Source organism: Chiloscyllium plagiosum, chromosome 20 (genome assembly GCF_004010195.1).
Source record: "Chiloscyllium plagiosum isolate BGI_BamShark_2017 chromosome 20, ASM401019v2, whole genome shotgun sequence".
Taxonomy (NCBI): Eukaryota; Metazoa; Chordata; class Chondrichthyes; order Orectolobiformes; family Hemiscylliidae; genus Chiloscyllium; species Chiloscyllium plagiosum.
The window spans coordinates 48,787,886-48,850,990 of NC_057729.1; the positions used below are offsets into that span (position 1 = coordinate 48,787,886).

At 41.7% G+C, this 63,105-nt stretch overlaps 2 protein-coding genes across 2 annotated transcripts in view; both read right to left on the minus strand.

The window, feature by feature from the left end:
- LOC122560245 (protein phosphatase 1 regulatory inhibitor subunit 16B-like) overlaps positions 1–2,819 on the minus strand; it is a 192,958-nt gene extending 190,139 nt beyond the window's left edge. The window contains exon 1 of the mRNA XM_043710731.1: positions 2,378–2,819. The gene's annotated coding sequence lies outside the window, so the exon portion shown is untranslated. The remainder of the gene's footprint in view (positions 1–2,377) is intronic.
- A 21,508-nt stretch (positions 2,820–24,327) lies between these two features.
- actr5 (actin related protein 5) lies at positions 24,328–60,639 on the minus strand. Its single transcript, XM_043710734.1, has 9 exons — positions 60,089–60,639; positions 56,997–57,220; positions 54,754–54,923; positions 46,154–46,371; positions 42,437–42,619; positions 35,979–36,104; positions 33,666–33,814; positions 32,005–32,137; positions 24,328–27,026 (listed from the first exon to the last, which is right to left on the minus strand). The coding sequence occupies exons 1-9, from the start codon at positions 60,476–60,478 to the stop codon at positions 26,841–26,843; spliced, it is 1,779 nt and encodes a 592-aa protein (XP_043566669.1). The 5' UTR covers positions 60,479–60,639; the 3' UTR covers positions 24,328–26,840.
- Positions 60,640–63,105: the final 2,466 nt, after the last annotated feature.

The following is a 63,105-nucleotide window of genomic DNA, read 5'->3' on the forward strand; positions in this document are numbered from 1 at the left end:
AAGTTAATCATCGTCTCATATCTGAAAGTTAACCTTAAAAATGCCATTAAGATTAACAGGCAGTATCACAAATTCAACAGGTTCCACTCTCAACAGTCCGTTTCAATAAGTCAGTGAAAATGAGGACTGCAGATGCTGGAGATTAGAGATAAAAGGGTGTTGCTGGAAAAGCACAGCAGTTCAGGCAGCATCCGAGGAGCAGGAGAGTCAACGTTTCTGGCGTAAACCCTTCATCAGGAGTGGCCCCCTTTCAGAGAGCCTGCATAGGTGTGATGTCTCAACTGGCTGGCCTCCTACTGTGCTCTTCAATCCTCCCAGATCCTTGTTTGGCTGCTAAGTCCTGGCTCAGTCAGCTCTTCCTGCTACTGGCAACTTCTGGACAAGTGAGATTGCCAGGGAAAAAAAAAGAGATCAGTCCCATTACCCCCACCTCGAGTTTTAGTAAAGTGCCAAGGTGACTCTGGGGGTACCAGCATGGAGTGTTTGCGTGCCAGCTGGAAGCTCCTTGGGACTAAGGGCATCACGTGATACCCTCTGTTTCATTACAGCTGACTTTAGGTTTGTAATTTGTTTATTTTCTTTTTAAAAACCCTTTATTTTGGTGTGGAAATACATCACAATGCCGAAACCTCCTTGTTTGAAACTGTGGCAATCTGTGATTGTATCACTTGTGGATGTCCGTGGAACTGGGCAAACGTGGTCAAATCAGAACACCCAGCCGCGCCCCCCTCCCATGTATCTCACCACCCCCTCAGCTTACAGCCTCCTTCCTGATGAAAGGTTTTTGCCCGAAACCTTATGTGCTTTTCCAGTGCCACACTTTTTGACTCTGACTCTCCATCATCTGCAGTCCTCACTTTCTCCTCTTTGAAAGAGCAGCCAATTTGTCACAATCTTTTTGCTCTTCCCCAGAGCCTTGCAAAGTGCTGTGAGAATCACAAAACTACTACAGCGCAAAAAGAGGCCTTTTGGCCAATCAGGTCTGTACCAGCTTTCAAAGTGAGATTTCAGTGAGTGCAATCTCTCTCCTGCTCCCTGTAACTCTTATATATTGTTCCTGCTCGAATAAAAAAAAAATCTAATTCCCTTTTGAAAGTTTCAATTGAGCATGAGCTATTTCCTGCACAGAATTCAGGCTGTTGCAAGTTTCGAAACGTAGGCTTGCTTGACAGTTTTGGCAGAACAGGCTGCTGTTTTGAGATTCAGCCTTTGACATTATAGAGATTGAAATCCAGGTGTTCATAGGAGACCTATGTTTACATGAGCATTTACAAAAACTACAGGAAAGATTCATTTATACCAGTGAAGGTGGTGGGACAAGGGACTCTTAAATTGGCTAAAACTCAAACAAACATTTTTATGCTCCGTGTTAGGTGCATAATTTACCACAAAAGTAACTCATCGAAAGCAAAGGGGTCCATGTTTGATGTTCCATCTTTACAAACTGAAACAAAGAAGGGGTGTGGTGGTGTAATAGTAATGACACTGAATTAGTAATCGGCTACATGTTTATGAAATATGAATCTCATCATGGCAGATGGAGAAACTTGAATTCAATAAAAAAAAAACTAGCCTAATGATGACCCTGTAATCACTGATGATTATTGTAAAAATCCATCTGGCATAAATAATGCTGTTTTCAGAAGAAAATATGCCAATCCTTAACCAGTCTGGCCTACATATGACTCCAGAGCCACAGCAATGTAGCTGACACTTAACTGTCCTCTGAAATGGCCTTGCAAGCCAGTTTGAGGGCAATTAGAAATAGGCATTAAATGCTGTCTGTGCCAACAATGCCAACGTCTCATGAAAGACTTTAAAATTGAAACCTCACTGTTCCTGGTTTAAAGTGAAGAATATAGGAGTTACCTCTTTCTAATCACCATCTATACAGGTGAAACAGTCAGAGGTCAATGTGATGACCTGCATGGCCGAATAGCCCTGACACATGTAACAGTACACAGGGTGAGGTAAGTGAGCTCTCCTAATAAGTTGTAAAACATCAGCACTCTAGAGAGATGGAAATGTAGAAAGAATTTTACGAGGTATTCGAACTGTCACACGAAATAATTAATGATTTGTGATTTATGATTAAACCTGAAACCCTCATGATTAACATCACACTTCACATAAATTGTTTGATATAATTGTTTAGCGTTTTTAAAAACACAGCAAGTTACTAAAGACTTTCTGTACAAAAGCGAGATCATACTACTTAGCTTTAAAGCTCAGAATTATTGTCCCATTGCATCAGATACACTTAGACACTACATTTAATTAAAATGTTAAGCTGTCTCTCTCTCTCTCTCACACACACACACACACTCTCTCTCTCTCTCTCTCTCTCTATGTAAAATGAAAGCTCCAACACGCTTACCTCTCGAGGTCCACTGCCGATACGATCTGAGCTAAGGCGGAATCAGAACTGGGTTTAACAGAGGAAGCAACAGGCTGCAGTCCTCAATTCCAGCACACGACAACGGGTGACAGTTCTCCACTAGGACCCGACTCGCAGCCACCCCGGCAGAGGAACCGACCGCCACAGACTTACAGGAGTTAGGCAGAAGTAGTGAGTAGGAAGGAGGGAGGGAACCCCGGTTCCACTGGGCGGAGTTAGACAGGACTGAGCCCCGGCTGCCTGTCAGGGTGGGCTTGCACCAGGGACAGTGTTGGATAAAGACATGGGGCAGAGAGTAGCGCCAGGAGTTGGAGCAGAGACTGCATTAATCGCCGAAGCAGCAGAGAGCCAGTAGGTGGGGTGAGTTGCTCACCAGTGCATTGAGTCAGGAGGCGGAGTGAATTATTCCCCAGGGCGTTCAGCCTTCAGATTGGAAGGCGGATCCACTTGTCTCCGCACACGGAGCTGATCAATGAAATGAGTTCGCCACCAATACATGCTACAAAAGGATGAGATGGAAATAGCCACCAACAGATCACAATGATAAAAACACTGCATTAGACTCATTGGGATGGGGAAGCAATGCATTTGGGGAATGGGGAGCTGTGCACAGCATCTTGAGCCAATGGATGTGTTTTGTTACTCATCCATGGGGACTGCCATCTGTAAATTGTTCAAATGTCCATTAACCCATTGCTTAAAAAGTGCTGGACAGCTATCTCATCGTGTAATTGAAGATTATGGGAATCAGTTGAGATTTACTTAGATTTAGTTCCTTTGGTCCCAAGCAGGACAATGGGGAGCAAATCTCCACAACTGACTGTCCATCGCTCCAACCCGGGTGGTGCCCAGCTCTTGAATGTTCTCTTTAAAATGTATTCTACTAGGTCTTCTTTGACCAGCCTGATCTAGTTGTCTGGTGGATGTCCATTCTATTCCTGGGCCAATCTGTGGCAGGAATTGAAATATAGGTCCTGCTGGTCTCAGTTGTACCTTAGTCACGATGACCATAGGCACCTCTACCTGAGTGACACTTCTTCATTGGTAATGTTGCGTGCAATAATCTTGTATGTTATGAAGACTACAAAAGTTTACATTTCAAGTCTAGATGACTCTTCATCAGAACTATGTTAGTCTGCTCTCTCTCACTCTCCATGGAGAAGGTAAGGACTGCAGATGCTGGCAATCAGAGTCAAAAAGTGTGGCGTTGGAAAAGCACAGCCGGTCAGGCAGCCTCCGAGGAGCAGGAGAATTGCCTATTTGGGCATAAGCTCTTCATTGGGAATCTGGGAGAGGGTGTGGAAGGGGAAGGGGGCTGAGAAATAAATAAGATAATGGGGGTGCGGGGGAAGGTGGCTAGGGAGGCGATAGGTAGATGCAAGTGGGAAGTGACAGAGAATAGGTCAGAGGGGAGCTGACCCCCTCATCTCTGTCCAAAGCCAAAAGGATCTTTCCACATCTGGCAGAGATTTTCCAGCACATCCAAACACCTCATCTACTGTTGCTCTCGACAGGGCCTCCTCTACACTGTAATTCAACATTGTGGTGGATGTTGATACATACTGGCTGCCAACTTGCAGAACGTTTCAGGGAATGTCTCCGGGACACATGCATCAACTCCACCACTCCATGCCGACCACTTCAAACCCCCCCCCACCCCCCCACTTCACCAAGGACATGCAAGTCTTGGCCTTCTCCACCACCAAATCCAAGCCACCAGACGCCTGGAGGAAGAACGCCTCAAATACTTATCGCCTTCCCAGCTACCTCCCCCCACCCTCCTATTTATCTCTCAGCACCCTTTCCCCCTACATTCCTGCTGAAGGGCTTATGCACGAAACATTGATTCTCCTGCTCCTCGAATGCTGCCTGACCTGCTGTGCTTTTCCAACGCCACACTTTTGGTCTCTGTCTCTCTCTCTCCATGGATGTTGTCTGACCTGCTGTGATCTCCAGCATTTGTAGTTTTCAGTACAGATTCCAACATCTGCAGTAATCTGCTCCTCCTTGTCTGTTATGATCCCCTTGTACTGCACACAAAGCAAATCGTTTCACTGTACTTAGGTATATGTGACAACAATAAATCAAACAAAATCAAAAAATTTAGGACCTCGCGCAACCTTACATTAAGGTATAGGAAGAAACAATTCGGAACATTTTGAGCTGTTAGTGTTGCTGTGAAGGCCAAGAATAGTTATTTCGAGGGCAGTATTAAATAGGGAAGATGAGTGGATGAAAATATATTCTGGTATTCTGTTTAATTAGCTTTATAAGTAAAGAAAGAAAGGACCCACTGGGCTTCAAATAGACAGCCAGAATGTAGATAATGTCATGCTTAATAGAAGGACTGGAGTTGACAAACTAAATGACCTCTGGTTCTTTACATTCTAATGATGGACTTTGTCATTTTCCTATTGTTAGCATTGCTCCAGTGAGATGGGCAGTTACGCAACAATGTATCGTGAAAGATGATGTGCTCTTGCCTACAATGAGATGGTTAGATGAACTGATAAGACCTGGCAGATGCGGCTTCCTTCTTATTCCAGTTAGCGGAAATTAATTACTTTCCCTTGCATTGAAGTAACGTAATGACTCCCTAATTCAATGTTGTGGTGGATATTGATACATACTGGCTGTCTCTGAAATTGGAGTATTATTAGTCCACGATTGGAAACAGGTAACCTCCCTTTATAGTAATCACTGCACATGTTTGGTGCCATATCTCTCCATCTGCCCGAGGCACAGAATGGAAATGTTGAATATGACAGATTGTTTGTCAGCCTGTAAATCCTTCCAATACCCCTGATGGCAAGTGGTAATAATGGGAGAGGTTTCTGGTAAGTCATATCGCAGAAGATAATGGCAAGTTCCTGCAGTGCTTTGCCCATAGTATGGACCAGTTCAATGGAAGTCCATGGCCCAACCCTTAGAAACAAGGATGGCAGAAAAGCCTTCTAAATTTGCTTCTCTATTTCCCATTTCTCGTGCCTGTTGTCACCAAGCTCAGTTTCTCACTACTCTTTCATGACACATGGATGTTGCTGACAATGCCAGAACATTTTTGGGTCCCTCCCTAATTGCCCTTTAACTGAGTGGCTTGCAATTATGTCAACCACATTGTTGTGGGTTCAGATTTACATGTAGGTCAGACTGAGTGAGGTTGGAAGGTTTCCTTTCCCTAAAAGGCATTAGTGAACAAGATGAGTTTTATGACCATTTCAATGTCATTGTTACATGAGATATTTTCATTAATGGAATTTAAACTGCACCATCCTCCATTTGAAATCATGCCCCTGAGTATTTTGCTGGGCCTCTGGATTACTTATTCAATGATGTTACCACTATGCCACCACCTCACCCCAAGCACATGCACCCTAATGTTCATTTTAATGTATCTTGCCGTCCCTCAAGTCTGATCCTTCATATTTCTGAACTACTGTTTATTTAGTAAAGTTCAAGAAGCTTGATACCAAACAAATCAAGAAGCTTCACACCATCCAGGACAAAGCATCCTGTTTGATCGGCATCACATCCACAAACATCCACTTCTTCCAACACCAACGTTCAGTAGCAGCAATCTATACCATTTACAGAAATTCCTTAGCATCTTCCAAATTCACAATCACATCCATCTTGAAGGACAAAAGCAGCAGATGCATGGTAACACCACCACCTGAAAGTTCCCCCAAGAGAATGCTTTGGCATATCAATCACCAGACTTAGAAATCACCTTAAAATGTATTGCCTCGCCTGGATTTATCAAGATACAGTTGTATGCAGAGCATGCAGGTAGGTTAGACCAAGGACACCCAGTGGATATGGTCTATCTAGACTTCCAAAAGGCCTTTGGTAAGGTGCCACACGGGAGGCTGCTGAGCAAGGTGATACTGATTGATTCTAATGCTTTCCCCATGATGGACATCAAGCTAACTGGCCTATAGCTCCTTGCTCCTGCCACCCAAGCTTCCTTGAATAGGGGGTTTATATTTACTACGTGGCACTCTGATTCTAGGGAGTTTTGGATAATTAACTCCAACACATTTGCAATTCCCATTGGTCACCAGGCATTCTGTTGCTAAGTCTCCATGCTTTAGTATTCCATTGTTAAACCTCTCCACCTCCCTCCCTCCCTCTCTGCCATTGAACACCTCCATCTTCTTCCAAGCTTTGCTTACCTGTCCTAATATTTCCTAATATTACAATAAATACGCTATTTATCTCAAGAGGGTTGGAATATAAAAGCACTGTTGTGCTACTGAGACTTTATAAAGCTCTGGTTAGGCCCCATTTGGAGTACTGTGTCCAGTTTTGGTCCCCACACCTCAGGAAGGACATACTGGCACTGGAGCGTGTCCAGCGGAGATTCACACGGATGATCCCTGGAATGGTAGGTCTAACATACGAGGAACGGCTGAGGATCCTGGGATTGTATTCATTGGAGTTTAGAAGATTAAGGGGAGATCTAATAGAAACTTACAAGATAATACATGGCTTGGAAAGGGTGGACGCTAGGAAATTGTTTCCGTTAGGCGAGGAGACTAGGACTTGTGGACTAGGACTTGTTAGAGGGGGTAAATTCAGAACAGAAATACAGAGACATTTCTTCAGCCAGAGAGTGGTGGGCCTGTGGAATTCATTGCCACGAAGTGCAGTGGAGGCCGGGACGCTAAATGTCTTCAAGGCAGAGATTGATAAATTCTTGATGTCACAAGGAATTAAGGGCCACGGGGAGAATGTGGGTAAGTGGAGTTGAAAGGCCCATCAGCCATGATTGAATGGCGGAGTGGACTCGATGGGCCAAATGGCCTTACTTCCACTCCTATGTCTTATGTAGACAGATTCCATGATGCAGATCTGCTCTCACAGCACAAGCTTTGTTTTGGAAATCAATAATAATAGGAATGATAAAAAATACCAAGTGTTTGTAGTAAAATGTGGAGAGCTTTACAAAGAGTTTGGAAATTGTTTGGAAATACTATATTTGTTTACACAGTACAGGAAGAAAACAAATACTAAAAAAATCAAAAGGGAAGAATATATCTGACTTAATAAGGAAAAAAATGAATAAGGAGTAAAATGGAACTTCAGATAAACAAAAGTATAATGTAGGGAAATGTGAAATTGTCCATCTTGGCAGTTAGACTAGGAAAGCATATTATCTAAATGGTGAAAGATTGCAGTGCTCTGAGATACAGAGGGTTCTAGGTGGCCTGATGTATGAATTACAAAAGGTTAATATGCAGGTAGAACACGTCATTAGGAAAGCTAATAGAATGAGTTATTTTGATGGGAATTTGGGATACTTTGCTTCAAATATACAGAGCATTAGTGAGACCATCTGGAGTACCATGCACAGTATTAGTTATCTTATTTAAGGAAGGATGTTAATGCATTGGAAGACTTCAAAACAGGTTTGCCAGACTAATACATGGAATGAGTGGGTTGTCAGATGGGGAGAGGTGGATCAGGGTTGGCTTGTATCTGCTGGATTTCTGAAAACCTTAAACGTGACTTGATTGAAACATGTAAGATTCTAAGGGGTTTTGCTAGGGTTGGTGTGGAGACAATGTTTGTTTTTGTAGGGAGAATCTAGGACTAGTGTCACCATCTAAAAAGGAGAGGGTGAGGACTACAGATGCTGGAAATCATAGATGAGAGTGTGGTGCTAGAAAAGCACAGCAGGTCAGGCAGCATCAGAGGAGCAGGAGAATTGACGTTTCAGGCATAAGCCCTTCATCAGGAATGAGGCTTGTAGGCCGGGGGCTGAGAGATAAATGGAAGGGGGGGTGGGGTTGGGAGGAAGGTAGCTTACCTATCTCATTCTCAGCTATCTTCCCCCAACCCTACCCCATCCCATTTATCTCTCAGCCCACGGCCCACAAGCCTCATTCCTGATGAAGGGCTTATGCCCAAATTGTCGATTCTCCTGTTCCTTGGATGCTGTCTGACCTGCTGCGCTTTTCGAGCACCACACTCTCAACTCACCATCTAAAAATCAAGGGTTACTCTTTTAAAACAGAGAGAAAGAAGGTCATGAATATTTGGAACTCTCTCCCTGAAAAGATGATGGAAGCAGAGTCCTCAAATATTTTTATGGAAGAGCCAGATAGATTCTTGTTAAGCAAGGAGGTGAAAGGTCATCAGGAGTAGGAGGAATGTGGTTTGAGGTTACAATCAGATGATCTATGATCTTATTGAACCAAAGAGCAGACTCAGGGTGCTGAATGGTCTGTTCCTATGTTCATATGTTAAAGAAATAAGTGAGGGTATTGCAGACACAGAGTGATTATTTTTCAAATCTTTCTAGATTTGAGAATTGTGGCTTTGGATTGGAAAATTGCAAAAGTCACTTCAGCATTTAAGAAGGGAAGACAGGGGAAATTACCCTTTATGTGTTTGTTTCCTTTTTGAAAAGAAGAAACAGTAGACATGTCATTTTAACATCGCTTGTGGGGAAGTTGACAGAATAAAAGAACAACTATGGATATCAGTTGATCTAAGCTCTGCAAAACCTTTCCTCCTTACAATCTCCTTTTCCTTCTTTAGATGTTCCTTAAAATCGGCAAGTTCCCTGCTCAAACATACCACGTAGCGCAATGTCAAACTTTATTTGAAGCCACAGCAGGGAAGCACCTCAGAATGTTTTGTTGCTTTAAAAGAGCCATTTAAGTGCAAATAGTTGCAATTTGTATTGATCAGTAACATGGATGAATAAAGAAAACTGCATTACCATGGTCGCAGAATATCACTCGTTCAAAGGTATACTAACTTGAGTAGATAAGGGCAGGATGTTGAAAAGTGTGAGATTTTTCACTTTCAATCCAATAAAGATAAATTGATATGTTTTCATATTGGTGTAAGAGGAAGTGTGATGGAACAAAGGGATTGAGGTGTCCTTGTGTATAAACCATTAAAATCCACCGTACAAAAGTAATCAAAAAAGATGAATGGAAATATTGACCCATGTTCCACTGGGAGTAAAATAGAAAAGGAATGAAGTTATGCTTCATTCGCACACGGTCAGATTCTATCTGCGTTCATCCTTTGGTACAGCATTTCAGGAAGCACGTACTGACATCCGAATTTGATCGGATTAGATTTATTACTATCATATGGATGAGATCAAGTGAAAAATATTGTTTTGTGTGCTATCCAGGCAAATCATACCTTACATAAGTACATCATGGTAATAGAACAGAATTGAGAGTGTGGTGCTGGAAAAGCACAGCAGGTCAGGCAGCAGCTGAGGAGCAGGAGAATCGATGTTTCGGGCATAATGCCAGAATCATCAATTCTCCTGCTCCTCGGATGCTGCATGACCTGCTGTGCTTTTCCAGTACCAAATGCTCAACTTTGATCTCCAGCATTTGCAGTCCTCTCTTTCTCCTAATAGAACAGAATGCTGAATATAGTACAGCTATACTGTTACAGCTACAGAGAAGGTGCAGAGAGAGATCAAATTTAACATTTAAGCGGTCCATTCAAAAGTTTTATAACAGCAAGTAAGAAGCTGTTCTTGAATCTGTCGGTTCATGTATTCAAATTTTTGTATCTTCTGCCCAATAGAAGTGGGTGGAAGAGAGTATAATTAATTGAATTTATTGTTATTTGTACCGAGGCACAATGAAAAGCTTTACTGGGGTGGGAGGGGTCTTTGATGATGTTGGTTGTTTTCCCAAGGCAACAGGAAGTGTAGATGGAGTCATTGAAAGAAAGGCTGGTTTGTGTGATAAACTGGGCTATGTTCATGACTCTCCGTAGTTTTTTGCTGTCTTGGGCAGAGCAGTTGCCTTACCAAGCTGTGATGCATCTGGATAGAATGCTTTCGGTGGTGCATCGACAAAACTTGGTAATCATGGAATTCTTGCAGTGTGGAAGCAGGCCATTCACCCCATTGAGTCCACAATGACACTCCAAAGAGTTTCCCACCCAGACCCAACCCCCTACCCTGTATTTTCCCATGGCCATCATGAACAATTTAGCATGTCCAATCCACCAAACTTGCACATCTTTTGACTGTGGGATGAAACTGGAGCACCCGAAGGGAACCCAGACAGGTAGAGAACGTGAGGGCTCCATCTGAGGCTGGAATTGAACCCGGATCCCTGGTGCTGTGAGGCAGCAACTCTAAGCTGAGCCACCGTGCCACCCCTCATTCATCGTGAGTAATTGTGGATTTTCTGAATTTCCTTAGCCTTTTGAGGAAGTAAAGGTGTTGTTGTGACTTTTTTTTTAAACCATAGCATTGATGTGGATGGACCAGAATAGATTGTTGGTGATCATTACTCCTAGTAACTTGAAGCTCTCGAGTATCTCCAACTCACTGATACAGAGACATGTCTTTCACTCTGCTTCCTGAAGTCAATGGCCCACTCCTTTGTTTTGCTGATATTGATAAAGAGATTGTTGTCTTTACACTATACCACTAAGCTCTCTATCTCTTTCCTGTTCTCTTGTCTCATCATTGTTTGAGGTTCTATCCACTGCTGTGATGTTATCAACAAACTTGCAAACGGAGTGAGAGTGGAATTTTGACACACAGTTGTGAGTGTAAACTGAGTATAGTAAGGGGCTGAGTATGCAGATTTTTAGAGCACCAGTGTTGAGGATTATGGTAGAGGAGGTTTTGTTGCTTATCCTTATTGATTGCAGTCTGTTAATCAAGAAGTCAAGGTCTTGGTGACTGGAGTTGAGTTTGGTTGGAAGTATAGTGTTGAACGCTTTACTCAATAAGTAGGAGTCTGATGTAGGTGTCCTTGTTATCTAGATATTCCAGGGCTGAGTGTAGAGCCAAGGAAATGGTATCTAGTGTGGGCCTGTTGCAATGGTAGGTGAATTGGAAGTTTTCTGGTACAGTGGGTAATGTCCCCACCTCTGTCCCAGAGACTCTGGGGTCAAATCTCATGTAAGGATATCATGGCCAAGGGAGGTGTGTCATAACCCAGCCAAGGTGGTTCATTGTCAACTCACAAGACCTTCCAATATTCCAATGACTTGTGTTGTAAGTTGGAGAGCTTCCTAGTCATTTAGAATCTTGCAATAACATAGTCCTTTCATTAACATATTTCACATATAGGATCTTGCCAAGAATATCATCCTCATTCTAAGAAACCATCACTGGTCTGGAGATATGGATTCACCAATACTGTGGCTTAAGTAGATAATTTATAGTTATGGTCTCAGTTGATGTTATTACTAGACATGTCAGATCCCAGAAATACATCTGGCTTGATTGATCATCATATGGAGGTGCTGGTATTGGATTGGAGTGGACAAATTCAGAAATCACAGAACACCAGGTTATATTTGAAATTGGTTTATTTGAAATCACAAGCTTTTGAAGTGCTGCTGCTCCATCAGTTGACTTGATCATATGTTTGCTTTCTTTGATTCAGTCAACATGGTGGTCAGTTATTGTAACATAGTCACACAGGATGCAGAGTTACTTTGTGAACAGAACAGAAGTTTATTACACAAGAGAAAAATAAAGAAAACAAACTATCTTAACACTTTGAACACAGTTTGAAAGGTCTAATAACACACAGCAAAACAAAGTCTCATCCTGTTTCTCAATACTATTTGTTATAGAGATTCAAAACTGAAGAAATTATCCCTCTATAGCTGATCTTTAATTTCTTAAAATGATTCTCCTCTTCCTTTCCTGTGAACTGTAAAATCTTCTTACATGAACAATCACAAAACTGATACTTTAAACTTTCTCAACCTTTAATAACTTGCAGACTTCTAACCAATCACACCTGGCTTGGAATTTTACAAACTGAACTTTCTGCTGAGGTAACTGCTCTCCCTGAGTTATCCTAAAGGCCTTTCTAGGAGAGAAACTCTATTTGCTTTTGGCCCCAATTAAGTCTCCTCTGGACTGCCCTAAAACCTTTCAATCTCTGGGTTTTCCAAGCTAAAATCATTCCTTGATTATCCCAAACCAAAAATAAGCTCATGGCCTTCAATATTTACCCTACCTGTCATAAACCAACACAGTAAAAACAATCTTCCATTGACAGGGAGTCTTTGTTCTATGACACATACTGGACTGAGTCTGGAAGGACTGACTGTCCTAATTATTTTTAAACCTTTCACTAAAGTAAAATGCAAACAATAAAAATGCGATGAATATTTACATAAATCACATACCTTTCATCACATTAAGAGGAAATATTCATAAACTTTGATCGTATTCCCTCTTGTATGGGAATACTGAGGGATGATTTGAACAAGGTGTTTAAAATGTTTAGGGTAGATACAGAAACTTAATTTCACTGATGGGGGAATCCAGACCAAGTGCATATTAATCTTAGTTGAAAGCATAGCCATTCAGAGTACAATCAGGAGGAATATTTTCATTAAAAGATAAATGGAAAACAAGCCTCTGGATGTTAGCTCAATTTAAATGCTTGCAAATTAATATTGTTGAGGGGTTTTTTTAGACAGGGATATGGATCAAAGGTGAATAAATGAAGGTGAGGCACAAATTAAGCATGATCTACCAGAATGACAGAACAGGTTTAGGGCTTGAATGGCATAATCCTGTTTTATGGAGGTCCAACATATTGTGCCTTATGTAGACAATTACAAACAACCTGCCTTAAATATCATTCTCAACAAAGACAATACTGTAATTCCATGATTCTGAGTAGTGGCTATTCACCTCCAAGTGGGCAAGGGAAAATTGTAGGAAAAGGGCTTTCTGCTTCCTTTTAGTTTTATACGTTAGAACTGGACATGCAAGCCACTGAATTGCTACCTTGGTTATCATAGAATTGTGCAGTTCAGAATAGGCCATTTGGCCCATCAATTCTGCACCAACAAAAACAAAATTAAATCTACACAAGTACCACTTTCCCACCTATACCTTTGAATGCTATGACACTTCAAGTGCTCATCCAAGTACTTTTTAAAGGTTGTGAGGTTCCCCGCCTGAACTACCCTCCACACAGTCTCTTCCAGACTGTCAACACCCTCTGAGTGAAAACAAGTTTCCTCAAATCCCCACTAGACTTCCTGCATTTAACCATAAAATAATGCCCCCTGTGCGTCAACCAAAAATGGGAGGGAAGAAGAGCAGCAGAATTATGAAACAGGAATCAGGAAAGAGACCTGGTTTAGGCACAATTGAACTTAATCCTAATTTGGATTTCAGGTAATGCGTAAATAAAGGTAATGAATCTAATTAAATAATTATTTTATTGCAGTTTAATATATTGGCTGTTAAAAATTTGAGCACTTAGTTTGGTAAATAAAAATGCTGGAAAATTCTAAGGGCGTCTAGTCAGTTATCAATCCTCATCACATGAATCAGCAATGGCAGGAGTCCTCTTCTTCTCCAGGCTCCACCCTGTTGCTATCAAAATAAATGTTGAGCCTTTGTGAGTGAATGACTGACACATTATTCTACAGGCTATGGAAAAAGGACAGTGTACGTTTCCTCAGTAAGGTTGCAAATTCACAGTATGTTGAATGCAGTTATTATATTCCAGAAAATAAAGTGTACAACATGCATTACTTAAATAGAAAGGCACCACAAAAAATGGCCATAGAGATGGACAGCATGGAAACAGATCCAACCCGTCCATGCTGACTAGATATCCCAACCCAACCTCGTCCCACCTGCCAGCACCCGGCCCATATCCCTCCAAACACTTCCTATTCATATACCCATCCAGATGCCTTTTAAATGTTGCAGTTGTACCAGCCTCCACCACTTCCTCTGGCAGCCCATTCCACACACGCACCACCCTCTGAGTGTAAAAGTTGCCCTTTAGGTCTCTTTTATATCTTTCCCCTCTCACCATAAACCTAGGCCCTCTAGTTCTGGACTCCCCCACCCCAGGGAAAATAATTTATCTATTTATCCTATCCATGCCCCTCATGATTTTATAAACCTCTATAAGGTCATCCCTCAGCTTCCGACACTGCAGTGAAAACAACCCCAGCCTATCCAACCTCTCCCTGCAGTTCAAATCCTCCAACCCTAGCAACATTCTGGTAAAATTTTTTCAAGTTTCATCTTAAAATGTACTCCTGATGCTATCTTGACTTTCAAGCAGATACTTCACTTAAGAAGAGTATGTTCTCAAAGTGGGAATTCTAAAGGGATTAGAAAGCCAATCTAATCATTCCCAGACACCTCTTGTTACAATCAAGTATACTGCTGGCATGAGGTATGCTGGAATGTTATCTGTCTGTACTACGTGCCAAGAGAATGATGTATGCTACAGGCAGATAAAACAAAAAGAATAAAATATTAGCAAGAGAAAAGAAATGCCTAACTGTGAGAGAAACACAGAGCCAGAGATTTGAAATCCAGATTCATGTCTGACTACTAAGATTTTTTTTTTAAAAGCTGCTGTTCAAATCCAAAGAACCAATTTATCATAAATATATGATAAATATTTGCTCTGGCACCTTCTCCCAGTGATTAGATTTTTGTCCTGTTACCATAGAGTTTTCAAACGCTGCTGGTTTTACCTTGTGGGAATTCATCTTGTACTTCAGTCTATAACCCCTAATCCATCATATGCAGTAACCAAAACTGCACGACAAGGCAAGAGTCTGCATCAACATATAAATAAATGAGAATTGACATGTAATCTTAAATAATACAAACCTTTCAAGCCTTCAGCTGCATTTGGATACAGCTCATACAACAGACACTTGGCATCTATCAATCAACATCTCACTAATAGAAAAAAAAATTCAATAGTCCGGCATAATTCTTTTTTATGTAAATAGAATCATGCCTTTCCTGGGATTGTTTATAACCCTGCAGAGAGATTGATGGAAAATTCAGGATCGCACATACAATTCTGTTCCCACAAAGTGATATGCTTGAGGGGAAAATAAGGTGGCAACTCCCAAAACATTGTGTTTGCTTTCTATTTTTTGTACAGAATGATCAGCATAATCATAGCAACCAAGTTCCAAAAATTGATTGCAAATTATTTGTCTAAGTTGACCAATCTTAAAATCTCTGTCATGAATAAATGTGTGGTATTTGTAATTAAAATTGCTTATTGTCTTGACGTGGCCTACCTATCCATTTTCCTTCCCACCTATCTGCTCCACACTTCCAATCAACTTTTCACAACCACCCCTTACATTCACCCATCTATTGCCATGCCATTTAACTTTCCCCTAGCACAAGTCATCTCCCCCTCTTTATTTCTCAGCCCCCTCCTCTGAAGGGTTATGTATTGGTGTACAACTCACCGGAACGAAGGACCCAATACCCAGCATGAGCAAAACCAATGTAGTGTACAAAATCCCATGCAAGGACTGCACAAAACACTACATAGGACAAACAGGAAGACAGCTAACGATCCGCATCCATGAACACCAACTACGAAACGACACGACCAGCTATCCTTAGTAGCCACACACGCAGATGACAAGCAACATGAATTCGACTGGGACAACACTACTATTATAGGACAAGCCAAACAGAGAACAGCCAGGGAATTCCTAAAGGCATGGCACTCATCCACAGATTCAATCAATAAGCACATCGACCTGGACCCAATATACCAGCCACTGCAACGGACAGCTGGAACTGACAACCGGAAGCGGCAGATTCAAACCACTACAAATGCCGGAGGAAAGATCACAGAAGCGCTTCACAGGAGGCTCCCAATTACTGAGGATGTCACGTAGACAGGGGACGAAACATCTGCAACACAAATTCCCAGCTCGGTGAACAGAACCACAACAACGAGCACCTGAGCTACAAATCTTCTCACAGACTTTGAACATCATCTGTCTTTCTCCTCAGATGCTGCCTGACCTGTGATGCCTTTTCCAGCACCACACACTCTCTCGACTCTGACTCTCTATCATCTGCAGTCCTCACTATCTCATCTTCTTGCAATATTCCATTCCCTTACATCATCACTGCTCCCCACACCCACCAACACCACCACAAGCCCTTGAAGCTGCTGACTTATGATGGAGCATTGTCATCCTTCTGTACTCTGGCTAGATTGTGATTTATTGTGTTTCAGATGATACAATTAGGATTGGCGGGTTATTTGACTGCTGCAGCATCACAATTGCCACAATCCTACCTTCATTGTAAATACAGCATTTATGCAGTTCTACCAGAAATTACAGGACTGTATCCAAACACTGCATGTTACATTACAGCACCTTTCGTGTCGTCAGGAATACAAATTGGGAACTGACATTACACGATTTTCATCCGTATCACTTACCTTACGCACTATTTCTACCAATTGAGCCACCAGTACTTATTTGCATGCTGTATGTAGTCAATGTGGACACACAATAGCCAAATTACCTCCTCCTATACTTCAACAACTTTGTGATTCTCCAACTGCTGAATTTCAGGTAAATAAAAGAACAGAAAATAACAAGGCTGCAAATTCATGGAGCTGGCAGCACAATGGTTAGCATTGCTGCCTCACAGCGCCCGAGACCCGGGTTCAATTCCCGCCTCAGGCAACTGTCTGTGTGGAGTTTGCATATTGTCTGCGTGGGTTTCCTCCCACAGTCCAAAGATGTGCAGGTTAGGTGAATTGGCCATGCTAGGTGAAGGGGAATGGGTCTGGGTGGGTTGCTCGTTGGTGTGGACTGGTTGGGTTGAAGGGCCTGTTTCCACACTGTAGGTAATCTAATCTATACTATAGCGTTTAAGGTGGTTGAGATTCTCCATTGCTTTTGTTTGGGAAGATCATAAATACTACGATTTTAAGATTATGAAAAACCTTAATAAAGTAGACAGAGAGAAGCTGATTTAGGAGGGAAGAAAGGAGTGGGGCACATAAATAGAATGCTCCCACTAAAAAATCCCAGTTGAAAATTCTGGACAGAATTCTTTCCCCAGAGAGTGACTCAAAGCATCACTAAGGCAAACAGCACATATTATTTGAAAGGGATATTTGATAAGCTTGAAGGAGGGTGGAATGGAATGCTGTGCAGGAGTGCTTAGGTGACAAAGGAAGGGGAGGCTTGTGTGGGTCATAATTACCAGTATGAACCTGTTATATTTGAAAGGGATATTTGATAAGCTTGAAGGAGGGTGGAATGGAATGCTGTGCAGGAGTGCTTAGGTGACAAAGGAAGGGGAGGGTGTTGTGTGGGTCATAATTACCAGTATGAACCTGTTAGGCTGAATGGCCTGTGTCTCTGCCACAATCACTATGTGTAGCTAACAAATATGAAAGGTGGGAAAAAAAACGAAAGAACTGCACATGCTGTAAATCAGGAATAAAACCAGAAATCATTGGAAAAGCTCAGCAGGTCTGACAGCATCTGTAGAGAGAAATCAGAGTTAACGTTTCAGGTTCATCAAAGCTGCCAAACCCGCCCAAGCCTTCTCATTTTATCTCTCCTACCCGATCTAATTCCCAATCTAAACACCATTACATTCACATTTCATATCGTAGTTATTTGTGGCTCAGGAGGAGGCCATTTGGCCCAGAACGTAGGTGCTGGCTCTCTGCAGTGTATTCCAGTTGCATCTTAAATTACCTCTTGTTCTGACAAAAGGTAATCGACCTGAAATGTTAACTGTTTTTCTCTTTCCACAGATGCTGCTCGACCCAGCAATATCCCCAGTGTTTTTTAAAAAATTATTTATGTAGACAACTTATATATGTTATTCCATATTTAATTTCTTGAACATTAAGTATATTGTATGCTATTTAAATGAAAAATGATTTAATACTATGGGTGGGTTCCATTCAACCTAATTGAACTATTAAAAGAAAATAAAAACACAAGTTCTAGGAGTAGATGTAAACTATAATGACCCTTTGGATTCTTCATGGCTGATATTACACTTCAGGTATATTTTCCAGCAGTATCTCCAGAGCCCCTTTAGTGGCCCAAAACCTTTTTAAATTAATCTAGCCCTCCAAGGCAGCATTATAGGATTTGATGGTTTAAAAGTTACCATACATGGAGTTTGCACATTCTCCCCGTGTCTGGGTGGGTTTCCTCTGGGTGCTCCGGTTCCCTCCCACAGTCCAAAGATGTGCGTGTCAGGTGAAATGGCCATGCTCAATTGCCCATAGTATTCAGGGAGGTATACGTTAAGTGCATTAGTCAGAGGGAAATGGGTCTGGGTGGGTTACTCATCAGAGGGTCGGTGTGGACTTACTGTGCCGAGGGGCCTGTTTCCACACTGTAGGGAATCTGATCTAATCTAATCCAATACTTCCAGACATCACCATGGAGGAAATTCAAGTGATTAGATGGTAGCAAAGCCCTTGAGTATAGAAAGAAGTTATACCCTGGAGGAGTGCAATTAAAGATGAGCAATAAATGCTGGCCTTGCCAGTGATACTCACCTCCCATGAAAGAATTTTTAAAAATCCAGATCTAAAGCATAAATGAGGAAGAGATAGTGTTATGAATCTCTATTTGTGAAAAAGACAAACAGTTCCAATTAAGAAAGAATCGCTTGGGGCCCAGACAACAAAACCAGTGACAAGCAAAAAGAAATCTAATGATTTTACCTTTTCATGTTAAATCTGCTAGTGATGGTGCTTCTTGCTCTTACAGATGGAATTAAATATTACACATTTACTGCGAGGCATTGTAGTTTTAGAAAATAAAAGATGTAATAATTTTACAGAAACAGATGTACAGAAGAGTGTCTGAGAATGTCAATAAAGAAACAAAATGTCAATTTCTGAGTGCTTGTAAACTGTTCCAATGGAACACCAACAGAACTGAATTTACTTGGGGAATTCCAGCAGTTTTAGTGCATTAGCTTATCCGATTATCACAAGCTAACCAAAATTAATACTTCCTGCCACAAAGACCTTCAAGTGGTTTTTTTTAATTATGCATATTCAAAGACTGAGGAAGTAAACAGTTTTGCTTCTCATTGTTCCTCCATTTTGACTTGCTTTCCTTTTGTATTGGGTTAGGTAGTGAAGCTACAGAATGTATGGGAGTGAAAGAATGGTGTCGGTTAGGTCGAGGCAAATTAACTGGCAAGGTTGGTCAGAGGGAATTGAAAGATATAAAGATGTGGATGTTTTGACGAAAGGTATCTCTATGCCTATCGATAATCTTAATGTCTCAGATGCTGAGAGTGAGCCATTGTACATTTCTAACATTCTCTTAATTGCTGGTTGTCTTATTTATTTTACCCATTGTTGGGATGTTGGTGTCACCAACTGGACCAGCATTTATTGCCCATCCTTAACTGTCTTTGAGAAGGTGGTTGTGATTGCCTTCTTGAATCATGGTACTCCATGTGGTAGGTACAGTTAGGTCTTCTATAAAGCATTGGTTGTGTACTTGTGCAATCCTGCATTATAGAAAAAGTGCACTTCAGAAACAGTGATTAAAGTGTTGGCATTATATAAACAGTTGCATTATAGCCAACACACATTTTAAAAGTTTGCACTTCAGAAAGTATCCCCAATTTGTCAATCATGTTGCAGCAAATTCACATTAACAAAACACAAGTTATAGCAGAATGACTTATAGACACACAATACAGTTAGGGAGGGAATTCAAGGATTTTGACCCAGCAACACTGAAGGAATGGCAATACATTCCCAAGTCAGGATGGTGAGTGTCTTGGAGGGATACTTGCAGATGATGGTGTTCCCATGTATCTGCTGCCCTCTCCTTCTAGATGGTAGTGATTGTAGGTTTGGAAGATGTTGCTTACTATCTAACCATCACGTCTTGACATCCAATGGCATTACCATCACTGAATCCCTGCTACCAACAGGCTGAGGGTTACCATTGATCAGAAACTGAACTACACTAGCCATATAAATACAGTGGTAATGAGCAGGTCAGAGACTCAGAATCCTGCAGCAAGTAACTCACCTCCTGATTCCCCAGAGTTTGTCCACCATCCGCGTGGCACAACTCTGGAGTGTGATGGAATAATCCCAATCTTCCTCGATGGGTGCAGCTCCCAGAAGTTTGACACATTCTAGGAGAAAGCAGTCTACTTGATCAATATCACATTCACAAACATGCAGTCTCTCCGCCACCCCGGCTCAGTAGCAGCAGTGTGTCTAAACACACAACTATTATCATGGCAATGGATAAGGGCAGCAAATACATGGGAACACCATCACCTGAAAGTTCCATTCCAATTCACCTCATCATCCTGGATTGGAAATAAGAGCATTATTTATTCAGTATCATTGGATCAACATCCTGTAACTCCTTCCCTAACAGCATTGTGGGTCTACCTACATCAAATGGACTGCAGCGGTTCATCAAAGCAGCTCACCACCACTGTTTTAAGGGTAACTGGGAACAGTTAGTAAATGCTGGCTCAGCCAGTGACACTCACGTGCCATGAATTAATTTGAATAAACAAAACACGGCAGACAGTCTCGTCAATATGAAGATAGGACTTTGTTTCCATAAAGACTGGGCAGTGGTCACTCCTACCAATACGATCATGGATATATACATCTATAACACGCAGATTGTTAAGGATGGGGTCAAGCATGTTATTCCATCTTGTTGGTTGCTTCACCACATGCCACAGATCCAATCTAGCAGCTAAGTCCTTTGGGACCTGACCAGCTCAATCAGTAGTGCTGCTGCTGAGCCACTCTTAGTTATTGAGGTCTTCCACCCAGAGTACATTCTGTTTCCTTCTATCCTCCAAATGGTGTTCAAATTAGGAGAGTACTGATTAATGGAGCAGCATTCAGTGGCAGGATGTGGTAATCAGGAGGTTGCCTTGCCAAACAAAAACAAATTGCTGTAAAAACTCAGTAGGTCTGACAGCATCTGTGGAGAGGAAGCAAAGTTAACGTTTTGGGTCCAGCGATGGTATGGCAGTACTATCCCTGGACTATTAATCTAGAGACACTGGTAATGTTTTCGGGACCTGGGTTTGAATGATGTCATTACAGATGATGGAATTTGAATTTAATAAATATCTGGAATTAGGAGTCCAACAATGACCATGAAACCATTGTTGATTGTCAGGAAAACCCATCTGGTTCAATAATTTCCTTTAGGGAAGGAAACCTCCATTGTTACCCAATCTGGCCTACCTATGACTCCAGACCTACAGCAATACGGTTGACACTTAACTGCCCTCTGGGCAATTAGGGATAGGTAATAAATGCTGGCTGGACCAGTAACACCCATACCCTGTGATGATTTAAAAAAAACTCTGCAGATTCTACCAGTCCTGCTGAGTTTCAACAGCAATTTGTTTTTGTTTTGAAACTGCAGCATGCACAGTTGTTTTCTTTTTAGTCTTTCCTTGCCTATATTTGACCTGATACCATGTGACTTCATTGGGTACAGGGTCAATGTTGAGGGGTCCCAGGCAGCTCCCTTCAGATTGCATACCACTGTACTGTCACTTTTGCGAGATCTGTCCTTCCCGTGCGACAGGGCATACCCAGCAATGGTGATGGTGTTGTCTGGATATTGTAAGAGGCCATTTGGTCCAATTTGTTGCCACATCGAGAATACAGAGTATTTGATGATGTCAGGTTGTGCTTGACTAATCCGAGACATCGCTCCCAATTATGGTACATGATCCCCAGCTAAGAAGGATTTTGCAATGGCTGTGTTTTATCATTCTCCCCACCCCCCCACCCTCCTCTCACTTATCTCTCCACCCTTCAGGCTCTCTGCCTGTATTCCTGATGAAGGGCTTTTGCCCGAAACGTCGATTTTACTGCTCCTCGGATGCTGCCTGAACTGCTGTGCTTTTCCAGCACCACTTTAATCTAGACTCTGTGTTTTATCATTGTCATTTCTAGTGCCTAGGTCAGTAGCAGTTGGTCGGTTCAGTTTTGTTCCCTTATTGAGACATTTTAAGCAGTCAATAAAAGTGAGTGGCTTACTAGACCATTTCGGGAGGTCAGTTATGACTCAGCCACATTGCTATGGATGTAGAGTTATGTGTAGGCCACACCAGAGAAGGATGGTAGATTTCCTTCACCTAATCCTGCCAACAGCAGATAGTGGAATTTGAATTCATTTAAAACAAAATCTGGAATAAAAAGTCTAATGATAAGCATGAATCCATTGTTGTCATAAAACCCTCCTGGTTCACTAATGCCGTTTAGGGAAGGAAACTGCCATCCTTATCTGATCTGGCCTACATGTGGCTCCAGGCCCACAAAAATGTGGTTGACTCTTAACTGCCCTCTGGACAATAAGGAATGGGCAATAAATGCTGGCCTAGCCAACCATGGTCCCATCCTATGAATAAAAAAAAAGGCTTTTATAACAATTGATAATGCATGGTTGTCATTAGACTTACAATTCCAAATATTTTTAAATCCAAAAATACACCATCTGCTGTGGTGAGATTTGAATCAGATCACCACAACCTGGGTCTCTGGATTAATAGATGAGCAATAATAACATTACGCCATTGGTTTCCCTTATAATTGCGTGCAGGGTTGTGTATTGGAATGATGGGGGAAGAAATTAATATGCATTTAAAAAGGGATGGTCATTTATATTCCCAGGCAGATGATGAATGCAAGCTAGATCCCTCCTCACCCCCATCCTGCCTTTACAGCTGATTGTCAGTCACCCTGACATATTTTGTGTCTCGTATAACCCTCAGCTCGGAACCCAGCTCTTTACAATTCAACTGCTCATCTCCTTAACCCAAATGAGTCAGAGGGGAAGCTGGAATCCACCTCTAGGTATTTTCCCTTAATGGAAAGTTCAAGTTGCAAATAGCCTCTGAACAAAGATAACAGGTTCTGAAAAGTATTATCTTTCTCCATAGGTGTCGCTTTAAGGCTGAGCATTTCCAACATTATCAGTTTGTTTTCCAAATTACATTGTTATTTGCTTCCCCCTGCCCCACTCCTCCACCTAGGCAAGTTACATCATCTACACAATCGCCATGTCTTTCAGGGGATGTCTCCTAATATTCGCAGCGGTCCTTAGCTATTTTATAGTGTTTGTAACCATGTGACACCAAATGAGTATATAAGGAAACTAGTTATGGCCTTTGCCAAACAAGAAAACAGACAATAAGTAAGAAACTTTCATCATTCCCACACCTTTGTTACCAATAGACTTACAATTTCAATTTACTGCTGATCTTTCTTATTCTACTCTCATAAACTAGAGGTCATCTGAAACTCCATTTCCCATGTCCTCTGATTACACCCCACTCACTCATCACCCCGGGGCTCACTGGTCTCTGAGAGATCCTGGTCAAGCAACATCCCCAGGGCATTTCTCCTCCCTATCTCTATGATATCGTTCCGTCTCTCAATGCTCTGAGGTACATAATTGTGGCCTCTTGAGCTTCCCCAATTTCACTTGGTTGGAGGTCAGAGCCTGGGCATATGTTTTTGCAATTCATTTCACCCTCTCTATCTCCTTTAATATGGACAAAGTTAAAAATCACACACCAGGTTATACTCCAACAGATTTATTTGGAAGCTCTAGCTTTCGGAGCCCTGCTCCTTCATCAGGTGGTTGTGGAGCATACTCAACCACCTGGTGAAGGAGCGGCGCTCCAAAAGTGCTTCCAAATAAACCTGCTGGACTTTAACCTGGTGTTGTGTGCTTTTTAAATCTGTCCACCCCAGCCCAACACTGGCTCCTCCACATCATTCTTTTAATATGCCCCTTAAATCTACCTCTTTCACTCTTCATCTGACTCCTTGTGAGACTCAGTATCAAATTTTGCCACATGAATCACTCTCAATGTTTTCTCATGTTCAAGACATTATTTAATGAAAAGTCATTGAATTTTTGGGTTGTTTTATTCAGCCTCCCTGATCTTGTTCCAAGATTTTTAAAATTGAATTATTTCACCATATGTTTGAATGTTGACCACTTTATATTTCCTTTCACAAATCTGGTAAAAATAACATGCAATCAGCTCTGTCTCACTTGAAAAGAAAAAAGTAAAACAGCCTGCTCTATATAGCAAGCCACTAATAAATGGTATTTGCATGGCCAGAATGAACATTGTAGTAATTTTACTGTAATCAGTAATCTGAAACATAACCAAGGTGAGCAATGCATCAACACAATTCAACTTATTGAAAACATAGTTCTTAAAAATTCCATGGAATACAGTTGCTTAAAAAAAGCACATTTTCATAATGGGGAGGAGACGGCAACAGAAGAGATGAAATAATGTAGATAATCAGACGCTGGCCCAGAATTTCCTGCATTATTTGTGCCCAGATACACATGCTGTTGATACCCAAACAAAAAATGCAGACAAATGATGCCTAAAACACACATATATAAAAATATTAAGAACGCAGTGTTCTTTCCTTTGTAGCAAATACACTTTGTCCATGAGGAACCAACATATCCAACAGCAATGTGACAATTTAACATTAAATCACTGTAGTACACTCCATTTAATCTCATCCACAACATGGTGTTTGTGAAGAATTGGAGAACTTCCCATACTATTTTAAGATGTATTCATCCTGCCTGTAGTCTCAGTAGTACACTAGGCTTTCTGAATCCTTTGAAGATGAGCTTTTAAATAACTTCAGCCGGCAGCAACAGAGGCACAAGCTGTGAAAATTAACAATTTCCATTCCCAATGGCCATCCTTATTCTTTTACTTCACTTTTAGCCAAAGGTTTTAGCTTTTTTGATGCATTTGTTACGACAGAGCTTGGGTCCCAGATGTATTAAGCCTTTAAGATTTCCAATAATTCTAACACGTTATAAAAATCATGTTGTTCAAGGTTTTTCCCTTGGGGAGTGGGTTGTTTGGAAATTACTCTACCATATGTTTCTTTTGTTCCTGTTTCTTTCATGATCATTTTAAATGCTTTTCATCCCTCATTTTTGAAGGGTTTGATGTGGCAATAGATACGCTGGTTCAGTTGGTAAGCGTTTTCATCTTTGAATAATAGGTTTGTATGGTTCAGGACCTACACTTGAATGTATAATCCAGGTCTGACATTCCCAGTGCAGTACTGAGAGATGAGACAATAAGCCGAGCCCCCATCTGTGCACTCAGATCGACATAAAAGATATCATGGCACTAATTTGTCAGAGGGGAGAATTTTCCCTGGTGTCCTAGTCAAGATCCTGGTTAATCAACTTAACTAAGAAGTGTTAACTGATCGTTTTCACATTGGTGCTCACTGAATCTTGTTATGCTTAAATTGACTGCTGTGTCTCCTACATTACAATAGCGACAACATTTCCAACTTTATTGACTGTATTGCACGTTGGGGTGACTTGAGGTTGTGAAAGGTGCTACAGTAACCCAACTTCTTTCTTTTTTATCTTGGCTGGATCTTTATCCTTTGATACAAGGGAGGGAAAAAATATGCGCTAAACACAAACTTTGCTTATCTACTGTTTCCCATCCCTCAGCCTATTAAATTGACTTTCACTAGTCTTTCTGAAAAAAGCCCATCTTCCACTCATCCAGTCTTTAACTTTTCTAAAGTCTCTCTGGCAGCAGCAATGGAAACACTGTGCTACATTAGACAGTGGGGTTAAAAAAAAGCTGGTGATCCAGACCTGAGTTACCCTGAAAATGTTTGGCTGTCTAGACTTATTAATGAAGCATTGTTACTTGCAAACCGAGAAACAATTCTAACAACAAGCTAAATAAAACGTAGCCCAAAGAAAGCCAGTGGCTTTAGGAAGTAAAAATAAAGTTTTTTTTTTAAAAATCCCATTTAAATGTTTTAATTAAACAAAAATATAATCAAATCAAATATAATATTTGGTCTGCATTCCAGGTAAGCAATTCTGAGATAGGAACATGATTGTGATGTTGATAGCTCTGTATAGACTTACTGTATTCTGCATCTTATAGAGGGCTCACGGCAGTAAGTGATAATAGTCAAAATCAGAGATTAATCTAAATTAATAAATAAGTTAAAACACAGCATTTGGTTTGAAGTTTGGATATGAAGCTTCACTTTCTCCATCTTTAAATATCCTGTGATTTCAGTACACCTAGCATGATCCTTCAGAACATGTCCAAACCAAATTGTGCAAATGCTGAACAAAATCTCAACTTTCATAGCCATTTGTGACTGTTTGTGACTGGTGGATTATGCGTCACAAGACCAAGGTTGGAGAGGAAGAGTATCTCCACATTCAGCACCAGGGATGGCCATTGAGTGAACACAATCAAATTCATTGGGATGAATTTCATCTGTTCCTTGTTGCAACAAACAGCAATAGTGATTTGTTCCATTCCATGAAAAGTGATTAGAAACTGGCAAGTATAAAGTTTTTCTCAGTCTCTTCATAGACAATCTAAGATGTAGCACTGAATCATGAATCATAGGATATCTAATATTTCTGAAGAGTATAAAATGTGAGAGCAGAATAGAGTTGTTACAAAAAGTATTTATTTTGTACACTCTCCAATATACTGAAAGTTTCAAACCTTTGAATTAAAAAGGCCTTCTTTTTCTTTCCAGCAAAAGAAATGTCAAGAGCTAAATGTGTCCGGGAGTCCTTTTACATATCAGCACTCTTAAGTTGGTTTCGTAAGGCTCATTGGCACGTAAACATTGGAAGCAACATGTTCACTTAAATACTCTCCTCCCTTCTCTTCATAGTCAGCTAAGGTTATCCAGCCCTCAGCTTGACCCTTATACTCAGCAGCCCAATCCCGTGCACCTAACCAGCTATCCAGAACAGGATCGGCAGCCATGGTTACCTGAAAGACATGAGGAATCCATATTAATATAAAACATTTTTGTTTGGTAATCCCAGTATAGAATTATCTCAAAGGGATAAATAACTTAATAAGTAGAGTCATAGAGATGTACAGCTCAAAACATACCCTTCGGTCCAACTCATCCATGCTTACCAGATATCCTAACCTAATCTAGTCCCATTTGCCAATACCCGGCCCATATCCCTCTAAATCCTTCCTATTCATATATCCATCCAGCTGCTTTTTAAATGTTGTATCTGTATCAGCCTCCACCACTTCCTCTGACAGCTCATTCCATACATGCACCACTAAAAAGTTGCCCCTTAAGTCCCTTCTAAATCTTTCCCCTCTCACCCTAAACCAATGCCCTCTAGTTCTGGACTTCCCCCACCCCAGGGAAAAGACTTTGCCTATTTACCTCATTATTTTACAATAGACAATAGGTGCAGGAGTAGGCCATTCAGCCCTTCGAGCCTGCACCACCATTCAATATGATCATGGCTGATCATCCACAATCAGTAATTTTGATCAGAATGGTGCTGGAAAAGCACAGCAGGTCAGGCAGCATCGAAGGAGCAGGAAATTCGTCGTTTTGGGCAAAAGCCCTTCATCAGGATTCCTGATGAAGGGCTTTTGCCTGATACATCGATTTTCCTGCTCCTCAGATGCTGCCTGACCTGATGTGCTTTTCCAGCACCACTCTGATCTAGACTTTGGTTTCCAGCACCTGCAGTCCTCACTTTTATCCACAATCAGTATCCTGTTCCTGCCTTATCCCCATAACCCTTGATTCCACTATCTTTAAGAGCTCTATTCATCTCTTTCTTGATGCCTTCTGGAGCAGAGTATTCAATATATCCACCACTCTCTGGATGAAGAAGTTTCTCCTCAATTCTGTTCTAAATTGCCTACCCCTTATTTTTAAACTGTGTCCTCTGGTTCTGGACTCACCCATCAGCGGAAACATGCTTCCTGCCTGCAGAATGTCCAATCCTTTAATAATCTTACACATCTCAATCAGATCCCCTCTTAACCTTTTAAACTCAAGCGTATACAAGCCCAGTCGCTCCAATCTTTCAACATATGATAGTCCCGCCATTCCAGGAATTGACCTCATGAACCTACACTGCACTCCCTCAATAGCCAGAATGTCTTTACTCATATTTGGAGACCAAAACTGCACACAATATTCCAGGTGTTGGCTCACCAGGGCCCTGTACAGCTGCAGAAGGACCTCTTTGCTCCTATACTCAATTCCTTTTGTTATGAAGGCCAGTATACCATGAGCTTTTTTCACTGCCTACTGTACCTGCATGCTTGCTTTCATTGACTGATGGACAAGAACACCTAGATCTCGTTGTACTGCCCTCTTCTCAGTAATCGGAAACTGTGAATCAGCAACGTTACACCATGCTTCAGAAGTTAATGTATTATTCCTCGGGGACAAAGATGGAGTTCTAGACCTGCATTTCTAGTAAAGAAACTTGCTATTTCATGGTAGAAAAGCAATGAATGGAAGCAAATGGGTTTCCAATAACATGGAAGACATACCTACTAACGTGAATTGCTCCTAGATATTTTCTTGTAGTCAGTTATACAGACATTAATGTAGCTCCCAAAGACTACTCTTTATGCTGGTGCAAACATGTGGGAATTGACACAAAAGAGAACCGACATCCTTTGTGGAAATCTAAGTACCTTCGATTTCAATGAAAGAATTGACAAAGTACTGTAGGTGACAATTAGTGACCAAGGACAGAAATAGAACCATGTGACGGTCTAGTCCCAACTGCATTTGTTTATCCCCATAACAGCTTCATGTCTCCTACAGAGACCTTCAAGGCTGGGGTATTAAGTGTTTTCAATGTTGAGATAGACAGATTTTTAATCAGTGAGGGGATCAAGGATTATGGGGAAAAGGCAGGAATGTGGAGTTAAAAATGATCGGATCAACCATAAAAATCACACAACATCAGGTTGTAGTCCAACAGGTTTAATTGGAAGCACACTAGCTTTCGGAGCGACGCTCCTTCATCACCTGATGAAGGAGCGTCGATCCGAAAGCTAATGTCCTTCCAATTAAACCTGTTGGACTATAACCTGGTGTTGTGTGATTTTTAATTGTGTGATTTTTAACTTTGTACACCCCAGTCCAACACCGGCATCTCCAAATCAGATCAACCATGGTATCAATGAATGGCCTCTGTTTAATGGTCTAAGCCCACAGCTCACCCTGCTAAACTTTAATCAAAACACAGCAGCAGCAGCAAAACCTTGCTATAAACAAAGATACATTTGTCAAGCTACAGAAAATATTAAAGCTGAGGAGAGTTTTACTGCGTGGATTATCTAATATCACTGCAAGGAGGACAGTTTGTATTGAGGCAGCTGTGAAAAATGAGCAATATTTAGAAACAGCTTCAAGGTTCATATCAATAGCTGGAACAATTTACACAGGAAAGCTATTTCCTTTTTTTAAAAAAGTACCCTTAGAACTAGCAGGTATTTAGCAAAATCTGCTGCGCAAACTGTCATGATTCACGGTTGTTTAACCTGAGAAACAGGAGGTGTTTGATGACAATGAATTTCACACTATAGAGTGCTATTCAGAGTGAAACGTTACTCATAGAATTGTGATCCAATAATTTCTCTTCAAATATGCAGTCTAATTTACTTCTTCAAATAGAAACAGAAAGTTTTCCCAGCATTTCGGCCAATATTCCTCCCTTAATCAGTACCATCCATATCAGTTTAACTGGTCATTCATCCCATCTGCTTCTTGTAGCACCTTTCTGTAGACAAATTGGTTGCCAACTTTGCCTCTATAACAGTGCCTGCACCTCAAAAAATAATCAATTGACCTGCAAAGTATTTAGGACATCTTTAAGACATGATGAGATGCAATATTAAAGCAAGTTTGTCTTTTCTTATCCACAAGTCTGGATAAAATAATTTACTGCAAGTGGTCTCTGTAGCCCATCAATTGCAACATTTAAGAGAGAATCATAAGAATTCAAAGGAAAATGTCCTTGAAAGAATGTAGGGACAAACAGCAGTACAGTATTAGGTCTAATATAGGGTTAAAACATGTTCATGTAGGATGGCTTCCACTTCTGTTAAAATTCCAAACATCTACGAATAACTTAGATAAATTCATCATTAGCAATCACTGGTTTGCTACTGGCCATGGACTCCATGGACCCTCATATGGCTGGAATGCCCAATCCCAGGGCCATGTCTCCTGCTTCACATTTGTCAGGTGATCCCAGGATGTGGAGGGGCTTCTCAGCCAGGAGATCATTGGCATTCCCTTCTCCAGTTCCTTTTCCATACTTCCTTTTGTCAACCGGTGTTTGTGACGAATTGTGTCCCTTCAGACAAAAGTTTCCTTCAAGTCACTTCCTTTTGAGTGTGGATCTCCCACGTGTTGACATCTATGTTGCATTTCTTGAGGGAAGCCTTCAAGGAGTCTTTGAAATACTCCTTTGTCCTCCTGTCCTTAGAGTGCCTTCCTTGAGCTGGGTGAAGATGATTTGCTTTGGCAGTCAGAACTCAGGCATCCGAGGCACATGGAGAAAGTGAGGTCTGCAGATGCTGGAGATCAGAGCTGAAAATGTGTTGCTGGAAAAGCGCAGCAGGTCAGGCAGCATCCAGGGAACAGGAGAATCGACGTTTCGGGCATAACCCCTTCCTGAAGAAGGGCTTATGCCCGAAACGTCGATTCTCCTGTTCCCTGGATGCTGCCTGACCTGCTGCGCTTTTCCAGCAACACATTTTCAGCTCATCCTAAGCACATGGCCAGTACAACGGAGTTGGTTTTGGATGGTCATGGTTTTGAAGCTCATGCTATTAGCTGCTTCAAGGACGTTAATGTAAGTAAGCCTGCCCTTTAGCTGATGCAGAGAATCTGTCTCAAACATCATCGATAGTATTTCTCAACAGTCTTCAGGTGGTGTCTATAAGTGCTCCGGATTTTGAAACCATATAGAAGAATGACTGCCTTAAACACAAGGATCTTGGTATCAGAACAGATGTCACAGTTTACGAAGACTCTCATCCTTGGAGTCCAAAGACATCACTCGCAGATTGCATATGCTGCTGAATTTCTGCACAGACGTCAGCCTTAGAGGAGAGACAGCTCCCAGGCCAAGAAAATATTCCATGTATGAGAAGACTCTCTATTGATCTTAATGGACCGGAACTTGACCTGGGACGGGTTGGTAAAGTCTTCTTGAGGTTGAGACCAACTCTCTGGGATGCTACCACAAAGGCATTGAGGCAGAGATGACATTGTCATCTACGTACTGAAGTTCCACGAGTGAGGTCAGTGTTGTTTCCTTCTTCAATTTCTGCTGGGTGAGGTTAAAAAGTTTCCAAGACCATTACACGGGACCATTTTTCCCATTGAGATTGTGCCATTTCTCTGCAGCGGAATCCACTCTGTGCAATTCCCCCTGCTCTTTACCTGTAACCCTGCATGTTTATGTACCTTAATTGCTGATCCAATCATCTCCACTTCCAGCATCCTCATAAGCAGAGAGTTCCTTGTTATTGTGGCTTATTGCATAAAGGAAATTCTTCCTCACAAACCTGTGCCTCTCTCTGTATGTAAATCTTTTGAAACTGAATGGTCAACGAATTAATGTCAAATTGGTTATCTCAAATGAAACTGCCACAGCAGTAGAAAGCAGAAGGTGATACAATGAAAATGGAAATGATTACAGAGTCAGAGATCTGCTCTGTATCCCAAGCTTTCGGCACTACTCATAAATGACATAAAGGTCGTCCTAGTATTTTGTTTTGAAATGTGCAAAGCTGTGTTTTAATCTAAGTGAGACTAGCATTGAAAATTATGCAACCTCTGCCCTTTCACATTCAGAAATGAACACTATGTAAATAAAAATCATCTCCTTTTTCACGTTTGTCATTACTGTTCCTCCCCACAGCCCACACAAACATCACTTTGAATTCAGAGCACCTGGAAAGTGGATTGAAATGGTCTCATGGTAAGTAGCTCCCTCTCCATCCGGGTCTTCATCCCAGGGTATAGGATGTTACCACCAGTAAGAAACACATTTTGTACAAGCTCATCCTGTTGATCCTTGGGATATCTACAGAATCAAAACAAACTTGTTCTTTAGAGAGTTAATAAGAGAAAGTTAACTGGTTTTCTACATCTTTCTCAACTCTTCTTCAGCCTGATGACTGCAGCTGGATATGAATCAGCTTCAGAGACTGAGATGGAATCCAGTATGGGTTTGCAGTCCATTAATGATTGTTTCAAGCTTCTGCTTACACTGCAGTTTTACCCTATTCCAGGGCCATCAACACCTTATGGAAGTGTCCACTGCAGTTCCTGCGCAAGGAAAGTCAACTTGCTGGGCTCTGTTCAATCTAGAGCAGAAATGGCCCACTGTTTTGACAAGTATTTGGATTACATACTAGCCATGATTGTCTAAATATACAGGGGGGATACAAGAGGGAAAGTATCCTGCTCTCATTGATGGCAAAATTGGAGGTGGGAATTACAATTATTTGGGGACAGATTGGGACCTGAACCCTGGCTGCCTTCCTCTCTCCACCAGAATTACGTCCCGGGCAGGGTGGCCCACAAAGCATACCCTCCAGCCTCACTGCCAAGTGAGGCCCCTAAATGGCCAATTCATGACCATTTAAGGGCCTGCTGCCAATGGGAGTAACTGAGCAGCAGCTGGGTTCATCGTCATGTGCTGGGCACGGCAGCTAAATTCGTGTCGCATCGCGCCATCTCCAGGAAGCGGATGTCCCTGCACCAAAGGCATCAGTGCCCGAGCAAAGGACTGGATATTGGGAAGAGCAACCCCTTAGCCCCATCTCCTCGGGATCCCCACCCGAGGACACATCTTCCCCTCCCCCCCCCCACCTTACACTCCCAATCCTGTGTAAGTTATCTGCAGCCTGTGTCACTCCGCAACATGGAACTCTGTCTGTAGCAGCCATGGCTCCTGAGCATAGCTGTTGGCTGTCTGCCCCTTGTGTCTTCATTCAGGGGAAGGTCCACCACAGGTCCCAGGCATCAGCGTGCTAGTAACATTGTGTATAGTTGCCAGGTAACAGATGCATTCGGGACCCCTTGTTCTCGACTTCAATGGCATTATTATCTTTCTAAGTGAAGGCATTTTAAAATTATGTATGTCTCTGTTCTGGAGGACCTGTATTGGACTTTTAAATAAAAGATTTTGACACTATAGGAGGGAGGGAACAATAGTTGATGGTTATGAATTCTAAGGATCAAAAATAGAACGGGTTAAAACAAAGTATTGCAGAGTTAGTTTGGATTTCAACAGAGTGAGGGCAATTGTTTCCCCTGAACTGGACAATGTGGGTAAGGAATGTTGTGAACCCACATCCCATTAGTTCATGGGAAGGTTCATCAATGTAATCAAGAGCTGTGCTGCTGGTCTTATCATAACGCACTACTCAACACAAAGTTATGGGAAAGAATGTGACCGACGCACTGCAGAAGAAGGGGGAGTGCAGTTTCTGGTGTTTACCATGAGTATACAGGTAACATGTAGGATTGACAGTGGAGAAGGGAAGGGATTTAACAGATTAGTTACCAAATGTAAGCAAACTGCTGAAAGACTCCTAAGGCCATACCTGTCCAGGACATATTGCAGGGTTTCTGCTATACCAGCCTGCTCTTCACCAATCAAAGATGGTTGAAAGATAATCTCAGGAACTCGGATTCGCTCACTGCCCAGGTGCAGCTGATGGTATTCAGCTAGATTGAACATCTGTCCAACTGGCTGAATCAAACAGGATTTGTTAAGAAAAGGAAAAAAGAATACTGATTATAGTCGCATTCTGATATTATCATCCTTTCAATTGACTAACTGATTTACTTGTTACATAGTTATGAAATTTGGAGCTCAATGCAGCAACACACTAACTTGAGGCTGTTATGGGCTGTTCTGCAAAATATTTTTGACTATGTCAGATTTCTCATTCTCAAGCTGTTTGAGTGTAAATTGAGGAATAGAAATCGGATTGTAAACTTCAATAAAACAAAGCAAGCCATTCGCTGCAAAAGGAATACTCAAGACTGAATGCACATGCTTGAACTTTGTGGGATATGTGTAAACATTTTCAGACAAGTCTATCGTTTTTCAGATGTCATGCGTTATGACAAATTGCAATCAGTTTCTTTTGATGTTTACAAGAAGTCAAAGTCAAACATTTCCTGTTTGCTTTCCTGACCATAAGATAATTTGGGTTCTTTTCAAAGAGGAAGAAAATAACTATTAATGTAGAATTCTTTCAAAAGACACAGTGATTAGCCTCCCAATGATCATAGGATACAGTTAGTTAAGCGACCTCCACACAGGGAATGCCCGATTATTGACCTTATTGCTAGATGATAAAAAGTCTTTGACCATCTTAGTAGTTACATGATGCAGTATAGTAGAGACTATTGACTCTTTGCAATCAATCTCCATCAATTTCCCTGCAAGGGACCCTCCATATGACACATGGAAGAACCTCAGTAGCAGAGAGATTTTGGAATTAAAAGTCCAAATTCTGTAGATTAACCACACCCTCAAGGAAGTATCAGCTGCAATTTTATGCTCCCTTGCTGGCAAGTATGAAGTCAGGGAGGGGCTCTCATTAAATGGCTGCTGCCTTCCCAATCTCCCCCTCACCCTATTCCCCTTTTTTGCAGTGGAACAATGGAAGTGTCCAGGAGCCTGTCTGCCCTGTGGCTCGTGTAGTTCCTTAATTAATGGCCACATAAGTGCCTCACCCCATGCCTGCTTGTTATTTTACCCTTGTCAGGAAAGGTCTATAACCAAGTGGGTAGCTCAGTAGCATTAGCAGTGCAGACTGGTGTCAAACAAGAGGTGGGAGGGACCTGCGTAGAATTGCTGACATCCATCAGCGGCTCCTTTGTCACCTCCCAATAAAGTTGTATACCACCTCCCATTAACCAGTCCCCCATCCCCACCCCATCCCCAATCACTGTAGCCCACCTCTACCCCAAAACTGGACCGAAAGTTTCCCTCTTACCAAAAGAAGTGTTAATTGGCTGTGGGGCAGCTCGGATCAACAGGATGTATTCCCTTCCATCTTGCCAAGTAGCAGCGCATAAAACTCTGCCACATAAAAGACATCATGACCTTTGCTTCGTTGATTAGTTTTAAAACAAAACACTGCTCCCAAACAAACTTCAAACTCTCAGTCCACTGTCCTGGACATTAAAAATAGTTAGCTATGTGAAACATCTAACTGCCGAATATGGGAACTAAGCTCCAGAACAAACATATGGTACAGTTACGTCAAGTTTGTAATCTTATCTTCAATAACTATATGAAAACACATATTCTAAAACTCTCAATGAGATTTACAGTTTGTGACCTACACCCAGCCATCCATTGTTCTATATGCAGAATCAGAGAATCCTTACAGTGCAGAGGAGGCAATTTGGCCCATCAAGTCCACACCAACCCTCTGAAGATCATCCCACCCAGGTCTATCCCTGTAAGCCTGTATTTCCCAAGGCTAATCCACCTAGCTTGCACATCCCTGAACACTATGGATAATTTAGCATGGCCAATCCACCTAACCTGCACATCTTTGGATGTGGGAAGAAACCGGAGCACGCAGAGGAAACCCACACAGGCAACGTGCAAACTCCACACGGACGGTCACCTAAGGCTGGAATCAAACCCAGCTCCCTGGCACTGAGAGGCAGCAATGCTAACAACTGAGCCACTGTGCCACCCAATAATTGTAACTTCCCAAAAATCCAAGGTAATGCTCAAAGACTTTTTAATCACAAAGTAAATTTCTGCTGTCATCCTATCGTGTTAGTAGCCTAGATTTCAGTTTCAAAACTCGAATGCAACTTCCAGTCAGCTTGGTAGAATCAACGGTTGTGTTCTCACAGAGCAGCAGTTCTACTAAAGATAATACCTGAACTACGTTGGTTTGCTTGCCAAAGTCATTCTGATATTCAGGGAAAAGTTGGTCCAGCTCATTCACTCCTTCCAACTCGTCCATTGACTGATCACAACTCAGCACTTGATCCAGATCAGAAACCTGTTCATAAAATAATCATTACAATATGGGAATAAAGCAATTACAGTACACCTCTTAAAAAAGGCTCTGTAACATGCCCATCCTATTAAATTGCCCTTCAAACAAGCACACTCAGGACAGTACAGTTCAAACTTCATGGGAATAAAATACAAACAAAGAAATATTGAATCTGTGGAGGTATTTCAGGTAAACGGCAAAAGGTAAGAATTTACTCAATCTAATTTTATGTACAAACATCAGCCAACTCAGCAAGGGATAGGGATTCAACCTTTAGATTAGTAATACATCCTTCTGTGCACCTATGTAGAAGGGGAACCCACACTAACGTATTGTCCTGACTCTCCTGCTCTCTATACTGAACTAGGCATGTCTCTTTTTACTCACTCCCTCTAATGTACCTTGCAGTATCAATGGGTTTACATTCCACCCCAGAATATTCCAGGTTTCTTCTCAATAGCTACTCAACCACATTCTTCTGTTCTTCCCACTCCTTATGAATAGCATGTCAGTCCCAAATTGGTTCTCTCTCCCCAATTTCAAATATGTTTGCTTCTCACTTTGCCTCTTCTTTGACTGGCTTCATGGGCATCTCTCTCACTCTTTCTCCCTTTATGTTTTCTCCATTCAGAGTCTTCCTCTTTTCCTTTGTACATCTAGAGGAGCCCAAGCCATGGAGCTGCCCGCGAGACTGGGATCACGTTCTATCAGAGATGATGAAGACGTGTGGGCTCTAAGTTTACGACAGGAACCACAAACTGAACCTCTAGATAAAATATTCATTGTTGAGAGTGTACAAAGGTTGCATCTCAAATGTGGCATTCAAACTCAAGATGTGGAGGTGCTGGTGTTAGCCAGGGGTGGACAAAGTTAAAAATCACACAACACCAGGTTATAGTCCAATAGTTTCACTTGGAAATACAAGTTTTTGGAGCTCTGCTCCTTCATCAGGTAGCTAGTGGGGCAGGATCATAGGATACAGAACTTATAATATACACGATGAAGTAGCGGCGCTCCAAAAGCTTATACTTCCAAATGAACTTGTTGGACTATAACCTGATGATGTCTGATTTTTAACTTAATTCAAACTCAAGTTAGGGAACAGGGATATTGGTACAACCATATTTATGATCAACTTTGTCATAGTTATTTTGTTACTTTCCAATACTAGAAGCAGGCATGGGACTGGAAAGGACCATTGGGCTGCATTTTGATTACTTTAACCTGAACGTGGGCAGAAAGCATGAAAGAAAATCTTGTATTCTTTCACAGCCACCAGGCGTCTCAACATGCTTTCCAGCCAATAAGGAATTTCGAGGTGTAGTGATTTACTTTTACAGAATCTGACTAAGGAGGAATTGAAATTGCGTGGCACTGGAAAAGCACAGAGGTCAGGCAGCATCCAAGGAGCAGGAGAATTGACGTTTCGGGCATTAGCCCTACATCAGGAAGGGCTTATGCCCGAAACGCAATTCTCCTGCTCCTTGCTGCCTGACTTGCTGCGCTTTTCCAGCGCCACACTTTTCGATTCTGATCTCCAGCACCTGCAGTCCTCACTTTCTCTGAGGAATTGAAATTGGCCAGCAACAGAGGTTGAAAATAACCAATTGGAAAGGAGAAAGACCAAAAATTCAACGAATGAGGAGTGGAAAATTCACAGATTCAGAAGCCAAGATTTTGGCAGTAGTCACAATAAGGGGGACATTTTATGATAAATATGGTCCCCTTGCCTTTCCCTTTTCTTCTTAAGAAAGTAAGTAAAAGCAGGAATAGACCTACAGCTTGCTCAGCCAGTTTTAACATCTAATAGACCATAGATGATTGTGGACTTCAATTCCCTGACATTTCAAAGATCTGCCTATCACAGCCTTAAACAAATACAATGATGGAACATCCACCATTGTCTGAAGTATGGAATTCCAAAGTTTCACAAGCCTTTGAATGAAGAAATCTCTCCTTAGTCCGAAATGGAAATGTCCCCTATCCTGAAACAATCCCCCCTTGTTCTAGGCTTGTCAACCAAGGTAAATAGCAACATTGTCTTAATCTCTCTCTGGCAAAACCAAAACAAAAATCCTTAATTTGCTATTGTTCAGCTGGAGTATTGTGTGCAGTTCTGGGCGCCACACTATCGGAAAGATGTGAACACATCGGACAGATAGAAGAAGAAATTTACAAGAATGGCTCGAGGAATGAGAAAGTTCAGTTTTGAGGATAGATTGAAAAGGTAAAGACTTTTCTTCTTGGAGAGAAGATAGCAAAACAGAGCTCTGGTAGATGTTTTCAATACACCAAGGCGGCTGGAGAGACAGAAGAGGAAGACACAGTTTCCATTCACAAAAGGATAAAGGACATGAGCAGACAGATTTAAAATGATTGGCAAAAGACAAATTTGATGTGAGAGAAAAACTTTTTCATTCATTGAGTGTGTCGGGTCTGGAACAGACTGCCTGGAAGTGTATTGGAGGCAAGTTCGTTTGAAGCATTCAAGAGGGCACTGGATGATTACTGGATATAGGGAAAAAGCAGGAGAATGACACTATGTCATAGAATCATAGAGATGTACAGCATGGAAACAGACCCTTCAGTCCAACCCGTCCGTGCCGACCAGATATCCCAACCCAATCTAGTCCCACCTGCCAGCACCTGGCTCATATCCCTCCAAACCCTTCCTATTCATATACCCATCCAAACGCCTTTTAAATGTTGCAATTGTACCGGCCTTCACCACATCCTCTGGCAGCTCATTCCATATACGTACCACACTCTGTGTGAAAAGGTTGCCCCTTAGGTCTTTTTTATACCATTCCCCTTTCACCCTAACTCTATGCCCTCTAGTTCTGGACTCCCCCACTGCAGGGAAAAGACTTTGTTCTTTATCCTATCCATGCCCCTCATGATTTAATAAACTTCTATAAGGTGACCCCTCAGCCTCCGACCCTCCAGGGAAAATAGGCCCCAGCCTAGTCAACCTCTCCCTGTAGCTCAAATCCTCCAACCCTGGCAAAATCCTTGTAAATCTTTTCTAAACCCTTTCAAGTTTCACAACATCCTTCTGACAGGAAGGAGACCAGAATTGCACGCAATATTTCAAAAGCGGCCTAACCAATGTCCTGTACAGCCGCAACATGACCTCCCAACTCCTGTACTCAATACTCTGACCAATAAAGGAATGTATACCATATGTCTTCTTCACTATCCTATCTACCTTCGACTCTATTTTCAAGGAGCTATGAACCTGCACGCCAAGCATGATGCTTATTTGGAGAGCTAATGCAGACACTATGGGCTGAATGGCTCTTTCTGTACCATAACAGGTCTGTGATTAATGATGTTGGTTCTTTAGGGGTAGATTTATACCAGAGCTGGTAAAGAAGACATAGCACAGGAAATCAAAATGGTTTGCTGCAAAAGGTTTGGGGACAAACTTTTGTCTTTTTTTAATCATAGCACATTGCCGATTCTCTTAGTTATGCCATGCTTGGAGTACTCTGTACAGTTCTGGTCTCCGTATTATAACAAGGACATAAAGGCACTACACAAGGTGCAAAAAAGATTCACCAGAAATAATAGTGCATTTGTAAAGTTACAACCATTAGAAATGATTAATATCCCTTTCCTTTAGAGAAAACGCAGGGGTGGCCTGAAGAGGTCTTCAAGTTTGTGATAGGATAAACAAGGAGGTGATTCCTCAACCTCCCAGCAAAATCAGGACTTGAGGCCATGAATTTAAACAATCGCATGTAAATCTAACAGTGAGTTAAGTGGAAATTGCTTCGTCCAGAGAGTGGTTAGAGTCTGAAACTCACTATCTCACTAGTTGAAGCAATGGCACAGCTGAAAGGTAGATAAAGGAGAAAGTGACAGAAGGGTATGTTGACAGGGTTAGATGAAGAAGGTCGAAAGGACACTCACTCGGAGCGTGAAACTATTGGGTGGATATTATCTGTTTCTGTGCTGTAAACACTCTGTAATACTGGCATTAGCATTGCCTCTTTGTTATGAATGTCAAAGGCATCGACTTCCATGTACTGTGCATCAGTTTTCTTTTCTGATCCTTGCTATTTTTAGAATTCATCCAGCATCAGCTCGCATGCGTTACCTCCAGATTCTTCACAGGAACACAGTCTCCCTCGTATACTTACAGTTCCGGTCACTGAATACTCTGGGTCACCAAGAATTCTACTGAACACATATTGGCGTTAGAAATAAAGCTGCTGCAGCTTCCATTTAATTAAAAGGATAAATATTTTAAAATGTTTTCTTTACACTCATCCAATATTCTTTCTTCTGCTTCTAAAATTAATTGCAGATACTCGGGTAGGCTGGAGATTGTGGGGCGATTTAATTACAGTGTTTAAAATAATAAAAGGATTCTCTGTGATAAATAAAGAGGAATTATTTCATCTGGTGAAAGAATACTGGAGAAGCAGCTTAACATTAGAGCTAGGCTATTCAGCACTGAAATCTGGGACTAATTCGTCACACAAAGGGTGCTACAAATTTGGACACCTCTCGCTCAAAATACAGTTGATACTAGATCAAGAGGTTGTGGATTTCATCAAGCAACACAAAGTCCCAATTTACCTGTCTGATGGAATCAAGTTACCACAAAACAGGTTCCCACACTGTTACTTATTACAAGTAGGTAAATTCGAATCACAGGTAAATGATTATCAACCATCAACATATGGCTCTCTGAGATAAAGCTCTTTTAAAACTGCTGCGAAAATATACAGTCAGACTGGGACAACGTAAAAAAAACTATGATTTTATGGGTGGATGGAAAATAAATTGGGAAGCACAGTTCAATAGCACCAGTCCACAAGGTTTGACAGGACAATCCTTGTGCTTGGCCAAGACTTTCTGTTCTTCAATCTCTGTTTTTCGGGTTTCTTTCAATTCTTCACAGAAAGCACAGGTTATACTGACATAGCGTCATGGCATCTTTCACATCCATGTCACACATTATTGACCAACAGCTCAGGCAGTCTGCTCTGATCTTTCTGGTTACACCACTGGCAGCAAAGTCCTGTAACCTGATTCCACTTCAATTCTAACTTGATGGGGCCAAACTAGTATCTCAGAAATGGGAAGATTTACATTCCTTTGCACACCTTCAGTCTACTTCCATTTGCAATTTCATGGAAATCTTAATTCAACCAAAACGATTTGCCGCCAAACTCTTTCTGTTCTCAGCAGGGTTTGACAGTAATAAGCCAGCATAACTCGACATATTGTGCCAACTCAATGCACCTCAGCATTTTAAAGATACGAAGGGGTTCAATTTAACTCAAAGGGAAACGCACAGGATCCGATGTCAGGTGGTTTTATACTCCAGTGAGATTATCAGATCACGTGACAGATGCTCCCACAAAATCTATTGAATTTTCTGCCTTGCCAGTAGTTTAGGTTTACCCTGAAGCCATTATTTAAGTAGAAGGCAATGTCAGTATAAAAGTTATAACATTAAAACATTAATAAGCTCATCCACGCCTTATTGGGTTAATGTACAATGCGAGATATGAAGTCCTGCTAATCCCATTCCAAGAACGGATAGAGTTGCCGCTTTTAGAAGAGACTTTAAACTAAAAACCTGCTTGCCTTCCAAAGAAGATACAGGAGAAAGTGAGGACTGACTGCGGATACTGGAGATCAGCGTCGAAGAGTTTGGTGCTGGAAAAACACAGCAGGTCAGGCATCTTCCGAGGAGCAGGACAGTCTCCAGCTCCTCCGATGTTGCCTGGCATGCTGTGCTTTTTCAGCACCACACTCTTTGATTCCAAAAATGTGAAAGATTTTTTGGCACTATTTCACAGAAGAGCTGAGGTGTTCTCCTGGCTGTCCCACCAACATTCATCGCTCAACCAACACCAGCAGAAACAGAAGAATTAATCACTGAGTTCTGACAAGAGACCATCAACCTGAAACGTCAGTGTGAAGCTGTGCTGTGTGCAATCTGCCTGCTGCATTTCCTACTTTATGAGAAAAACTATATTATAAAAGTACTTTACTGGCTGTAAGGCGCTTTGGGAAATCATGAAAAGTTAGAGAAGTGTAAGTCATTTTTATCACTCGGGAACATAAATCAAGAAATAAATAAATCAATTCTAGTTCCAACAGCCAATAATGATCTAATAAGTGTCAGGCTGAATGTATCGGTGTTGACTAAGCACAGGACCAAGCCTGCAATCAAACACGTTGTCAACACAGCCTTAACACGTAAAGGATGGCTACTGTGTTCCAAACTATTTGCTGATTTCCATGAAAGTATGCGCAATTATAGTCAGAGGAAGAATACAAGGGCATGTGACCAGAAGATCATCATTACTCACATCTGGCTTCGTGTCAACAACGTCCACCTCCACATTCACCTCCGCCTGCAGGATTTTTTGCTTGGTCTGCTCGATGGCCAGGCTGAGCTTGTTAACGTACGACTGCAGCTCCTCTGCAGAATCCATGTTCATTTCTGACAGAGCTCGCTTGAAGCGCTCAGTCATGCCTTCTTCCAAAAGCTCCTAGGGGAACAAAGATGAGAAAGCAATATATTATGCAGTGCAAACTTGCGTTTTGTACACATCAGCCCCATTCTGCCAAGGTAAGTTTGCTCAATTGTGGAAAATGGATCACATATTGCCAAATTAGACCCTGTCGTGGCTAGATCCTAAATTAAATACTAGCTCAACTCAGGAGGATACTTTCTATTTCCTCAGTCTGACTTTCCTACTTCATGTACCCAACTTATCACAAAAGGATCACCCATTAGTGATAAGTTATGGTCACATTTGTCCTTCCAATGTTCTGGGGACCTAGGTTCAAATCCCACCATGACAGATGGTGGAATTTGAATTCGATAAAATTCTGGAATTCATGTCTGATGATGACCATGAAACCATTGTCAATTGCTGGGGAAAGCCCACCAGGTTCACTAATGCCTTTCAGAGAAGGAAACAGCAATCCTTACCTGGTCTGGTCTATATGTGACTCAAGACCCACAGTAATGCGGATGAATCTTAACTGCCCTCGAGACAACTAGGGATGGCTAATAAATGATGGTCTAGCCAATGATGCCCTCATCCTGTGAATTAATTTTTTTTTAAAATTCGCATATGAAGGGCAGCATGGTGGCTCAGTGGCTAGGACTGATGCCTCACAGTGCCACAGACCAAGGTTTGATTCCAGCCTCCTGTACGCACTCTCCCAGTGTCTACATGGATTTCTGGTTGTGAACAGTAGTTGACAATTAAACAACGAGCTAGAGGAGAATATTCCACAAATATTCCCAGCTCAAGAGTGCAGTATAAAAGGTGAGGCATCCCCAAACATTCAAAAACACAGATATACACTCTCTGCAGAAAGAACTTGCATTTATTAAGCATTTTTCAAATGCAAGTATTTACTACTTTCACAATCAAACAGTGAATGGAGGTCTTTGATCCTCCTACAATTTCCACAGGCTGCATTCAGCAGTTTAATTATAGCCAAGGTACTTCACTGGAGTGTTATCCTGCAAAATCCACCCAGAGTTGGAATCAAGTCCCAAACGTAAATTACAAAATTCCAAGCAAGCATCAGTGTTAGCACTTACATGGGAGTGGTTGAAGTATTTGCCTGATTAGACTGAAAGGTTTTTCTCGCTGGCTGGCTGCTTCTGTAAGCAACTCACACAATCCATTAACTTGCAGAAAACAGCAATCAAGGAGATGTTATATAAAGGGTTAGATCTGTTCATTTGGGCAAGTTACTGGAAGGTAGTCAACTCGATTACATATTTTCGCAGAAAAACAAAGGTAACCTAGATAGTTCCCATTGTCAAAAGATTTTGACGGGAAGCCAGATAAACACGAGGGTGAAAGGAATGGAAAGATATGCAGGCAGAGTGAGAAGAGGAGGCTACTGTGGACTATGAACATTAGAATCCAGTTGGGTCAAATAACCTATTTCTGGCTGTGCTACCATTAATGTTCAAGCTTCCACAAGCCCCTTTTCTGCTGCACAGCCCCAGGTTACAGTCAAGTTTGGATTGGCAATGAACCAGTCTTCACCCTCTAGTGGCAGACAATCAGTACTGCAACGGCCCCGCAGTATCACGGCAAATGTCAGATACACTAGAGAGACAAGAGAAAGTACTTTTCTAGCCTTCTGATAGCGTATTCCAATTCCCTCACCAATTTCTTAACAGTGCAACAGTAATAATGTTGATTTATCTTTTTGTTTGAAATCATAAAGCACTCTCTAATATCAAAAGCAATATGTGAAAAATCTGCATAACTTATTTTCATTTTAATTTTCACTAATGCAAAGATTAAGCAAGCTTCATATATGAGCTCATATGCAACTGTGCCACAGGCTTCACAAAAATAACAGCACAGTGCAAGAAGAGATTCAGGATCCTGTCTATAACATGTCCATATTCTCTATAACAACATCCAGTGCAGATTCTCTTCTCTGTTAAGTGTCCATTGTGCATCTAATTCTTAGAGGAGAAAGTGAGGACTGCAGATGCTGGAGATCAGAGCTGAAAATGTGTTGCTGGAAAAGCGCAGCAGGTCAGGCAGCATCCAAGGAACAGGAGAATCGACGTTTCGGGCATAAGCCCTTCTTCAGGAATGAGGAAAGTGTGCCCAGCAGGCTAAGATAAAAGGTAGGGAGGAGGGACTTGGGGGAGGGGCGTTGGAAATGCGATAGGTGGAAGGAGGTCAAGGTGAGGGTGATAGGCCGGAGTGGGAGTGGGGGCGGAGAGGTCAGGAAGAAGATTGCAGGTTAGGAAGGCGGTGCTGAGTTCGAGGGATTTGACTGAGACAAGGTGGGGGGAGGGAAAATGAGGAAACTGGAGAAATCTGAGAATCAGTAACTACAAATCCACCAATCCCTGTCATGAAGTTTTTTTAGTGCCTGAGTTTCCACAGCTCTTGAGGATATAGACTGACAAAGATACACCAACCTATGAGTGAAGAGGTGGCTCCTCATCTCAGTCTTAAATGTCTTAATCTCAAATGGTGTCCCTTGGTTGCAGACCCCATAGCCAGGGGAAACATCCTTTTTGCTCCTACTCTGTCTATCCCTTGAAGAATTTTCTAAGTTTCTGTGAAATCACCTCTCATTCTTTTAAACACCAGAGAATGCAGAGCCTCCATCTCTCTTCACTAGATAGTGCCACCATCCCTGCAATCAGTCTGGGAAATACCACTGCACTTCCCTATGCCAAGTAGATCCTTCATTAGATAAGAGCTCACACATTGTTAAGCTTTGATCTCTCGGCTGACACATTCTCCAGCTCCAAGATATCACAATAAAAATTGAACCCTCATGATTAAACAAATTAGGAAAAAGTTAAAAAGATACAATGATTTGTATTTGTTAGTCTGGCTAGGTAACATGGAAATAATTATATCACTTGCATCCCAGGTCATTTACAGAGCCACTAATACACAGTGATTGGTAAAGTCACTGCATGGAAACTTGAGCTTTTTAAACAGGGATTTTGGAGGGGGGGGGGGGGGAAACTCACTGTTCAATTCCACCTATCGCTCCTCAAACATCAAGCATGGAAAAAGAATGCAATGGTTCATGTGTCAAGCACAGCTCAGCTGATCACACTCTTGCAATCTCCTATTTCCCATGCTGCTCAAGTCAGAAGGTTGAGGGATCAAACCCTATCCTGGACAACACATTGCTGTGACAGTGAGGGAACATAGCATCAACAGCGGTTCCATCTTTAGGGTGAAAGACTAAATCAAGGTCTTGTTCAGGTGAACTTCAAACATCCCACAGCCTTTTAATGAGGAGACTGAAGCTTTTCCAATGTCCTAGCCCTAACCAAAACCACTATAAAAAAATTAACTGATTATTTGCTGCATCTCGCAGCTTACCATATCTGGCCATCAAAAAAGTGAATGATTCATCAATGATGGAATGCTTGGGATACCCTAAAGAGTGTAACTTGTTTATTTTTCCAAATAAGTTATGGGCAGAGCCTTGGGAGCAGTTTGTTCATGTTTATGAAATAGTGAACTGAGTATCTGTTTTAAACTGTGTCCCTATTCCTTTACCTGGATGCTGAGCAGTCTCTCGAGTCTTTCCTGATCGAGCTGTAGTTTTTCCTCCCTGCGCCGTGCGTTGAGCTCCTGTAGCCTGCGAATCTGCTGCTGCCTCCGTTCCATCCTCTCTTCGGCAGTCAAGGTGCTGGCCAGCAGCTTGTTGTTAAAGGGCAACTGCATCCTGTGTATATTTTTCTGATAGAAGTCCGGCTGCTTCCACAGGTTGAGCTCTGCAAACAGGGAAACAATTACATCATACCCACTTTTCAATCCAGACTCAAAAGTCACGATACAAATTTAGATTCATAGTCTTGTGTATTTCTGTGAAACTAAAAAAAGAACATTTATTTTCTTCCTGATATTTAGGTCAATGGATGCATTTAAAAAAAAATTAATTTATGCGGCATTGGCATTGTTTCACAATAGCTGACCAATCCCTAGTTGCCCTTGAGAAGCTAAGGGTAGGCCTTCTTCTGGAAGTACTTCAGTCTATCTGGAGAAGGTAGGCTGTAAAGGAGGGATTCGAGACCTTCGACCAAATGACGGTCAAGAAACAGCTGATGTGGTTCCAAGTCAGGATTATGGGTGTTTTGGAGATGCTGCAGTTTCCGTGCATCAGTAGCTAGGAATGTGATAGGTAGATGAAGGTGGGGGAGTGATGGTGATAGGTCAGAGTGGAGGGTGGAGCAGATAGGTGGGAAGGTAGATGGACAGGTAGGATAGTTCAAGAGGGTGGTGTCAATTTGGAGGGTTGGATCTGGGATGAGGTGGGGGGAGGGGAGATGAGGAAACTGTTGAAATCAACATTGATTCCATGTGGTTGAAGCATCCCATGGCAGAAGATGAGGTGTTCTTCCTCCAGTCATCGCGTGGCTAGCATATGGTGGTGGACGATGACTTCAACTCCCCCTCTGACTCCGCCAAGGACATGCAAGTCCTGGGCCTCCTCCACCGATAGACTGTTGAGTTTTTGGAGTTTTTACTTTGTTGAAATGTTTTGAGGGGGTTTTGTTTAGTCATAACAAATTAAATTTCTAACGAGCATGAATTTGTGCATTATTCAGTACAACTAGCAATTATATTGCCAATCTTGTCTATAAAGGTTTTGAGAGTACAGTAAAAAAGAAGCACCTTACTGAAGCAGGAGGCAATAGTCATAGATCATAGCAATTTATTGGCAATGGGGAACCCTAATTCTTTTGTAAACAAATCCAGTGTTATCATGTATTTGCAAGCATTCAATGCTGATGCTAACATGAAAAAAGTAATCAAATTTCCAAAATTAAAACATGTTATCAGATTAGCATATGCAAAATTTAAAGTATGTATTTTATATGTTCACATTAACTACAGAAAGGTTCAAAAAGCAGTGCAAGTAATACTGATCTGGATGCAGAAGATAAACAAATATTTGATTTCCTTTGACGTGACTGATATATATCACCCCATACTCTTTTAAAACTACTCCTGTATCAATTTTTATTATGTATCTTGAACACAAATATTTTCTCTTCATCATTGGTAATGCCATGTCAGAATCAAAAGGTTGCAGATTCAAGTCTCACTCCAGAGATTCAAGCACAAAGCCGAGGCGCTCACTTCAATACAGTCCTGATATCAGATATTATACCAAGACCAAGTCAATCCCATCAGGTGGACACAAAAGATGTCATGGCACTATTTTGAAGAATATTAAAGCACTGGACAATGCACCCTGGCCTACATTTACATTCCAAAAGACATAATTTTAGAAAAGAAACTGTTTGTGTGGTCATTATTTCATTGATGTTTATGTGATCGACTGTGTAAATAGGCTGCTGTGGTAAATACAACAGTTACTACAACTCCACAAAGTAGTTAATTTTCTTTTAGTCATTCACAAGATGTGAGCATCACTGGCTGGGTCAACATTTATTGCCCATCCCTAATTACTCAGACAGTAGTTAACCATGGTGCAGTGGGGCCGGATTCACATGATGGCCAGACGAGTTAAGGATGGCAGTTTCCTTCCTGACAGGAAATAACTGAACCAGATGGGTTTCTCCAACGATCAACAGCAGTTCATGATCATCAACACACTCTTAGTGCAGCCAAATGGGTCAACCCAACGTCACGAATGCTGCTTTCTTTCTTCGTCTAATCTTGGGACCAACAATCTGATACTTAATCACTAAAATTTCTACATCAGAGAAATTCTGTAATGCAACAAATCTTCATTGCCCTTCAGATCATTGGATCAGATCCACAGCAATTTCCCCAAACTTGCACAATAAGGATTTGCTCCCAATGAAAATGAAGCCTTTTAGCAAGGACTTTCTAATTTAGTTCCTTGCTCAAGTTGTACAGGCACCAGGTATTCTATCTAAATGACTGTTCTCTATGTGCAACAATAACCAATAAATGTTGGCAGGATACTCAACTGTACAGCGAGGCTCACAGTTCCAGTCTAATTATGTTCTTAGTCAACAGTCTCACAGATATATTATCATTATTACTGTTATTATTGTGTAGTAATCCACAACAGGAAACATGGTTTTTTTCATTTTATTTTGTGCCTCCACCAGGATGTACCACTGCTTGTCTCTGGTCTGAATATGAATTCTTCCTTTAATTTTTGTTTCTTTGAGAGTGGATCTGCTGCCTCACATGGTACATGTTCAATTAGTCCTCACTTGGCCTCAGTCCCTCTCCTTTCCTGTTCTTTTCCCGTTTTTCATTACATCAAGCCCGTGGAATCCAGAAAAACATTCTCCCTGTTTAATTAAGCCCGAAATATCAAGACATTTCTTCAAGACGTTTCATATTCCAGGGAACTGCTTAACTTTTGTTTTGCTTGAAATCAACTGGAAATTATCGTTCCAAGAGTAATGGCGTATAAAGGATGCTCCCCAAATAATGTAGAGAGAGAGAGCAGCTTGACCACATAACTCTCAAACTTCACTGAACTAACTAACTCAGTTACCGAGGTCACAAGGTAACTGCAGTCCATCGCTTATACCACACGCATATGTAGATTTAGATAGTTTAATCTGAAGTAAGGAAGTTCAATGTGAATAAGGGAACTCATGAAGGTATAAAGCACAAATTGGCTGATTGGGAAAATATATTAAAAGGTGTGACTGTGCCTGGGCAATGAATAAAGAATGTTGAAGGACTATTACATGGCTTACTGCAGCTCAAAATTCCTTCAACAAACAAAAAAGGTCAGTCAATTATGGTTGATAAAGTAACTGATACCTGTATAACGTGAGCAAGGATTTAAAATAAATGGCTGATAAAATAAGTTAGACGATTAAATGAGATTTTAAAAAAAAAGCTTAATACATTGCCAGAAACAGTAGTAAATATAAGGATTGGGAAGTATTTAGGATACAGCAAGAAGGACCAAAATACTGATAAGGGAGATTACAATATGCATGCAATCAAGCAAAAATCATAAAAATGGAGTGTAAAAACTTTCATATAACATATATATGAAAATGAAACTTCTGGTTAAGAATAATAGAGTCACAGGGAGGTACAGCACAGAGTCGCAGGTAGGTAGGATAGTGAAGAAGGCGTTTGGTATGCTTGCCTTTATTGATCAGAACATTGAGTATAGGAGTTGGGAGGTCATGTTGCGGCTATACAGCACATTGGTTCGGCCACTTCTGGAATATTGCGTGCAGTTCTGGTCTCCCTCCTATTAGAAGGATGTTGTGAAACCTGAAAAGGTTCAGAAAAGATTTACAAGGATGTTGCCATGGTTGGTGGGTTTGAGCTACAGGGAGAGCAGAATCGACTGGGCCTGTTTTCCCTGGAGCATCAGAGGCTGAGGGGTGACTTTATAGAGGTTTGTAAAATCATGAGGGGCACGGATAGGGTAAAAATACAAGGTCTATCTGGGCGAGTCCAGAACTAGATGGCATAGGGTGAGAGGGGAAAGATTTAAAAGAGACCTAAAGGGCAACGTTTTCACGCAGAAGGTGGTGCATGTATGGAATGAACTGCCAGAACTGCCAGAAGAAGTTGGTACAATTGCAATGTTTAAAAAGCATCTGGATGGGTATATGACTAGGGAGGGTTTGGAGAGATATGGGCCAAATGCTGGCAAATAGGACTAGATTAATTTAGGATATCTGGTTGGCATGGACAAGTTGGACTGAAGGGACTGTTTCTGTGCTGTACCTCCCTCAACATCCTTGTAAATCTTTTCTGAACCTTTTCACGTTTCACAACATCCTTCTAATAGGAGGGAGACCAGAACTGCACGCAATATTCCAGAAGTGGCCAAACCAATGTGCTGTATAGCCGCAACATGACCTCCCAACTCCTGTACTCAATGTTCTGACCAATAAAGTCAAGCATACCAAACGCCTTCTTCACTATCCTATCTACCTGCAACTCCACTTTCAAGGAGCTATGAACCTGCAATCCGAGGTCTCTTTGTTCAGTAACACTCCCTAGAACCTTACCATTAAGTGTATAAATCCGGCCTTGATTTGCCTTTCCAAAATGCAGCAGCTCACATTTGTCTAAACTAAACTCCATCTACCAATTCTCAGCCCATTGGCCCATCTGATCAAGATCTTGTGGTACTCTGAGGTAACCTTTTTGCTGTCCATCACACCTCCAATTTTGGTGTCATCTGCAAACTTACTCACTATACCTCTTACGTTCACATTCAAATCATTGATATAAATGACGGAAAGCAGTGGACCCAGCACCAATCATTGTGGCACACCGCAGGTCACAGGCTTCCAGTCTGCAAAGCAACCCTCTACCACCACCCATTACAGGCAGAATTAAAAATATTTGGAATGGGGAATAGAGAAATAGCAGGGAAGCTAAATTATTACTTTGTATCTGTTTTCACTATGGAAGATCCAGGAAATTGCCTAGAATTAAAGAGGAGTTGAAAGAAATTAGTTTTGGTAGGTAGTACCTGAGAAATTAATGCAGCTGAAAGTTAATAAATCTATCGGGCCTGATATCTTAAATTCCAGAGAGATGAAAGAGGTGGCTGTAGAGATAGTTCATACATAGAGTATTGAGAGGTACAGCACAGAAACAAACTCTTCAGTTGAAATTGTCCATACCGACCAGATATCTAAATTAATCCAGTCCCATTTGCCAGCATTTGGCCCATATCCCTTTAAACCTTTCCTACTCATGCACCCATCCAGATGCCTTTTAAACGTTGTAATTGTACTAGCATCCACTACGTCCTCTGGCAGCTTATTCTATACACCACAAAATGATTGAGTAGAGAGGCAGTGAAGTCTGTTTCAATTGTATGTAAGTTTGGTCAGACAGTGCATGGGGCAGTGTATGCAGTTTTAGTCTCTACTTTGTCATAGCAAGAGTGAAATGGAGGTTCATCAGATTTGTTACTGCGATGGTGGGGCTGTTCTATGACTACACATTGGGAAAACTGAATCTGTGTTCTCCAGTGTTTCAAAGAATGAGAGGTGATCCTGTCAAAACCTACGAAATTCTTAAAGGCATTGTTTAAAAACAAGGAAGATGCCACTTGGGATCAAGATGACGAGAACTTTTTTATTTAGACGGAAATAAATCGTTGGAATTCTCTACCTCAGAGGGTTACGGAAACTCAGTCTTTAGGTATGTTTAAAGTAAAGATCAATAAATTTCTGATAACCGTTGGCATACAGGATTATGGGCATAGATTCAGTAAAGGGCATTGAAAGGCTGAATCAGCAATGGTCATATTAAATGATAGAGCAGACTTGACGAGCTGAATGCCCTCCACCTCTTCCCATGAAATGAGTACAATTTCACAGATGAAAGGATTTTATACTGTGTGAGCAAGAATATCAACTAATGCTATCAATTAATGCTAACACATTAATAAAGCCTATCACCAGGTATGCCTGAATCACAGATATGGACACATGTAAGTTTGAGGGGTATAATCAGGGTATAATCTGTTATTATAGATATTAGATTGTGGATTCAATTGTAAAATGTGATTCAAATTTGACAACCATGAGCTAGCGACAGAGTTGGGGAGAATGTAGGGCTGAGCCACCATCTTGAACTGCTACAGACCCTCATGACAGCTTTACATTGGATCAAAAGACCATCAATTTGTTTAGACAGTAATTGAGAGTCAAGCATTTTGTTGTGGGTTTGGAGTCATAGTCAGGACAGACAGGTTTTCTTCCTCAAAAGACATCATCAAGCTTGTGTTTACTTTTAATCACAATCGGTAGTATCAAGATCACATTACTGACACTTGTTTTTTTTCCTCCAGATTTATTTTGAAATTATGGAATTTATTGGGATTTGAAATCAGGGCTATGGAACTGTAGTTTACCTCTCCAGTTTACTAAGCCCAATAACAAAGTCACTACATTATCACATCCAACAAAAGCACAAGATTCCAAAAACTTCTGTTATATATCAAAAGGATCTGCCACCTCACAAAATCATTACCTAAAACAATTTGACATTTTCAGATCACAAAAGAAATAGAGAAATTAAATAGTAAAGTTCAACATTTTACAAAAGCATTTCATTTGCAGAGGTCAAATAACTCCATTGGTATTCCCATTTTCCAATTTCCTCTCCACTTCACCAGCAACCATTTATACCATATGAAATAGGAGCAGAATTACGCCATTTGGCCCATCGGATATGCTCCATCATTCAATCATGGCTGATATGTATCTCAACCCCATTCTCCTGCCTTCTCTCCGCAACCTTTGATCCCCTTACTAATCAAGAATCAATGTATCTTTGTCTTAACGAGACTCAATGACTTGACCTCAACAGCCCTCTGGATGTTCATCACCCTCTGGCTGAAGAAATTTCTCCTTATCTCAGTTCTAAACAGTCATCCCTTCACTCTGAAGCCGTGTCCTCAGGTCCTAGTCTCTCCTACTCGTGAAAACATCTTCTCCACATCCACTCTACCCAGACCTCTCAGTATTCTGAATGAGGACCTCTTTGTAATGTTAAAAAAATTAAATTGGAACATCTCTCTGGACATTAATGTAATATTGAAGAGTTGAACTGCACTGAGTGAACATTCTGGAAGTGGGCGGGGACGACAGTCAAGCAGGAGTGCGAATGACCCCCACCCAATTCAGACAGTCATGTGCAACTACTCCCCTATTATTACCAAATTAAATTATCACTCAATCTCTTCCAGTCAGAAATGCTTTCTAGCCATCCCCTGAAGCTAGGTATGTCGCACCTGCATTGTCTTAGGAAATCACTGAGTCAGGAGATTGTTTGCATAACGATTCCCCAGGATTGGGGCATTTACATTTGCATTATCTCTGAGGATGATGTCATCCTACCATTGTACCTGGGGTAACATGTGACTGTGAGGGAGTCACTGAGGGTTGTCTTGAATGGCATGTGACTGTGGAGGAGTGGCCAGAGTATCTGTGAGCATGACCAACTGACCTGTATAAAGGGGGATGTGTTTTCTTTATTCAGAGCCCCCTTTTGACTCGACGTCACATGCCTGCGAGGAGGGTCAAAGGGAGTCACGTACCTTGTACAGGCTTTAATAAACTTTAACTGTTTGCAGATGTTGGTGTGTGTGAATTGCACCTCATGTGTGAAACCTCGGGAAAAGAACCTAACACCTTCATCCTTCTAAATTCCATCAAATACAGAACCAGAATCCTCAAATATTCCTCGTATGACAAGCCCTTCATCCCTGGGATCATGCTCTTGAACCTCATCTGGACCTCTCCAAGGCAATCACATCTTCCCTTGGACATGGGGCCCATAACCGCTCACAATATTCCAAATGCGGTCTGACCAGATCTTTATAGAGCTTCAGCAGTACATCTCTGCTCTTGTATTCCAGCATTCACGAAATTAATGCTAACATTGCATTTGACTTCCTGAATCTGTCTGTTAAATCCTGAATTAGGACTCCTGGGCAGAGTTGGGGAGAATGTGGGTGTGAGCACCATCTTGAACTATTGCTATTTGACCTATCCTAATCTTCAGGTCATATTTGAACATGAGTCCTAGTTAGTGCATCAGACTGATTCAGATCTTGTCCACAACTGCATGTGCATACTTTTCAGCCCAGATCATTTGGGTGAGACAGAATCCTGACCACTGAAGCCATTTCTCACAAGTTATGACTGACTAATTAAAATCAGACATGCCAGCAGGGAATGGAACAAAACATCAGGCTTTCCAGCCCATCATATCGCGGTGGAACCTTTCCACTGCACCACTGGAGGACTGACTGTACTATTTAACAGGTGAATACGTCCAATGAAAGCTAAACCAGATCAGAACATCCCTCTTCCAGGATTGACTTCAGCCAATTTGAAACATGGGAAACTGACAGACAAGAAATGATCCACTGGTTTATCAAGTGACTCTATATGGCTGCAACTTCCTGACTAAACACATCTTCCACCTTAACCTGTAACCTTTGGGGAGAAGACAAAAAAATTGGAGGAAAACTTCAGGACAGCTTGAGGATAAAATATTCCAGAAAATCACCCCTCTGACCAAACATTCTAGTCCGGTGGATCACAATAACCACATGACATTTAGCCTTCCAAGTGACACAATCTCTGCCAAGTTGCTTATTTCAAAGAATGTATCAACAGGATAAGAACAAGAATTACCTTCCATGTAGTCGGCTGCAATGTAACAATGTTCGTGGAGAATCTCTTCCATTCTGCTGAGTGTTATAGCCGGCAAGTGGCCAGGATACTTTAGCTGCAGCAGTCGCTGCATGTATGATGCTGCCTGGCTTCCACCCAGATTAATCCTTTTACTGTTATGAGCGTCCAACCTAGGGTTCATCAAGGAAACATCCATTGGTGCACATACAGAGAGACATGTGAAATAAGATAAATACAAAAGTTCCTGATGTATAAACACCTGACTTACAAACGCTCATACTTAAAAACGTGATCTCACACAGGGTGTAATTTTAAAGATCTGTCTTATAATGACAAAATGCTATATTACGTTGCCCTGTGTTGTGTTCCTAACTTACGAACAGAATCCAGAAAAGAACGTGTTCACAACCCAGAAAATGCCCATAGGTACATTGAGAAACAGTGATCACAACACCCATAGAAGTCCCGACATGGAGACTCTCTATAGGAGTGAAACTCCAGTCCAGCACAATAAAACAATTTTCTGCCATGATTCAAGTGAACTGATTGCATCACAGAGGGTATATCAGCAACATCTGCAGGGACTGGCTGGACAACTTCGCCCCTTGTGTTGGCCGCCTGGTGTTTAGCAGGTTTCACTGAAGCTGCTCCAACATCAACACCCTTAGAATTAGTCTAATTAAAAACCCAAAAGAACTGCGGATGCTGTAAATCAGAAACAAAAACAGAAACTGCTGGAAAAGTTAAGCAGGTCTGGCAGTATCTGTGGAAAGAAATCAGAGTTAATGTTCCAGGTCGAGTGAGTCTTCCTCAGAACTCCAGGAAGGCTCACTCAACCTGAAATGTTAACTCTGATTTCTTTCCACAGATGCAGCCAGATCTGCTGAGCTTTCCCAGTAATTGCTGTTTTTGTTGCTTGGAATTAGTCTTGCTGGTTTTTATACTCCATAGCCATCCAACGTGTACAATAAAGTGCCAGGATCTCAATCTTTTCTCTCCATTTTTCTCCCAGACTCCCATCAAGGGCCCTTGCTCATTTTCTAATCACTCCCCCTCCCTATAGTGATTTTTAATCTCAGTGTCAGCTTAGTCTAGCATTCTCACCTCAGAGTTGGAAGGTCATGGATTCAAGTCTCACTTCAAAAACTGAGTACTTAATCTCGATGACTCTCAAGTAAGTACTGAGTGGGTGCTCCATTACTGGATGTTCTGTATCTCAGGTAAGACTTCAAAACAAAGCTCCTCTGCCCTCCCAGGTAAAGGCAGTTGTTTGAAAAGCAGCGGGGTTCTCAGAGAATCCTGGCCAACACTTAACCCAAAGCTAACATTTCTAAAACATGATTTACTTGTTGATTACCTGTTTGTGGGACTATGCTGTGTTCCTCTACAATGCTGACTACACTTTCAAAATAACTAATTTCTTGTGAAACACTTTGGGATATCACACAAGATGCTTTATTAATGTAAATGCTTTTCTTTCTAATTAGTTTTGGATAATAAATTTGAAACCAACAATTCAAAAGATTGTGAGCATATGAGTTAGGAGCAGAAGTAGGCCATTCTGCTATTCAACACGATCATGGCTGCTCGGATTACTCCATATTCCCACCCACTTGATCACTCCTTTGATTATCAAGAATCTATCTACCTGCACCTTAAAAATATTTAAGGAATCTATTTCCTCTGCCTTTCCAGGACAGAGTTCCAAAGACTCATAACCTCTGTGTGGAAAATGTCTTATTATTTGTGTCTTAAATGGGCAACCCCTTATTTTGAACAGTGACCCTTCATTCTATATTCTCCCATAAGAGGAAGCATCCTTCCCACATGCTCCTGGTCAAGAGCCGGCAGGATCTTAAATGTTTCATATCCTTCTAAACTCCAGAGGATGTAAGCTCAGCCTATCCAAATTTTCCTCATAAGATAGCCCACCTGTTCCAAGCATTAATCTGGTAAACCTCCTCTGAACTGCTGCTAATACACTTCCTTGAATAAGGACAAAAATATTGCCCACAGTGCGGGAATGATACACAATCAAACTAATATTACAAGTCTGAGAGTGCATGAAAGAGAATGATGGAGCACTTGAAATATTAACAGTTCAAAGTCTGATTGAGCTGTTCTAAGTTTCTCACATTATTATTTTTTGTTTTGGATTTGCAACATTTATTATCTATTATTTTGTCTAATCTGCAGCTCCATGTAGCATGTTTTTAAAGTTTTCATGTTTGTGCTTTACAAACCTGCCATGCAGCACAGGCAGAATGTGACAGCAGTGATACCCAGAGGAAACAATCAATCCAGTGGCGGGGTGTTTGTTATTGCGCCAAAAGCTATAAAGATCGTCAATTCCATATGACACCTTGGGAACGTGGTAGCACTCAAACAGGAGCTCGGACATCAACTGTCGTGAATACAGTGGATTACATGGTGCTTCTGTTAAAACGATTGGATGTTCCACGCAAAACTGTGATAGATACAAACAGTACCAATTAGTATAATGTGAATATATGAACAAGGAAGAAAAACTGGCCACTTCTCTCAACCCTTTGATCCTCCTCTGCCATTCAATAAAATCATGGTGGATCTGATTTAAATCTCAATCCTATATTCCTGCACATTCCCGACAATCTTTCATTTGCTTAGTCATCAAGAATTTATCCACCTCTACCTTAAAAATATTTAAAGACTGTGCACCCACTGACTTATGAGGAAGCGCACAGCCTTCTGAGAGAGAAAAAAATGTTTCTTCATCTCTGTTTCAAATGGATAACCTCTTATTCTTAAACTATGACTCCTACTTTTAGATTCTCCCAAGAGAGGAAACATCTTTGCAACATCCACCTCGTCAAGTCCCCTCAGGATGTTATATGTTTCAATTAAGTCACCTCTAACTCTTCTGAACTCCAAAGGATATAGGCCTAGCCTTTCCTCATAGGGCAAACTGCTTTTTTCTACATTGTAATCCACCTGCCAGATCTTGGACAATGCACTCAACTTATCTATATCCCTCCGTAGGCTCCTTATAACCTCTTCACAACACACTTTCTTACATATCGTGAGCAGAATTAGCTACCATACCTTTAATTCTTTCACCCAAATCATTTATATAAGTTTTACAGTTGAGGGCCCAGCACCGAATCCGGTGGCAACCACTCAAGCCACCCTGCCAGCCTGAAAATGACCCACTTATTCCAGCTCTTGACTTTCTGTCAGCAACCAATCTTCTATCCATGCCAATACATTGCCCCCTACATCATGAGCTTCTATTTTCCAAACAACCGATGATGTGGCACTTTATCAAATACCTTCTGGAAATCTAAATACAATACATCCACTGCTTCCTCTTTATTTAAAGCACAAGTTCTTCTTTAAAGAATGACAATAAATTAACAACACATGATTTGTCTTGTTGGCGGTGCCTTGAATCTATCTAAATGCCCTGTTTTAATGATCGTATGATTGATGTTAAGCTCACTGACCTGTAGCTTCCTTCTTTCTGCCTTTGTCTCTTTCTAATTAAATTAGTTACATTAGTTATTTTCCAGTCTAAAGGAAGCTTCCCTGAAAGGAGCAACTGATGAAAAGTGAGTTTTCCAAAGTTAAAACCAAAGTATCAACAATTTCACTGGCTACCTCTTTTAACAAACTAGGCTAAAACCAATGGGATTAGATTAGATTACTTATCGAATCTAATCTAATCCCATTGGTTTTACCCAAAACCAAAGTATCAACAATTTCACTGGCTACCTCTTTTAACACGTTAGGATAAAACCAATGGGATCAAGGGACTTATCAACTCCAACAATTTACTCAGTACTATTTCCTCGGTAATTGTAATTTTCTTGAATTCCTCGTTCTCTTGCAATTCCTGATTTACAGGAATGCAACTTGCATTCTCCCTCGGTGAAGACCAACGCAAAATATCTGTTCAGTTCATCCGTCATCTCTTTATCCCCCCCTTTTTTTTAATAGGGCCAAAACTTACAATCTTCAGAATTTAAAGCACTGCAGTCTGGTTAACATGCAGCTGAAGAAAAGTAATAACAAGTGATAAAGGAGTGACAAGCGAAGCCCAGCCAGCTCATCACACTTATTTGGCATGGCAAGTTCCAAGGCTGTATCATAATATGGGGCAAAGTGACCATCAAAATGTTGTGATTCAAAACTTACTCTTTACTTGCCACAAATGATATTTTCTTTCTTACGGCGTAGTGGCATGTGCGTTAAAATTACTGTTATTTTGCTATTAAATCCTGATCCAGTGTGGCATGGCACACCCTATGATGACACACTGAGGCAAGCAGCACCATATTGTGTTCATGCTACATCATATCACCATGGTTCAATGTATCAGGTCACATTATGCCCCGTCAGTTAGGCTTTGCCATGATAGAGTAACAGTTTACTATATCAGAGGCATAGTTTATCATATGAGGGCACAGCTTTCCCCTTCCAGGACACAGCTTCTCATGTCAGCGGTTCAGCTTAACATGTTAGGGGTTGCAACCAGGGCACAACATGCCCCATGCAGGGTACAAGCTGACATGTCAGGGGTTCAGCCTGATGTGTCAGGAGCACAGCATGCCTCATCCAGGGCACGACTTTAATCTGACATTCCTGAAGGGCTTTTGCCCAAAATCTTTGAGGAGAAAGTGAGGTCTGCAGATGCTGGAGATCAGAGCTGAAAATGTGTTACTGGAACAGTGCAGCAGGTCAGGCAGCATCCAGGGAACAGGAGAATTGACGTTTCGGGCATAAGAAGGGCTTCCTGAAGAAGGGCTTATGCCCGAAACGTCGATTCTCCTGTTCCCTGGATGCTGTCTGACCTGCTGCGCTGTTCCAGCACCAGCAACACATTTTCAGTTTTGCCCAAAACGTCAACTCTCCTGCTGCCCGAACTGCTTACTTTTCCAGCACCACACTTTTCGACTATGTCAGAGGTTCAGCTTGACATGTCAGGGCCACATGTCTCATCCGGGCCACAACTTGCTCCACCTGGGGTAAAATCTGACATGTCAGGGGTTCAGCTTGACGTGATTTGAGGGGAGGGCAACATGCCTTCAGCAGGGCACAGATTGATGCAAAAGGGCACAGCTTCCCATGCCAGGGGTATCACCTGGCAGGCATGCTTCCTGAATTGCTGTGCTCTTCCAGCACCATTGATCCAGAATCTGGTTTCCAGCATCTGCAGTCATTGTTTTTACCATATCGGTGACACAGCTCACCCTGTATTGAGGCAGAGCCCGCCATTACAGGGGCACAGTTTATTGTGTTGCTGGGACTGTGAGGACATTTAACAACATTGTGACCTGTCCCCAGGGTGAACTCTGACCTCGGAGGTGATGCCAAGGTGCTGGAACACGTGGTCGAACACCTGCTCCTGAAGGTCGAAATTCACCACCACGTTCCTGTCGAACTGGGACTTGAGCAGCCAGCGGACCACCTCCAGGTTGCGGATGTCGTTGCCGACCTGGGTGTCGCTGCGGGAGGCGCCGCGGCTCCGCGCCGAAACGTTTTTAAACTGAAGCCGCGGCTTCGGGTCCAGGGCCCAGCCGGCCCGGCACTGGAAAGACCCGTTATCCACCACCAGAGGCACCTGGCCCGGACTCCATCCAGGGATCTTTCCCGGATCGTCGATCGGATCCGCCACCGGCTTCGGGTCCCGAAAATAGAAAATATTCGGCGGCGGTTCCGTGAAATCCGCACCGATGGTCGCCGCCATCTTGGCGCACCCACAAAAACAACCCCCCCGGGCTCCCGTGAGCGCTGACAATACGTTCCGCGACACTTCAGTTCCTACTGTAGACGCAAAGAGATACAGGCTCTGGTGGTGCAGTGGTAGTGTCCCTACCTCAGAGCCAGGAGACCCGGCGTCCAAGTCCCACCTGCTCCAGAGATTGTAATAACATTCCTGAACAGGTTGATTAGGAAAATGATTTGGAGATGTGTTGGACTAGGGTGTACAAAGTTAAAAATCACACAACACCAGGTTTCAATAATAATTTCAGTTACATCACATTGTAAAGTTTTGCTGTAAATTCTGTGTCTTACAATTTTATTCTCCACAACCACCTGATGAAGGAGCAGTGCTCCAAAAGCTAGTGCTTCCAAATAAACCTGTTGGACTATAACCTGGTGTTGTGTGATTAGGAAAATACCTGAATAATGACAGCTCAGTGCTTTAGATTAAAGTCCCATGCAGTAAGTATCACACTGAGGAGCAGGTACAAACATACAAGCTGGAGTGGGCTGCTCAACTCCTACTGTGCCACTCAACAAGACTAAAGTTGCTCTCATGTACTCCAAACACAGACAGCGCTGGAGAAACCCAATAGGTCCAGCAGCATCTGTAAAGTCATAGAAATGTACAGCACGGAAACAGACCGTTCGGTCCAACTCGTCCATGCCGTCCTGATATCCCAACCCAATCTAGTCCCATCTGCCAGCACCCGGCCCATATCCCTCCAAATCCTTCCTAATCGTATACCCATCCAGATGTATTTTAAATGTTGTAATGGTACTAGCCTCCACCACATCCTCTGGCAGCTTATTCCATACACGTGCCACCCTCTGTGTGAAAAAGTTGCCCCTTAGGTCTGTTTTATATCTTTCCCCTCTCACCCTAAACCTATGCCCTCTAGTCTGGACTCCCCCACCCTAGGGGAAAGCCTTGTCTATATACCCTATCGATGCTGCTAATGATTTTATCAACCTCATGAAGGTCACCCTTCAGCCTCCGACGCTCCAGAGAAAACAGCCCTAGCCTATTCAACCTCTCCCTATAGCTCAAATCCTCTAACTCTGGCAACATCCTTGTAAATCTTTTCTGAACCCTTTCAAGTTTCACAACATCCTTAGAGAAACAGACTTAATATTTCAAGTCCAGTATGACTTCCTCAGAACTGTGCATTCTCTGCACATTACTCTGCCCTCCCAAATATCCCCTGATAATCTTTCACCCCTATACTTCTCAGGAATCTATATATCTCTGCCTTAAAAAATATTCAATGATTCTGCTTTGACCTCTGCTTTTGAGGATGACACTTCCAAAGATTCAGTACAGCTCCTGTGAGTCCTCCATAATCATGCCTGCCTTGTAATTTAGTTGTATTTGTTGATATCAGATGGTAAAACATCTGGTTAACCAGGAAAAGTCTTCTGGGAAGCAACAGCATGAATTTGAATTCCATGCAGAGATCACCACCGCATGGAGTAGGAGGTCCATGCACATTTATGAAAAGATAGAGGCCTTGATGAAGAAGATCTTTTTAGGGACCAAGAGAAAGTTCTGGTTGTAAAATTAGGTATCCCTCAGGGACATGTGGATATCTTTATAGTACAGTGGAAGGACCAGAAAGGAAAGGCCCAGGGAGTTAGAGATCAGTGCTATCACCTCACACAATGAGCACCACCATCATGTCCATTAGTTTCTACAAGGTGCAACTATGAGAAGCCCATAAAGGGGCAAGAAAATAAATTTAGACCATGGCTGCCAAATTAAGAAGGCCTCAAAATTTATTTAAGCAAGAAAAGGGCAAATCTAAAGAAATCTAATGAGAGAGTCTGAGAAAACAAGAAAAGTCAAGAGAAGCTAAAAAATTATAGGGACTGGGATTTTAATTAAACTGGGATTTTGGCAGATGGATTTAGAAGGACTGCAGCCAGGGAACGATTTTTAGAAATTTGTGTAGAAGACAATGCATGGTGTTTTGGAATGTGAAACACAGAAAATCATCCATTATGCGTTACAAGAAGTAGGTAAAAGATGGGTGACAACCATTTTTGACAGGAAAACCCAGAAAGCAGTACAGAGATATAAATATATTACGAAGAAACATAATTTTAACGACAAAGCAGAGAGTTAATAGAATTTAAGTAGCAGTCAGAATTGACAGCAGACAGTGCTGGATGTCTTGAAACAGATAAAGGTGGATAAATCCCCAGGACTTGATCAGGTGTACCCTAGAACTCTGTGGGAAGCTAGAGAAGTGATTGCTGGGCCTGTAGCTGAGATATTTGTATCATTGATAGTCACAGGTGAGGTGCAGGAAGACTGGAGGTTGGCAAACGTGGTGCCACTGTTTAAGAAGGACGGTAAAGACAAGCCAGGGAACTATCGACCGGTGAGCCTGACGTCGATGGTGGGCAAGTTGTTGGAGGGAATTCTGAGGGACAGGATGTTCATGTATTTGGAAAGGCAAAGACTGACTAGGGATAGTCAACATGGCTTTGTGTGTGGGAAGTCATGTCTCACAAACTTGATTGAGTTTTTTGAGGAAGTAACAAAGAAGATCGATGAGGGCAGAGCAGTAGATGTGATCTATATGGACATCAGTAAGGCGTTCAACA

Coding starts and splice junctions, on each gene's coding strand:
- actr5 (XM_043710734.1), bottom strand. CDS start 60,478: ATGGCGGCGACCATCGGTGCGGATTTCACGGAACCGCCGCCGAATATT. Junction 42,620..46,153: donor AGAGACTGCTCAGCATCCAG/GTAAAGGAATAG, acceptor TTGTTCCCCTAG/GAGCTTTTGGAAGAAGGCAT. Junction 33,815..35,978: donor AGCAAACCAACGTAGTTCAG/GTATTATCTTTA, acceptor TGTTTGATTCAG/CCAGTTGGACAGATGTTCAA.